Consider the following 72,089-nt stretch of genomic DNA (forward strand, 5'->3'; position numbering starts at 1 on the left):
CAAGTGGACATTCTCAATTTTTCCCCTAACCCATCTGTCTATCTCCTCATTTGAATTCCATGCTGTCACAGTCACTAGCCCATCTAAGCTTAATATCCTTGTCATCTATCGCCCTCCAGGTTCCCTTGGAGAGTTCATCAATGAGCTTGACGCCTTGATAAGCTCCTTTCCTGAGGATGGCTCACCCCTCACAGTTTTGGGGGATTTCAACCTCCCTACGTCTACATTTGACTCATTTCTCTCTGCCTCCTTCTTTCCACTCCTCTCCTCTTTTGACCTCACCCTCTCACCGTCCCTCCCTACTCACAAGGCAGGCAATACGCTTGACCTCATCTTTACTAGATGCTGCTCTTCTACTAATCTCACTGCAACTCCCCTCCATGTCTCCGACCACTACTTTGTGTCCTTTTCTCTCTCGCTCTCCTCCAACACTACTCACTCTGCCCCTACACAGATGGTAATGCGCCGCCGCAACCTTCGCTCTCTCTCTCCCACTACTCTCTCCTCTTCCATCCTATCATCACTTCCCTCTGCTCAATCCTTCTCCCTCCAATCTCCTGATTCTGCCTCCTCAACCCTCCTCTCCTCCCTTTCTGCATCCTTTGACTCTCTGTGTCCCCTATCCTCCCGGCCGGCTCGGTCCTCCCCTCCAGCTTCGTGGCTTGATGACTCATTGCGAGCTCACAGAACAGAGCTCCGGGCAGCGGAGCGGAAATGGAAGAAAACTAAACTCCCTGCCGACCTGGCATCTTTTCACTCCCTCCTCTCTACATTTTCTTCATCTGTTTCTGCTGCTAAGGCACTTTCTACCACTCTAAATTCCAAGCATCTGCCTCTAACCCTAGGAAGCTCTTTGCCACATTCTCCTCCCTGCTGAATCCCCCCCCCCTCCCCCCCTCCTCTCTCTCGGTGGATGACTTCGTCAACCACTTTGAAAAGAAGGTTGACGACATCCGATCCTCGTTTGTTAAGTCTAATGACACTGCTGGTCCTACTCACACTGCCCTACCCTATGCTTTGACTTCTTTCTCCCCTCTCTCTCCAGATAAAATCCTGCGACTTGTGACTGCAGGCCGCCCAACAACCTGCCCGCTTGACCCCATCCCCTCCTCTCTTCTCCAGACCATCTCCGGTGACCTTCTCCCCTACCTCACCTCGCTGATCAACTCATCCTTGACCGCTGGCTATGTCCCTTCCGTCTTCAAGAGAGCGAGAGTTGCACCCCTTCTCAAAAAACCAACACTCGATCCCACTGACGTCAACAACTACAGACCAGTATCCCTTCTTTCTTTTCTTTCCAAAACTATTGAGCGTGCCGTCTTTAGCCAACTCTCTTGCTATCTCTCTCAGAATGACCTTCTTGATCCAAACCAGTCAGGTTTCAGGACTGGTCATTCAACTGAGACTGCTCTTCTCTGTGTCACGGAGGCTCTCCGCACTGCTAAAGCTAACTCTCTCTCCTCTGCTCTTGTCCTTCTAGACCTGTCTGCTGCCTTTGATACTGTGAACCATCAGATCCTCCTCTCCACCCTCTCCGAGCTGGGCATCTCCGGCACGGCTCACTCCTGGATTGCGTCCTACCTGACCGGTCGCTCCTACCAAGTGGCGTGGCGAGAAGCTGTCTCCGCACCACGTGCTCTCACCACTGGTGTCCCCCAGGGCTCAGTTCTAGGCCCTCTCCTATTCTCCCTATACACCAAGTCACTTGGCTCTGTCATATCCTCACATGGCCTCTCCTATCATTGCTACGCTGACGATACACAACTAATCTTCTCCTTTCCCCCTTCTGATAACCAGGTGGCGAATCGCATCTCTGCATGTCTGGCAGACATATCAGTATGGATGTCGGATCACCACCTCAAGCTGAACCCTGGCAAGACGGAGCTGCTCTTCCTCCCGGGGAAGGACTGCCCGTTCCATGACCTCGCCATCACGATTGAGAACTCCGTTGTGTCCTCCTCCCAGAGTGCGAAGAGCCTTGGCGTGACCCTGGACAACACCCTGTCGTTCTCCGCTAACATCAAGGCGGTGACCCGATCCTGCAGATCCACGCTCTACAACATTCGGAGAGTACGACCCTGCCTTACACAGGAAGCGGCACAGGTCCTAATCCAGGCACTTGTCATCTCCCGTCTGGATTACTGCAACTCGCTGTTGGCTGGGCTCCCTGCCTGTGCCATTAAACCCCTACAACTCATCCAGAATGCCGCCGCCCGTCTGGTGTTCAACCTTCCCAAGTTCTCTCACGTCACCCCCCTCCTCCGCACACTCCACTGGCTTCCAGTTGAAGCTCGCATCCGTTACAAGACCATGGTGCTTGCTTATGGAGCAGTGAGGGGAACGGCACCGCCGTACCTTCAGGCTCTGATCAGTCCCTACACCCAAACGAGGGCATTGCGTTCATCCACCTCTGGCCTGCTGGCTCCCCTTCCTCTGCGGAAGCATAGCTCCCGCTCAGCCCAGTCAAAACTGTTCGCTGCTCTGGCACCCCAATGGTGGAACAAGCTCCCTCACGACGCCAGGACAGCGGAGTCACTCACCACCTTCCGGAGACATTTGAAACCCCACCTCTTTAAGGAATACCTGGGATAGGATAATGTAATCCTTCTACCCCCCGTACCCCAACCCACCCCCCCCCCCAAAAAAAAAAAAAAGAGAAAAATAAAATAAAATAAAATTGTAAAGTGGTTATCCCACTAGCTATAGGGTGAATGCACCAATTTGTAAGTCACTCTGGATAAGAGCGTCTGCTAAATGGGGTAAATGTGCCCTTGAGCAAGGCACTTAACCCTAATTGCTCCTGTAAGTCGCTCTGGATAAGAGCGTCTGCTAAATGACTAAAATGTAAAATGTAAATGTAATGTTACAATTGTAGTGAGCCAGCCTAATGGCTAATGCATTCTATTGATGACAGAAAAAAAAACCTCTCTCTGTGTTAATCACCAACATATGTTGTAATCAATTATCTCAATAAATATGTACCAAAAGAGTAGGTTGTGTAAAAAAACAAGTACGCCTACCTAATTTGTAGCTGATTCATTTCTAATAAGAATAATATGTTCTTAATTGAATGGACATCCATTTCAAATGGTTGAATTGATAGACCTCTTTAAATTGAGGTGCACTCAAGGGCACTCAAAGAGAAGACTGGCATTTTTACCTCCTTGGTTTTTAAAATAGATGAAACTGTACAAGTTAGGTCCTGCATGGATATAGAGTCATTTTCTACCCAAAACACAGTGTTTTCAATGATATGATGGAAGTGATTAGTGTGGTTTGTGAGAACCAGGCCCAATATGGAGTAGAGCTACATGAGGGGTTGAATAAGGCTCAATAGTAAGGTACAGAAAGACCCTGAAGTTTGCTTTTTAAAGTCTGTGTTGTGCTTTTTCATCTGCCATGGCAACGCCTTGCATCACAATGATGATGTCATGAAGGATATTGTTCACGAAATGATAAGAACAGCCAAAATCGATTCATTTGAACTTGGTCGCTTTTCCAGTAGCCAACTTTTTACTAGTAATTCAGATAGGCCTATTGCCTAAACATATCTGGATCAGGATTCTCACTTGATTAATTGTAAGTAGCTGGGAAGAAAACGTGTGCACATTGTAAAGAGATGCATTATTATTTGGTTAGCAACACCCACTTACTACAACGTTGTGTATTTTCCAGAGTTATTGTTAGCTAAGAGGAAGACATGGAGGGTTCAACGCTGACACAGAGGAGGGGTGAGTGTCGGTTGGAGGAAAGGGCGATCTAGACAGACTACGTGATGGAGCTGGGAGCCAGGTTGGCTCTGGTTTTGCAGATCCAGAAGGATCAGGAGAAGAAGATGAAGAGGATTTGGTTCAAGACGAGGAAAATGCCAAGACTGATTGAGGAGGTAACAAGACCAACTTTGACAAAGTCGACAAGAGTTCTGTTTAACAATATTAATTAAAGCAAATATAAGTTATTGTAAGGGCAAAATGTTCCATATGCCATGGAATGTAAGCTAACAATGTTTTGTCCTTATTTCTTTTTGTATTAGGCTACACCATGGCAATGCTTATAACTGTTCTTGTCTAAATGTGTTGTATCGTGTCTGTCTGTTTCAGTGAATTTATGTCCTCAGTTCTTATGGTTGTCTGGTCATAAAAAATAAACAACCGTTCTATCATAGACGCTCATATCAGGATTATGTGGTTGTCTCACCTAGCTACCTTAAGTTGAATGCACTAACTAACTATAAGTCGTTCTGGATAAAAGCGTCTGATAAATGGCTAAAATGTCAAATGTTATGCTGGGTGTGGGGCATGTATTTTTACACTTAGCTGGCCCATTGGCTAGGGGACCAAGGGTTGGGACAGACTGGTGCAGAGCATCTTAGAGGACACTATATATATATATATATATATATGTGATGTATAAGTAAGTAGTGCTGACTCATACAGTATGTATGTATGTACTGAATGTGATCACTTTCATCATGTCTGTTTCTTTTCTCACGCAGAATGTGTGAGATGTGAGCAACTGTCCTCTCACTGAGTTCATGGCTCCCTGTATTGACTCCCTCCCACCACTGGCTTTCACCAATCAGAGGCCTATACCTACCATGTTGCATCCCCCCTCTCCATTTGCCATATGCGCTCAGGATGCACAGCGGTTCATTGTATTTTCATACTTTGTCCCTGAAACCTGCCAGTCTGCTGAATGCCCAGTTGCCACAGAGGCCACTGCAGATGTATCTACAGGTATACGAGAGGACCTATGGACAGATATACATCTTTCCTCAATGCTGCATCGATACCTGCCACACTTCTTTGACGAAGACTCCATGCAGCCACATCAGGCAGTAGAGGGCACCACTGAGGTCTCAGTTGCTCCAGTGGCAATATCTAATGTTGAGGAAGAGGACAGATTCTATCATTACTCCCTCCCACCCCTGGCTCAGCGGTTCATTGGCCATTCATTCAATTTCCTCGAAACCTCTAAGCCTGCTGTTTCAGCCACAGAGTGCCCAGTTGCCACAGAGACCACAGCTACCACAGCCACTGTCAAGGGAGAGAATCGATGGGCAGCTAGAAGTCTTCCTTCAGTGCTGCCTACATGCCTGCCAACAGTCTTTGACGATGACTTCATGCCATCAGAGCAGACAGTAGAGGATACCTATGAGGTCTCAGTTGCTACAGAGACCACTGCAGGCACAGCTACTGTTGATTTTGGAGTGTACAGATCAGCAGCTAAATGCCCTGTCCCAATGCTGCCTCCAAGTCTGCCACTTGTCTTTGAAGTTGACTACAAACTGCCAGGGGAGGCAGTAGAGGACACCACCAAGTGTCCAGTTATCAGTGAAACAAACAATGATGTGTCCACTCACCTCAAAGAGGACATGGCAGCTGATCAAAGCCCTCCTGACCCTGCAGCACTGCCTCCAAGCTCGCCATGTATCCGAGACTCTGACCACAAACTGACAGAGGAGACAAAAGAGGATGCCACCGAGTCCTCCGTTACCACAGCGATCACTGCAGGCACATCCATTGTCCAGGGAGAGAACCTGTTGGGTGATAAAAGCCCGGCTCCAATGCTGCCTTCAAAGTTGCCACACATTCTAGACAATGGCCACAAGCAGCCAGAGGAGGCAGTAGAGGACACCACCAAGAGTCATGTGTCCAGGGAAGCGGCCGTTTCCGTCTCCACTGTCCACACTCTGCCAGGGGAGGCAGTAGAGGACACCAACAAGTGTCCAGTTGCCAGCGAAGCAGCCGTTTCTGTGTCCACTGTCCACACGGAGGAGTGTTTGGCTGATAAAAGTCCTCCTGCACCTGCAACACTGCCTCTAATCCTGACCTGCACCCACAACAATGACCACAAACCGCTATGGAAGACAGTTGAGTGCACTACAAAGTGCTCAGTCGACACAGAGGCAACTGTTGCTATTTACACCTGGGATGATAAAAGTCCTCCAGGTCTGCAATGCATTCACAACAACAATGACCACAAGCAGCCAGAGGAGACAGTTGAGGACACCACATAGTGCTCAGTTAACACAGAGGCAAGTGCAGTTGCATCCACTGTCAAGAGAGAGGAACTGATGAGTGATAAAAGCCCTGTCCTAGCACTTCCTCCAAGCCTGGCATGCATCCATGACAAGGACCACAAGCAGCCAGAGCAGAAAGGGAAGGGCACTAGTGAAGAGGTGGATCGCTGCCCTCATGCTCACCAGCTGGTCCCAGATGCTAATTTAACTCTGGCAACCCCTCTGCTCTGCATGGCCACTAAGACGCCTGTTAGAGTGAGAGCCTCCATATGCAGGTCAGAGGATGAGGAACCCAGGCCCTGGACGCTGAAAAAGGCAAAGGTAGGTGTCCTATTTTACACTTCTACTCTACAGGGTTGGGGGTCTGTTCCATTTCAATTCAAAGCATTGAATTAAGTACTTCCTGAATTGACTGGAATTGAAATTGAATTGACCCCAACCCTGCTAATCTATGCTCATAGTATAAAACATCACCCCTTACTAGGGTTAACATTTGTATTACGTTTGGTGTGGACCCAGGAAGAACATCTATGGCTATTACAAAATCAGTTTGGGATACAAATAAACAAGTTACCTCAATTACTGTCCTCTAAATTGTGTGCCCCATGAGGCCATCAATGTATGTTGATCACTCAAATGTGTATTGAATGTGCCACATTGGAACAATATTACATCTAGAGTCAATGTCTTCCTGTTAGGATTATTGGACAGGCATTGACATTGAGAGTGAAGAGAGGAGCGTCAAGGAGGAGGTGAGATCGAGGGAGGGTTTGAAGAGTGAGGCGGACCGTGCCCATTCCAAGAGCTCCAATGGGACGGTTTCATCAGAGAGAGCAGAGACCATCCTGGGAAGAGTGGGCTTTCTGGCCATGAACCTCAAGCAGAAAGTCACATTTTTAAAGATGGAGGAAAAAGAGAAAAATAAGGAACTGAATAAGAAGTTGAAAGATGACGAGAAAGAGAGAAAGGTCTCTTGCCTCGAGGTTGTCGGGAGAGGTTGTGTTTTCTCTAGCAGGAGATAAGCTGGCTTCTTATATGTTGTTGAGTAAAGCTTAAACCATGTATTTAGATTGTATGTAGGTATTGTAGTCAGGTATTATAGGTAGTTTACTTAGGTAGTTATTGTAGGTTATTGTAGGTAATTATTGTAGGTAAGTATTCTATTCGGTGGACCCCGGCGAAGCACGAGTGCTAGCTAACCCACCACTTGGACCAACAAAGCTAGCTAGCTAGTGGGTAGCTACTGGTAACTTTTAGCAACTGTGGTTAGTTGTTTCCAATGTTATTTCACGCTTAAGAGTACCTGTAATTGAGCCAGCTAGCTACCGACCATTCAGCTGTTCTTCTAACCTCATTATCCGAGGCATTAACGTTAGATGGTTGGTGGCTGCTGTACTTAATTACAGCTACTGATTGCAGCCTGCCACCCAGTTAGCTGGCAAAATATGATTAGACAAATAATAATATTTATTTGAATGATACAGTATGTTACTAAATTGAAATTAAAATGAAATGTTTTTGTAATTATAACATTTTACGAAATGTAAAAAGAAAAGTTAAAAAAATAATAATAATAACAAAAGCAAGGTAAAAAGAAAAGGAAACCGATCCAGATTCCTATTACCAGTGTAAAAACAAAGGGGGGAGGTGTCAATGTAAATAGTCCGGGTGGCCATTTGATTAATTGTTCAGCAGTCTTATGAATTGGGGATAGAAGCTGTTAAGGAGCCTTTTGGACCTAGACTTGGCACTCTGGTACCGCTTGCTGTGCGGTAGCAGAGAGAACAGTCTATGACTTGGGTGACTGGAGTCTTTGTCAATGTTTTGGGCCTCCCTCTTACACCTCCAAGTATATAGGTCCTGGATGGCAGGAAGCTTGGCTCCAGTGATGTACTGGGCCGTACGCACTACCCTTTGTAGCGCCTTACGGTCGGATGCCGAGCAGTTGCCATACCAGGCGGTGATGCAACTGGTCAGGAAGCTCTCGATGGTGCAGCTGTAGAACTTTTTGAGGATCTTGGGACCAATGCCAAATCTTTTCAGTCTCCTGAGGTGGAAAAGGCGTTGTCGTGCCCTCTTCACGACTGTCTTGGTGTGTTTGAACCATGATAGTTTGTTGGTGATGTGGACACCAAGGAACTTGAAACTCTCGACCTGCTCCACTACAGCCCCGTCGATGTGAATGGGGCGTGTTCCCAGTCCCTGTCCCTGAAAATCCTCCCCGGAGCATGATGCTGCCACCACCATGCTTCACCGTAGGGATGGTGCCAGGTTTCCTCCAAACGTGATCTCATCCCAGGTAAGAGGGGGAGTGGCAGCAGCAGCAGGTTCTCCCCATGTGAGCTGAGTCCAGTGGACCAGTCCTGTATCCCCCCACCCAGACAGCGACAGTGGTCTAAACCATGGCTAGCTATCCACAATCTGGCTCGACTAAACAAGGTTTACCAAGAGGGAAGGAGGGAGAGGAAGGTAGAGGAAGAGAAAGAGGGAGGAGAGGAAGGAGGAAAGGGAGAAAATGACTGTAAGAAGGACTGTAAGACTGTAAGAAGGAAAGGAGGGAGAAGGCCGAGCAAGAGGAAGAGGAAGAGGTGGAAGATAACAAGGAGAGTTGATCTGTCCATCACTACCATAAGGAGATCTCTTCTGGGGCCTCTTGTTCTCTCCTCTTTCCCACAGAGGAGCACCTTTCGCAGGCAGCCCAGAGCAGACTCTCCGCTGAGAGAAGGCTAGCCCCTGGAGGTTTCACCTTGGATTTATACAGAGAACCCCCCAGTACTCAAACTGCTTTACATTGTAGAGGGTGATCTAATCTCATTGGAGGCGACCCAATGACCCAGAAATGCTCCATGGACAGACTTCCTCCCTGCTCCCCGTCTCGCTGGCAGGGGGCTCGTAGGAACACCCTCCCTTCCTTGACTCCAGCAACACCCCTTCTTCACCTGCCCCCCTTATCATGTTATGAGTCTCACCTACAGGTCCCGCCCCCTGGCCTACCTGTTGCAGGTGTAAGTATGGTGTGTCGGACACAGCTGCCCTCCACCTCCTCCCCCTCTTCCCCCTCCTCCCCCTCCTTCCCTCTTTCTCCCACTCCCCCCATCTCTCGCGCTCTCTCCTCCTCCCCCTCTCTTCCCTTTAAAGCAATAGTTTAAACCTACACACTTCCTTAAACCTAAAATAAGTCAAGAAGTAATTTTGTGTGGAAGTCAAACATTTGTTCAGAACGACAAAACCGAGACCTTTACATAGCCCATCTCTCATTGTCTATAGGAGTGATGTACACTGGTCAAATTGCCCAAATGTTAATTTAGACATTCACAAATTTTTACAGATTTTGACTCTCACTAATGTCATGAAATGTTTGGCAAAGTAGTAAAGAAAGTTGTATTATACTTTTCTTGTGTACTAGATCATATGGTTTGGAAAGTGTTTTTTTTCTCAGACATAAATGAACAATTCCAGGTGAAAGCTAAAGGTCGTAGCTTCCTGGGGGGAGGGACACCACTACATTAATAAAATATTTCCCTCTTGCTAGATTGATGACTAAAGCCCTAGTGAAACAGTGCAAAATGGTTGTCAGCTCAACTGGTTAAATACAAGACCTGTTCATTGTGAAATGTATGTGTTCAAGTCTAATAATTTTGCTCTATATATTTTCTACTCTGTATGTAATTTTATCTGTTTAAGCTGTTTGGATTGTTAATTGATATAACACAGGGACCATTGAAAAAGAGACACTGGTCTCAATTGGGATTCCCTGTAAAAATAAAGAGGAATATGATAGAGGGAATATGATAGCGAGTATTATGATGGAGTGGAATATGATGGAGAGAAATATAATAGAGAGAATATGATGGAGGGAATATGATAGAGGAATTTGATGGAGGGGAATATGATAGAGAATGAATGGAGGAATGTGTGACGCTCTTGAGCAACAAAGGTTGTCTGTTTGGTTATATCAACTGGAAAGACACGGATAAGAAAATGTTCAAACATAATTTTAAACAATACTTTTCTATAGTCAGCTGATATTGATTTCTTTATTTAATTATTTATTAAACTTAAATGCTAAACATCAATGACACCTACTCTTCAATTACATTTTTTGGGCCTATATAATTACACATCCAGCTAATTTTATCCCTCTATGAGCATGCGTACCGTAAAGATACCGTAAGGATCACTCGACTGCAACAGCTCTCGTTGATTTAATCGATCAATGGCTCAGATCACTTGACCAAGATAAACTTGTGGATGAGCTGCTTCTTGATTTTAGTGCTGCAGTTGACCTTGTTGATCATATGGCTAATAGCTGAGGCCATTGAAGAGAGATGTTTTCTTGAACCCTCTTTTCTTTTTTGGAACTTTGTTACTGAGGTGACATAGACTATGGAAGACTTGTTTTACTGTAGTAAGGTAGCCTATGTATTTCATTGATGATGATGATGATGATGATGAAAAATATTGGCATTAGTGGTAGGCTGAGATCGAACAAACAACCTAAGTAAGCCTGGCTGCTATTTATGATATCTAAAACATATAGACTTTTAATTAGGCAAAACACATGTCGTTTGAATGGTCAACCATTTTACATGAGTTACAGCATTTTATTTTTATAAAAAATTAGGTTATATGGATTCATTGTATATATTAGGTATGACTGTGCTGCATAGGTACAAAAAATCTAAAATAAATAAACTAAATTGTGCCAGCATTTGATAACACATGAAAGCTGCTGTGGGTAACCATGGCAATGGGGACTCCATTGTGACATCACAAGATTCCGATTCTGGAAGGTTACCTGTTGCACAGACAAACTGAACAGTGCAAAGAGACTGATTCAACTAACCACTGACAAATTATTAATGTCCTATTTCATTAGTGAGAGAACACACTGCTTACTTCAGAGGTAGGTTGTAATATAACTTATTGTGAATGTGTTTCAGTAGTATAACTTATTTTCAAATTACTTGTGAATGAATGTGACATTTTAAGTAGACCTAACATGACTAGTGAAACTGTTGAAGAGAGATAGTTTGCTTGAGTCCTCTTTTTGTGAGAAAATGCTTCATCCTGACACCTGAGATGTCATGTTACAATTGTAGTGAGCCAGCCTAATGGCTAATGCATTCTATTGATGACAGAAAAAAAACCTCTCTCTGTGTTAATCACCAACATATGTTGTAATCAATTATCTCAATAAATATGTACCAAAAGAGTAGGTTGTGTAAAAAAACAAGTACGCCTACCTAATTTGTAGCTGATTCATTTCTAATAAGAATAATATGTTCTTAATTGAATGGACATCCATTTCAAATGGTTGAATTGATAGACCTCTTTAAATTGAGGTGCACTCAAGGACACTCAAAGAGAAGACTGGCATTTTTACCTCCTTGGTTTTTAAAATAGATGAAACTGTACAAGTTAGGTCCTGCATGGATATAGAGTCATTTTCTACCCAAAACACAGTGTTTTCAATACATTTACATTTGACATTTTAGTCATTTAGCAGACGCTCTTATCCAGAGCGACTTACAGTTAGTGAATACATATTTTTTTTATACTGGCCCCCCGTGGGAATCGAACCCACAACCCTGGCGTTGCAAACGCCATGCTCTATCAACTGAGCTACATCCCTGCCGGCCATTCCCTCCCCTACCCTGGACGACGCTGGGCCAATTGTGCGCCGCCCATGAGTCTCCCGGTCGCGGCCGGCTGCGACAGAGCCTGGATTCGAACCAGGATCTAGTGGCACAGTTAGCACTGCGATGCAGTGCCTTGGACCACTGCGCCACTCAGGAGATATATGATGGAAGTGATTAGTGTGGTTTGTGAGAACCAGGCCCAATATGGAGTAGAGCTACATGAGGGGTTGAATAAGGCTCAATAGTAAGGTACAGAAAGACCCTGAAGTTTGCTTTTTAAAGTCTGTGTTGTGCTTTTTCATATGCCATGGCAACGCCTTGCATCACAATGATGATGTCATGAAGGATATTGTTCACGAAATGATAAGAACAGCCAAAATCGATTCATTTGAACTTGGTCGCTTTTCCAGTAGCCAACTTTTTACTAGTAATTCAGATAGGCCTATTGCCTAAACATATCTGGATCAGGATTCTCACTTGATTAATTGTAAGTAGCTGGGAAGAAAACGTGTGCACATTGTAAAGAGATGCATTATTATTTGGTTAGCAACACCCACTTACTACAACGTTGTGTATTTTCCAGAGTTATTGTTAGCTAAGAGGAAGACATGGAGGGTTCAACGCTGACACAGAGGAGGGGTGAGTGTCGGTTGGAGGAAAGGGCGATCTAGACAGACTACGTGATGGAGCTGGGAGCCAGGTTGGCTCTGGTTTTGCAGATCCAGAAGGATCAGGAGAAGAAGATGAAGAGGATTTGGTTCAAGATGAGGAAAATGCCAAGACTGATTGAGGAGGTAACAAGACCAACTTTGACAAAGTCGACAAGAGTTCTGTTTAACAATATTAATTAAAGCAAATATAAGTTATTGTAAGTGCAAAATGTTCCATATGCCATGGAATGTAAGCTAACAATGTTTTGTCCTTATTTCTTTTTTGTTACGGTCCGGCACTGTTGGTTCTGTTCCTGCTGGTTTTCCTTGCCCTTTTTTCCCCTGTGTGTGTTGTTTGTGTCTGTCTCCCCCTGCTGTGCAGCCCAGTCAGAGGATCTAGGTCAGGGGGCGTGGCCATTCTCTCACAAGATCAGTTACATCAAGCTGCAGCTCATTGTCACCAATCAAGCAGCAGTTATCTACCCGGGCTGGACACCTCTCCAGCGCCAGTTCGTTCCTACACTACCTGTGGTAACTTGGCCCGTACAGCACTCTCAGTTTAGTTGTACTCTCTCAGTATTATTGTTGTTCCTGCCACGTTGGTAACCTGTCTCTCCTTCGACCAGATCCCGTCTGTTCCTGCTGCCTGCCTGCCTGCCATTCCCACGCCGCAACCTGCTCCTCTGTTGCCTGATATCCTCGTCATCCAGCTCTCAGGACTACTGGCTCTCTACCCCACTCAGCTCCTACCCCGGCCTGAAGCTACTCCACCCAGAACTGCTTCTCTCTGCCAAAACACGTTGAATAAACTACATCCTAATTCACTCTCTTTGTCCGTGTGTCCGTCTCTGCACCTGAGTCCCCCACCCAACCTAATAGAACGAACTGGCCCCGTTTCTCTCATGCTGTCCGGCAATCACAAAGAAACCATCCAGTTTAAAGTAGTCTCCTCCTCGGCCTCCCCCCTTATCCTCGGTTTCCCCTGGCTTAGCCTTCACAACCCCCATATTGATTGGCAAAACCACAAAATACACAGTTGGAGCACTCACTGCCATTCTGTTTGCCTTGGGTCGGCTATTCCGCCCTCGGTCGGCTCCCCTGATTCCCCTGTCAAAACTCCAGACCTCTCTTCAGTCCCTGAGGAGTACCTGGACCTGGCCGAGGTATTCAGTAAGTCCAAGGCACTTTCATTACCACCTCATAGGCCATACGATTGCGCTATTGAGTTACTTCCTGGAGCCCCTTTGCCGTCCAGTCGGCTTTTCAATCTGTCCCGTCCTGAGAGAGAAGCTATGGAAACCTACATAGGCGACTCCCTAACCTCTGGCATCATTCGTCCCTCATCGTCCGCTGTTGGTGCTGGGTTCTTTTTTGTAGAGAAGAAGGACAAAACATTACGCCCCTGCATTGACTACAGAGGACTAAATAACATCACAGTCAGAAATACATACCCCCTGCCTCTCATCAACTCAGCATTTGACTCCCTTCATGGTGCCACTGTGTTTACCAAACTCGATCTACGGAACGCTTACCACCTCGTTAGGATCAGGCAGGGAGACGAATGGAAGACTGGGTTCAATACCCCTCTCGGACACTTTGAATACCTAGTCATGCCATTCGGTCTCACTAACGCCCCAGCAGTGTTTCAGGCCATGGTTAACGATGTGTTGAGGGATTTTCTACACCGTTTTGTGTTTGTCTATTTGGATGACATTCTTATATTCTCTAAGTCACAGGATGAACACGTCTCCCACGTCCGTCTGGTTCTCCAACGCCTCATGGAAAACAAACTGTATGTGAAAGCAGAAAAATGTGAGTTCCACCGGCAGTCCGTCCCCTTTTTGGGCTTTATTATCGAGCGGGGACAAGTGTCACCAGACCCTGACAAGATCAGAGCGGTTGTGGAGTGGCCCACACCCACGTCTCGGAAGCAGCTACAACGCTTCCTGGGCTTCGCCAACTTCTACCGCCGCTTCATCAGGGGTTTCAGCCGAGTGGTTGCCCCCCTGACCAAGCTCACCTCCCCTAAGGTGCCATTCCTGTGGACGCCTGAGGCCGAGTCAGCCGTGAGTACATTGAAGGAACTGTTCACCACCTCACCTGTTCTTATTCATCCAGACACTAGTTTGCAGTTTATTGTGGAAGTGGACGCCTCTGATTCGGGGGTGGGGGCTGTCCTGTCACAACGTTCCCCCACGGACCAGAAGCTCCATCCTGTGGCTTTTTTCTCCAGGAGATTGACCCCTGCTGAGAAGAACTACGACGTGGGTAACCGGGAGTTGCTTGCTGTCAAGTTGGCGTTGGAGGAATGGAGGCACTGGCTAGACGGAGCAGAGCAACCCTTCATAGTCTGGACAGACCACAAGAACCTGGCTTACATCCAGTCGTCCAAGAGGCTGAACTCCCGTCAGGCCAGATGGGCTCTGTTCTTCAGCAGGTTCAAGTTTATTTTAACATATCGTCCTGGCACACGTAATGTCAAGCCTGATGCTCTCTCTCGCCAGTTTACAGACAATGAAGACTCCAGCAATCCTGAATCTGTTCTGCCCGCTTCCTGTTTGGTGGCGGCTGTTCATTGGGAAATCGAGTCCCTCGTCCGATCGGCACAAGAGTTGGAACCTGGACCGGCCGATGGCCCCCCCGACCTTCTCTATGTTCCCGCAGCCGTGCGGCCGCAAGTGCTCAACTGGATCCACACCTCACGCTTCTCCTGCCACCCTGGTATGAAACGTACACTATCGCTACTGAAGAGGCACTTTTGGTGGCCATCCGCCGAGGCTGACGTCCGGGGGTACGTGGCGGCCTGTTCCATCTGTGCCCAAAATAAGGCTTCCCACAGGGCTCCTTCGGGCCTGCTGCGGCCTCTCCCAGTCCCGAGTCGTCCTTGGTCTCACGTGGGCTTGGACTTCGTCACTGGACTTCCTATGTCTGAGGGTAATGACACCATACTCACCATCGTGGACAGATTCTCTAAATCTGCCCATTTTGTTGCATTACCAAAATTACCATCTGCCAGTGAGACAGCCGACCTCTTTGTCCTACATGTATTCCGTCCCCATGGAATACCTGTGGACATAGTGTCCGATAGAGGTCCACAGTTCATTTCTCGGGTATGGAAGGAGTTTTGTTCGGCTCTGGGTGCCTCTGTCAGTCTCTCATCAGGTTTCCATCCCCAGTCCAATGGCCAAACTGAGAGGACCAATCAGGACCTGGAGGCTGCTCTACGCTGTGTGACATCCCAGAACCTGTCCACCTGGGCCAAACATCTCCCGTGGGTCGAATATGCCCACAATTCCCTCACCTCATCTGCCACCGGCCTCTCACCATTTGAGGCGGCTTTGGGGTACCAACCGCCATTGTTCCCGTCTCAGGAAAGGGAGTTAGCCGTCCCGTCAGTTCAGGATAACCTTCGTCGCTGCCGCAAGGTGTGGGTGGACACCCGTGAGGCCCTTCTACGGACAGCAGAGCGTAATAAGAGGGTGGCGGACAGGCACAGGGTAGTCGCTCCACAGTTCCAGCCTGGTCAGCGAGTCTGGCTCTCCTCCAGCAACATCCCCCTGCGCACTGACTCCCGTAAGCTGTCGCCCCGGTATTTGGGTCCTTTCGAGATCGAATCCATCATCAACCCTTCGGCTGTTCGGTTGAAGCTTCCCCAGGCCATGAGAGTCCATCCTACATTTCACGTGTCCCAGCTGAAGCTGGTCTCCTCCAGCCCTTTGTGTCCGCCTGTGGATCCCCCTCCGCCACCGCGCATTATTGACGACCATCCAGCCTACACGGTGCGGAGACTGCTGGACGTCCGGAGGCGTGGTAGAGGGCTTCAGTACCTGGTGGACTGGGAGGGATACGGTCCCGAGGAGAGGTCCTGGATTCCCCGACGATTTATACTGGATCCGCAGCTAGTGGCTGACTTCCATAGGGACCACCCTGACAAGCCGGGTGGGTCGCCGGGTGGCGCCCGTTGAGGGGGGGGTACTGTTACGGTCCGGCACTGTTGGTTCTGTTCCTGCTGGTTTTCCTTGCCCTTTTTTCCCCTGTGTGTGTTGTTTGTGTCTGTCTCCCCCTGCTGTGCAGCCCAGTCAGAGGATCTAGGTCAGGGGGCGTGGCCATTCTCTCACAAGATCAGTTACATCAAGCTGCAGCTCATTGTCACCAATCAAGCAGCAGTTATCTACCCGGGCTGGACACCTCTCCAGCGCCAGTTCGTTCCTACACTACCTGTGGTAACTTGGCCCGTACAGCACTCTCAGTTTAGTTGTACTCTCTCAGTATTATTGTTGTTCCTGCCACGTTGGTAACCTGTCTCTCCTTCGACCAGATCCCGTCTGTTCCTGCTGCCTGCCTGCCTGCCATTCCCACGCCGCAACCTGCTCCTCTGTTGCCTGATATCCTCGTCATCCAGCTCTCAGGACTACTGGCTCTCTACCCCACTCAGCTCCTACCCCGGCCTGAAGCTACTCCACCCAGAACTGCTTCTCTCTGCCAAAACACGTTGAATAAACTACATCCTAATTCACTCTCTTTGTCCGTGTGTCCGTCTCTGCACCTGAGTCCCCCACCCAACCTAATATTTTTGTATTAGGCTACACCATGGCAATGCTTATAACTGTTCTTGTCTAAATGTGTTGTATCGTGTCTGTCTGTTTCAGTGAATTTATGTCCTCAGTTCTTATGGTTGTCTGGTCATAAAAAATAAACAACCGTTCTATCATAGACGCTCATATCAGGATTATGTGGTTGTCTCACCTAGCTACCTTAAGTTGAATGCACTAACTAACTATAAGTCGTTCTGGATAAAAGCGTCTGATAAATGGCTAAAATGTCAAATGTTATGCTGGGTGTGGGGCATGTATTTTTACACTTAGCTGGCCCATTGGCTAGGGGACCAAGGGTTGGGACAGACTGGTGCAGAGCATCTTAGAGGACACTATATATATATATATATATATATATATATATATATGTGATGTATAAGTAAGTAGTGCTGACTCATACAGTATGTATGTATGTACTGAATGTGATCACTTTCATCATGTCTGTTTCTTTTCTCACGCAGAATGTGTGAGATGTGAGCAACTGTCCTCTCACTGAGTTCATGGCTCCCTGTATTGACTCCCTCCCACCACTGGCTTTCACCAATCAGAGGCCTATACCTACCATGTTGCATCCCCCCTCTCCATTTGCCATATGCGCTCAGGATGCACAGCGGTTCATTGTATTTTCATACTTTGTCCCTGAAACCTGCCAGTCTGCTGAATGCCCAGTTGCCACAGAGGCCACTGCAGATGTATCTACAGGTATACGAGAGGACCTATGGACAGATATACATCTTTCCTCAATGCTGCATCGATACCTGCCACACTTCTTTGACGAAGACTCCATGCAGCCACATCAGGCAGTAGAGGGCACCACTGAGGTCTCAGTTGCTCCAGTGGCAATATCTAATGTTGAGGAAGAGGACAGATTCTATCATTACTCCCTCCCACCCCTGGCTCAGCGGTTCATTGGCCATTCATTCAATTTCCTCGAAACCTCTAAGCCTGCTGTTTCAGCCACAGAGTGCCCAGTTGCCACAGAGACCACAGCTACCACAGCCACTGTCAAGGGAGAGAATCGATGGGCAGCTAGAAGTCTTCCTTCAGTGCTGCCTACATGCCTGCCAACAGTCTTTGACGATGACTTCATGCCATCAGAGCAGACAGTAGAGGATACCTATGAGGTCTCAGTTGCTACAGAGACCACTGCAGGCACAGCTACTGTTGATTTTGGAGTGTACAGATCAGCAGCTAAATGCCCTGTCCCAATGCTGCCTCCAAGTCTGCCACTTGTCTTTGAAGTTGACTACAAACTGCCAGGGGAGGCAGTAGAGGACACCACCAAGTGTCCAGTTATCAGTGAAACAAACAATGATGTGTCCACTCACCTCAAAGAGGACATGGCAGCTGATCAAAGCCCTCCTGACCCTGCAGCACTGCCTCCAAGCTCGCCATGTATCCAAGACTCTGACCACAAACTGACAGAGGAGACAAAAGAGGATGCCACCGAGTCCTCCGTTACCACAGCGATCACTGCAGGCACATCCATTGTCCAGGGAGAGAACCTGTTGGGTGATAAAAGCCCGGCTCCAATGCTGCCTTCAAAGTTGCCACACATTCTAGACAATGGCCACAAGCAGCCAGAGGAGGCAGTAGAGGACACCACCAAGAGTCAAGTGTCCAGGGAAGCGGCCGTTTCCGTCTCCACTGTCCACACTCTGCCAGGGGAGGCAGTAGAGGACACCAACAAGTGTCCAGTTGCCAGCGAAGCAGCCGTTTCTGTGTCCACTGTCCACACGGAGGAGTGTTTGGCTGATAAAAGTCCTCCTGCACCTGCAACACTGCCTCTAATCCTGACCTGCACCCACAACAATGACCACAAACCGCTATGGAAGACAGTTGAGTGCACTACAAAGTGCTCAGTCGACACAGAGGCAACTGTTGCTATTTACACCTGGGATGATAAAAGTCCTCCAGGTCTGCAATGCATTCACAACAACAATGACCACAAGCAGCCAGAGGAGACAGTTGAGGACACCACATAGTGCTCAGTTAACACAGAGGCAAGTGCAGTTGCATCCACTGTCAAGAGAGAGGAACTGATGAGTGATAAAAGCCCTGTCCTAGCACTTCCTCCAAGCCTGGCATGCATCCATGACAAGGACCACAAGCAGCCAGAGCAGAAAGGGAAGGGCACTAGTGAAGAGGTGGATCGCTGCCCTCATGCTCACCAGCTGGTCCCAGATGCTAACTTAACTCTGGCAACCCCTCTGCTCTGCATGGCCACTAAGACGCCTGTTAGAGTGAGAGCCTCCATATGCAGGTCAGAGGATGAGGAACCCAGGCCCTGGACGCTGAAAAAGGCAAAGGTAGGTGTCCTATTTTACACTTCTACTCTACAGGGTTGGGGGTCTGTTCCATTTCAATTCAAAGCATTGAATTAAGTACTTCCTGAATTGACTGGAATTGAAATTGAATTGACCCCAACCCTGCTAATCTATGCTCATAGTATAAAACATCACCCCTTACTAGGGTTAACATTTGTATTACGTTTGGTGTGGACCCAGGAAGAACATCTATGGCTATTACAAAATCGGTTTGGGATACAAATAAACAAGTTACCTCAATTACTGTCCTCTAAATTGTGTGCCCCATGAGGCCATCAATGTATGTTGATCACTCAAATGTGTATTGAATGTGCCACATTGGAACAATATTACATCTAGAGTCAATGTCTTCCTGTTAGGATTATTGGACAGGCATTGACATTGAGAGTGAAGAGAGGAGCGTCAAGGAGGAGGTGAGCCCAAGGGAGGGTTTGAAGAGTGAGGCGGACCGTGCCCATTCCAAGAGCTCCAATGGGACGGTTTCATCAGAGAGAGCAGAGACCATCCTGGGAAGAGTGGGCTTTCTGGCCATGAACCTCAAGCAGAAAGTCACATTTTTAAAGATGGAGGAAAAAGAGAAAAATAAGGAACTGAATAAGAAGTTGAAAGATGACGAGAAAGAGAGAAAGGTCTCTTGCCTCGAGGTTGTCGGGAGAGGTTGTGTTTTCTCTAGCAGGAGATAAGCTGGCTTCTTATATGTTGTTGAGTAAAGCTTAAACCATGTATTTAGATTGTATGTAGGTATTGTAGTCAGGTATTATAGGTAGTTTACTTAGGTAGTTATTGTAGGTTATTGTAGGTAATTATTGTAGGTAAGTATTCTATTTGGTGGACCCCGGTGAAGCACGAGTGCTAGCTAACCCACCACTTGGACCAACAAAGCTAGCTAGCTAGTAACTGCTACTGGTAACTTTTAGCAACTGTGGTTAGTTGTTTCCAATGTTATTTCACGCTTAAGAGTACCTGTAATTGAGCCAGCTAGCTACCGACCATTCAGCTGTTCTTCTAACCTCATTATCCGAGGCATTAACGTTAGATGGTTGGTGGCTGCTGTACTTAATTACAGCTACTGATTGCAGCCTGCCACCCAGTTAGCTGGCAAAATATGATTAGACAAATAATAATATTTATTTGAATGATACAGTATGTTACTAAATTGAAATTAAAATGAAATGTTTTTGTAATTATAACATTTTACGAAATGTAAAAAGAAAAGTTTAAAAAATAATAATAATAACAAAAGCAAGGTAAAAAGAAAAGGAAACCGATCCAGATTCCTATTACCAGTGTAAAAACAAAGGGGGGAGGTGTCAATGTAAATAGTCCGGGTGGCCATTTGATTAATTGTTCAGCAGTCTTATGAATTGGGGATAGAAGCTGTTAAGGAGCCTTTTGGACCTAGACTTGGCACTCTGGTACCGCTTGCTGTGCGGTAGCAGAGAGAACAGTCTATGACTTGGGTGACTGGAGTCTTTGTCAATTTTTTGGGCCTCCCTCTTACACCTCCAAGTATATAGGTCCTGGATGGCAGGAAGCTTGGCTCCAGTGATGTACTGGGCCGTACGCACTACCCTTTGTAGCGCCTTACGGTCGGATGCCGAGCAGTTGCCATACCAGGCGGTGATGCAACTGGTCAGGAAGCTCTCGATGGTGCAGCTGTAGAACTTTTTGAGGATCTTGGGACCAATGCCAAATCTTTTCAGTCTCCTGAGGTGGAAAAGGCGTTGTCGTGCCCTCTTCACGACTGTCTTGGTGTGTTTGAACCATGATAGTTTGTTGGTGATGTGGAACACCAAGGAACTTGAAACTCTCGACCTGCTCCACTACAGCCCCGTCGATGTGAATGGGGCGTGTTCCCAGTCCCTGTCCCTGAAAATCCTCCCCGGAGCATGATGCTGCCACCACCATGCTTCACCGTAGGGATGGTGCCAGGTTTCCTCCAAACGTGATCTCATCCCAGGTAAGAGGGGGAGTGGCAGCAGCAGCAGGTTCTCCCCATGTGAGCTGAGTCCAGTGGACCAGTCCTGTATCCCCCCACCCAGACAGCGACAGTGGTCTAAACCATGGCTAGCTATCCACAATCTGGCTCGACTAAACAAGGTTTACCAAGAGGGAAGGAGGGAGAGGAAGGTAGAGGAAGAGAAAGAGGGAGAAGAGGAAGGAGGAAAGGGAGAAAATGACTGTAAGAAGGACTGTAAGACTGTAAGAAGGAAAGGAGGGAGAAGGCCGAGCAAGAGGAAGAGGAAGAGGTGGAAGATAACAAGGAGAGTTGATCTGTCCATCACTACCATAAGGAGATCTCTTCTGGGGCCTCTTGTTCTCTCCTCTTTCCCACAGAGGAGCACCTTTCGCAGGCAGCCCAGAGCAGACTCTCCGCTGAGAGAAGGCTAGCCCCTGGAGGTTTCACCTTGGATTTATACAGAGAACCCCCCAGTACTCAAACTGCTTTACATTGTAGAGGGTGATCTAATCTCATTGGAGGCGACCCAATGACCCAGAAATGCTCCATGGACAGACTTCCTCCCTGCTCCCCGTCTCGCTGGCAGGGGGCTCGTAGGAACACCCTCCCTTCCTTGACTCCAGCAACACCCCTTCTTCACCTGCCCCCCTTATCATGTTATGAGTCTCACCTACAGGTCCCGCCCCCTGGCCTACCTGTTGCAGGTGTAAGTATGGTGTGTCGGACACAGCTGCCCTCCACCTCCTCCCCCTCTTCCCCCTCCTCCCCCTCCTTCCCTCTTTCTCCCACTCCCCCCATCTCTCGCGCTCTCTCCTCCTCCCCCTCTCTTCCCTTTAAAGCAATAGTTTAAACCTACACACTTCCTTAAACCTAAAATAAGTCAAGAAGTAATTTTGTGTGGAAGTCAAACATTTGTTCAGAACGACAAAACCGAGACCTTTACATAGCCCATCTCTCATTGTCTATAGGAGTGATGTACACTGGTCAAATTGCCCAAATGTTAATTTAGACATTCACAAATTTTTACAGATTTTGACTCTCACTAATGTCATGAAATGTTTGGCAAAGTAGTAAAGAAAGTTGTATTATACTTTTCTTGTGTACTAGATCATATGGTTTGGAAAGTGTTTTTTTTCTCAGACATAAATGAACAATTCCAGGTGAAAGCTAAAGGTCGTAGCTTCCTGGGGGGAGGGACACCACTACATTAATAAAATATTTCCCTCTTGCTAGATTGATGACTAAAGCCCTAGTGAAACAGTGCAAAATGGTTGTCAGCTCAACTGGTTAAATACAAGACCTGTTCATTGTGAAATGTATGTTTTCAAGTCTAATAATTTTGCTCTATATATTTTCTACTCTGTATGTAATTTTATCTGTTTAAGCTGTTTGGATTGTTAATTGATATAACACAGGGACCATTGAAAAAGAGACACTGGTCTCAATTGGGATTCCCTGTAAAAATAAAGAGGAATATGATAGAGGGAATATGATAGCGAGTATTATGATGGAGTGGAATATGATGGAGAGAAATATAATAGAGAGAATATGATGGAGGGAATATGATAGAGGAATTTGATGGAGGGGAATATGATAGAGAATGAATGGAGGAATGTGTGACGCTCTTGAGCAACAAAGGTTGTCTGTTTGGTTATATCAACTGGAAAGACACGGATAAGAAAATGTTCAAACATAATTTTAAACAATACTTTTCTATAGTCAGCTGATATTGATTTCTTTATTTAATTATTTATTAAACTTAAATGCTAAACATCAATGACACCTACTCTTCAATTACATTTTTTGGGCCTATATAATTACATATCCAGCTAATTTTATCCCTCTATGAGCATGCGTACCGTAAAGATACCGTAAGGATATATATATGTGATGTATAAGTAAGTAGTGCTGACTCATACAGTATGTATGTATGTATGTACTGAATGTGATCACTTTCATCATGTCTGTTTCTTTTCTCACGCAGAATGTGTGAGATGTGAGCAACTGTCCTCTCACTGAGTTCATGGCTCCCTGTATTGACTCCCTCCCACCACTGGCTTTCACCAATCAGAGGCCTATACCTACCATGTTGCATCCCCCCTCTCCATTTGCCATACGCGCTCAGGATGCACAGCGGTTCATTGTATTTTCATACTTTGTCCCTGAAACCTGCCAGTCTGCTGAATGCCCAGTTGCCACAGAGGCCACTGCAGACGTATCTACAGGTATACGAGAGGACCTATGGACAGATATACATCTTTCCTCAATGCTGCATCGATACCTGCCACACTTCTTTGACGAAGACTCCATGCAGCCACATCAGGCAGTAGAGGGCACCACTGAGGTCTCAGTTGTTCCAGTGGCAATATCTAATGTTGAGGAAGAGGACAGATTCTATCATTACTCCCTCCCACCCCTGGCTCAGCGGTTCATTGGCAATTCATTCAATTTCCTCGAAACCTCTAAGCCTGCTGTTTCAGCCACAGAGTGCCCAGTTGCCACAGAGACCACTGCTACCACAGCCACTGTCAAGGGAGAGAATCGATGGGCAGCTAGAAGTCTTCCTTCAGTGCTGCCTACATGCCTGCCAACAGTCTTTGACGATGACTTCATGCCACCAGAGCAGACAGTAGAGGATACCTAGGAGGTCTCAGTTGCTACAGAGACCACTGCAGGCACAGCTACTGTTGATTTTGGAGTGTACAGATCAGCAGCTAAATGCCCTGTCCCAATGCTGCCTCCAAGTCTGCCACTTGTCTTTGAAGTTGACTACAAACTGCCAGGGGAGGCAGTAGAGGACACCACCAAGTGTCCAGTTATCAGTGAAACAAACAATGATGTGTCCACTCACCTCAAAGAGGACATGGCAGCTGATCAAAGCCCTCCTGACCCTGCAGCACTGCCTCCAAGCTCGCCATGTATCCGAGACTCTGACCACAAACTGACAGAGGAGACAAAAGAGGATGCCACCGAGTCCTCCGTTACCACAGCGATCACTGCAGGCACATCCATTGTCCAGGGAGAGAACCTGTTGGGTGATAAAAGCCCGGCTCCAATGCTGCCTTCAAAGTTGCCACACATTCTAGACAATGGCCACAAGCAGCCAGAGGAGGCAGTAGAGGACACCACCAAGAGTCAAGTGTCCAGGGAAGCGGCCGTTTCCGTCTCCACTGTCCACACTCTGCCAGGGGAGGCAGTAGAGGACACCAACAAGTGTCCAGTTGCCAGCGAAGCAGCCGTTTCTGTGTCCACTGTCCACACGGAGGAGTGTTTGGCTGATAAAAGTCCTCCTGCACCTGCAACACTGCCTCTAATCCTGACCTGCACCCACAACAATGACCACAAACCGCTATGGAAGACAGTTGAGTGCACTACAAAGTGCTCAGTCGACACAGAGGCAACTGTTGCTTTTTACACCTGGGATGATAAAAGTCCTCCAGGTCTGCAATGCATTCACAACAACAATGACCACAAGCAGCCAGAGGAGACAGTTGAGGACACCACATAGTGCTCAGTTAACACAGAGGCAAGTGCAGTTGCATCCACTGTCAAGAGAGAGGAACTGATGAGTGATAAAAGCCCTGTCCTAGCACTTCCTCCAAGCCTGGCATGCATCCATGACAAGGACCACAAGCAGCCAGAGCAGAAAGGGAAGGGCACTAGTGAAGAGGTGGATCGCTGCCCTCATGCTCACCAGCTGGTCCCAGATGCTAACTTAACTCTGGCAACCCCTCTGCTCTGCATGGCCACTAAGACGCCTGTTAGAGTGAGAGCCTCCATATGCAGGTCAGAGGATGAGGAACCCAGGCCCTGGACGCTGAAAAAGGCAAAGGTAGGTGTCCTATTTTACACTTCTACTCTACAGGGTTGGGGGTCTGTTCCATTTCAATTCAAAGCATTGAATTAAGTACTTCCTGAATTGACTGGAATTGAAATTGAATTGACCCCAACCCTGCTAATCTATGCTCATAGTATAAAACATCACCCCTTACTAGGGTTAACATTTGTATTACGTTTGGTGTGGACCCAGGAAGAACATCTATGGCTATTACAAAATCGGTTTGGGATACAAATAAACAAGTTACCTCAATTACTGTCCTCTAAATTGTGTGCCCCATGAGGCCATCAATGTATGTTGATCACTCAAATGTGTATTGAATGTGCCACATTGGAACAATATTACATCTAGAGTCAATGTCTTCCTGTTAGGATTATTGGACAGGCATTGACATTGAGAGTGAAGAGAGGAGCGTCAAGGAGGAGGTGAGCCCAAGGGAGGGTTTGAAGAGTGAGGCGGACCGTGCCCATTCCAAGAGCTCCAAAAGCACGAGTGCTAGCTAACCCACCACTTGGACCAACAAAGCTAGCTAGCTAGTGGGTAGCTACTGGTAACTTTTAGCAACTGTGGTTAGTTGTTTCCAATGTTATTTCACGCTTAAGAGTACCTGTAATTGAGCCAGCTAGCTACCGACCATTCAGCTGTTCTTCTAACCTCATTATCCGAGGCATTAACGTTAGATGGTTGGTGGCTGCTGTACTTAATTACAGCTACTTATTGCAGCCTGCCACCCAGTTAGCTGGCAAAATATGATTAGACAAATAATAATATTTATGTTACTAAATTGAAATTAAAATGAAATGTTTTTGTAATTATAACATTTTACGAAATGTAAAAAGAAAAGTTTAAAAAATAATAATAATAACAAAAGCAAGGTAAAAAGAAAAGGAAACCGATCCAGATTCCTATTACCAGTGTAAAAACAAAGGGGGGAGGTGTCAATGTAAATAGTCCGGGTGGCCATTTGATTAATTGTTCAGCAGTCTTATGAATTGGGGATAGAAGCTGTTAAGGAGCCTTTTGGACCTAGACTTGGCACTCTGGTACCGCTTGCTGTGCGTTAGCAGAGAGAACAGTCTATGACTTGGGTGACTGGAGTCTTTGTCAATTTTTTGGGCCTCCCTCTTACACCTCCAAGTATATAGGTCCTGGATGGCAGGAAGCTTGGCTCCAGTGATGTACTGGGCCGTACGCACTACCCTTTGTAGCGCCTTACGGTCGGATGCCGAGCAGTTGCCATACCAGGCGGTGATGCAACTGGTCAGGAAGCTCTCGATGGTGCAGCTGTAGAACTTTTTGAGGATCTTGGGACCAATGCCAAATCTTTTCAGTCTCCTGAGGTGGAAAAGGCGTTGTCGTGCCCTCTTCACGACTGTCTTGGTGTGTTTGAACCATGATAGTTTGTTGGTGATGTGGACACCAAGGAACTTGAAACTCTCGACCTGCTCCACTACAGCCCCGTCGATGTGAATGGGGCGTGTTCCCAGTCCCTGTCCCTGAAAATCCTCCCCGGAGCATGATGCTGCCACCACCATGCTTCACCGTAGGGATGGTGCCAGGTTTCCTCCAAACGTGATCTCATCCCAGGTAAGAGGGGGAGTGGCAGCAGCAGCAGGTTCTCCCCATGTGAGCTGAGTCCAGTGGACCAGTCCTGTATCCCCCCACCCAGACAGCGACAGTGGTCTAAACCATGGCTAGCTATCCACAATCTGGCTCGACTAAACAAGGTTTACCAAGAGGGAAGGAGGGAGAGGAAGGTAGAGGAAGAGAAAGAGGGAGGAGAGGAAGGAGGAAAGGGAGAAAATGACTGTAAGAAGGACTGTAAGACTGTAAGAAGGAAAGGAGGGAGAAGGCCGAGCAAGAGGAAGAGGAAGAGGTGGAAGATAACAAGGAGAGTTGATCTGTCCATCACTACCATAAGGAGATCTCTTCTGGGGCCTCTTGTTCTCTCCTCTTTCCCACAGAGGAGCACCTTTCGCAGGCAGCCCAGAGCAGACTCTCCGCTGAGAGAAGGCTAGCCCCTGGAGGTTTCACCTTGGATTTATACAGAGAACCCCCCAGTACTCAAACTGCTTTACATTGTAGAGGGTGATCTAATCTCATTGGAGGCGACCCAATGACCCAGAAATGCTCCATGGACAGACTTCCTCCCTGCTCCCCGTCTCGCTGGCAGGGGGCTCGTAGGAACACCCTCCCTTCCTTGACTCCAGCAACACCCCTTCTTCACCTGCCCCCCTTATCATGTTATGAGTCTCACCTACAGGTCCCGCCCCCTGGCCTACCTGTTGCAGGTGTAAGTATGGTGTGTCGGACACAGCTGCCCTCCACCTCCTCCCCCTCCTTCCCTCTTTCTCCCACTCCCCCCATCTCTCGCGCTCTCTCCTCCTCCCCCTCTCTTCCCTTTAAAGCAATAGTTTAAACCTACACACTTCCTTAAACCTAAAATAAGTCAAGAAGTAATTTTGTGTGGAAGTCAAACATTTGTTCAGAACGACAAAATCGAGACCTTTACATAGCCCATCTCTCATTGTCTATAGGAGTGATGTACACTGGTCAAATTGCCCAAATGTTAATTTAGACATTCATAAATTTTACAGATTTTGACTCTCACTAATGTCATGAAATGTTTGGCAAAGTAGTAAAGAAGGTTGTATTATACTTTTCTTGTGTACTAGATCATATGGTTTGGAAAGTGTTTTTTTTCTCAGACATAAATGAACAATTCCAGGTGAAAGCTAAAGGTCGTAGCTTCCTGGGGGGAGGGACACCACTACATTAATAAAATATTTCCCTCTTGCTAGATTGATGACTAAAGCCCTAGTGAAACAGTGCAAAATGGTTGTCAGCTCAACTGGTTAAATACAAGACCTGTTCATTGTGAAATGTATGTGTTCAAGTCTAATAATGTTGCTCTATATATTTTCTACTCTGTATGTAATTTTATCTGTTTAAGCTGTTTGGATTGTTAATTGATATAACACAGGGCACCATTGAAAAAGAGACACTGGTCTCAATTGGGATTCCCTGTAAAAAATAAAGAGGAATATGATAGAGGGAATATGATAGCGAGTATTATGATGGAGTGGAATATGATGGAGAGAAATATAATAGAGAGAATATGATGGAGGGAATATGATAGAGGAATTTGATGGAGGGGAATATGATAGAGAATGAATGGAGGAATGTGTGACGCTCTTGAGCAACAAAGGTTGTCTGTTTGGTTATATCAACTGGAAAGACACGGATAAGAAAATGTTCAAACATAATTTTAAACAATACTTTTCTATAGTCAGCTGATATTGATTTCTTTATTTAATTATTTATTAAACTTAAATGCTAAACATCAATGACACCTACTCTTCAATTACATTTTTTGGGCCTATATAATTACACATCCAGCTAATTTTATCCCTCTATGAGCATGCGTACCGTAAAGATACCGTAAGGATCACTCGACTGCAACAGCTCTCGTTGATTTAATCGATCAATGGCTCAGATCACTTGACCAAGATAAACTTGTGGATGAGCTGCTTCTTGATTTTAGTGCTGCAGTTGACCTTGTTGATCATATGGCTAATAGCTGAGGCCATTGAAGAGAGATGTTTTCTTGAACCCTCATTTCTTTTTTGGAACTTTGTTACTGAGGTGACATAGACTATGGAAGACTTGTTTTACTGTAGTAAGGTAGCCTATGTATTTCATTGATGATGATGATGATGATGATGAAAAATATTGGCATTAGTGGTAGGCTGAGATCGAACAAACAACCTAAGTAAGCCTGGCTGCTATTTATGATATCTAAAACATATAGACTTTTAATTAGGCAAAACACATGTCGTTTGAATGGTCAACCATTTTACATGAGTTACAGCATTTTATTTTAATAAAAAATTAGGTTATATGGATTCATTGTATATATTAGGTATGACTGTGCTGCATAGGTACAAAAAATCTAAAATAAATAAACTAAATTGTGCCAGCATTTGATAACACATGAAAGCTGCTGTGGGTAACCATGGCAATGGGGACTCCATTGTGACATCACAAGATTCCGATTCTGGAAGGTTACCTGTTGCACAGACAAACTGAACAGTGCAAAGAGACTGATTCAACTAACCACTGACAAATTATTAATGTCCTATTTCATTAGTGAGAGAACACACTGCTTACTTCAGAGGTAGGTTGTAATATAACTTATTGTGAATGTGTTTCAGTAGTATAACTTATTTTCAAATTACTTGTGAATGAATGTGACATTTTAAGTAGACCTAACATGACTAGTGAAACTGTTGAAGAGAGATAGTTTGCTTGAGTCCTCTTTTTGTGAGAAAATGCTTCATCCTGACACCTGAGATGTCATGTTACAATTGTAGTGAGCCAGCCTAATGGCTAATGCATTCTATTGATGACAGAAAAAAAACCTCTCTCTGTGTTAATCACCAACATATGTTGTAATCAATTATCTCAATAATTATCTCAATAAATATGTACCAAAAGAGTAGGTTGTGTAAAAAAACAAGTACGCCTACCTAATTTGTAGCTGATTCATTTCTAATAAGAATAATATGTTCTTAATTGAATGGACATCCATTTCAAATGGTTGAATTGATAGACCTCTTTAAATTGAGGTGCACTCAAGGGCACTCAAAGAGAAGACTGGCATTTTTACCTCCTTGGTTTTTAAAATAGATGAAACTGTACAAGTTAGGTCCTGCATGGATATAGAGTCATTTTCTACCCAAAACACAGTGTTTTCAATGATATGATGGAAGTGATTAGTGTGGTTTGTGAGAACCAGGCCCAATATGGAGTAGAGCTACATGAGGGGTTGAATAAGGCTCAATAGTAAGGTACAGAAAGACCCTGAAGTTTGCTTTTTAAAGTCTGTGTTGTGCTTTTTCATCTGCCATGGCAACGCCTTGCATCACAATGATGATGTCATGAAGGATATTGTTCACGAAATGATAAGAACAGCCAAAATCGATTCATTTGAACTTGGTCGCTTTTCCAGTAGCCAACTTTTTACTAGTAATTCAGATAGGCCTATTGCCTAAACATATCTGGATCAGGATTCTCACTTGATTAATTGTAAGTAGCTGGGAAGAAAACGTGTGCACATTGTAAAGAGATGCATTATTATTTGGTTAGCAACACCCACTTACTACAACGTTGTGTATTTTCCAGAGTTATTGTTAGCTAAGAGGAAGACATGGAGGGTTCAACGCTGACACAGAGGAGGGGTGAGTGTCGGTTGGAGGAAAGGGCGATCTAGACAGACTACGTGATGGAGCTGGGAGCCAGGTTGGCTCTGGTTTTGCAGATCCAGAAGGATCAGGAGAAGAAGATGAAGAGGATTTGGTTCAAGTCGAGGAAAATGCCAAGACTGATTGAGGAGGTAACAAGACCAACTTTGACAAAGTCGACAAGAGTTCTGTTTAACAATATTAATTAAAGCAAATATAAGTTATTGTAAGGGCAAAATGTTCCATATGCCATGGAATGTAAGCTAACAATGTTTTGTCCTTATTTCTTTTTGTATTAGGCTACACCATGGCAATGCTTATAACTGTTCTTGTCTAAATGTGTTGTATCGTGTCTGTCTGTTTCAGTGAATTTATGTCCTCAGTTCTTATGGTTGTCTGGTCATAAAAAATAAACAACCGTTCTATCATAGACGCTCATATCAGGATTATGTGGTTGTCTCACCTAGCTACCTTAAGTTGAATGCACTAACTAACTATAAGTCGTTCTGGATAAAAGCGTCTGATAAATGGCTAAAATGTCAAATGTTATGCTGGGTGTGGGGCATGTATTTTTACACTTAGCTGGCCCATTGGCTAGGGGACCAAGGGTTGGGACAGACTGGTGCAGAGCATCTTAGAGGACACTATATATATATATATGTGATGTATAAGTAAGTAGTGCTGACTCATACAGTATGTATGTATGTACTGAATGTGATCACTTTCATCATGTCTGTTTCTTTTCTCACGCAGAATGTGTGAGATGTGAGCAACTGTCCTCTCACTGAGTTCATGGCTCCCTGTATTGACTCCCTCCCACCACTGGCTTTCACCAATCAGAGGCCTATACCTACCATGTTGCATCCCCCCTCTCCATTTGCCATACGCGCTCAGGATGCACAGCGGTTCATTGTATTTTCATACTTTGTCCCTGAAACCTGCCAGTCTGCTGAATGCCCAGTTGCCACAGAGGCCACTGCAGATGTATCTACAGGTATACGAGAGGACCTATGGACAGATATACATCTTTCCTCAATGCTGCATCGATACCTGCCACACTTCTTTGACGAAGACTCCATGCAGCCACATCAGGCAGTAGAGGGCACCACTGAGGTCTCAGTTGCTCCAGTGGCAATATCTAATGTTGAGGAAGAGGACAGATTCTATCATTACTCCCTCCCACCCCTGGCTCAGCGGTTCATTGGCAATTCATTCAATTTCCTCGAAACCTCTAAGCCTGCTGTTTCAGCCACAGAGTGCCCAGTTGCCACAGAGACCACTGCTACCACAGCCACTGTCAAGGGAGAGAATCGATGGGCAGCTAGAAGTCTTCCTTCAGTGCTGCCTACATGCCTGCCAACAGTCTTTGACGATGACTTCATGCCATCAGAGCAGACAGTAGAGGATACCTATGAGGTCTCAGTTGCTACAGAGACCACTGCAGGCACAGCTACTGTTGATTTTGGAGTGTACAGATCAGCAGCTAAATGCCCTGTCCCAATGCTGCCTCCAAGTCTGCCACTTGTCTTTGAAGTTGACTACAAACTGCCAGGGGAGGCAGTAGAGGACACCACCAAGTGTCCAGTTATCAGTGAAACAAACAATGATGTGTCCACTCACCTCAAAGAGGACATGGCAGCTGATCAAAGCCCTCCTGACCCTGCAGCACTGCCTCCAAGCTCGCCATGTATCCGAGACTCTGACCACAAACTGACAGAGGAGACAAAAGAGGATGCCACCGAGTCCTCCGTTACCACAGCGATCACTGCAGGCACATCCATTGTCCAGGGAGAGAACCTGTTGGGTGATAAAAGCCCGGCTCCAATGCTGCCTTCAAAGTTGCCACACATTCTAGACAATGGCCACAAGCAGCCAGAGGAGGCAGTAGAGGACACCACCAAGAGTCAAGTGTCCAGGGAAGCGGCCGTTTCCGTCTCCACTGTCCACACTCTGCCAGGGGAGGCAGTAGAGGACACCAACAAGTGTCCAGTTGCCAGGGAAGCAGCCGTTTCTGTGTCCACTGTCCACACGGAGGAGTGTTTGGCTGATAAAAGTCCTCCTGCACCTGCAACACTGCCTCTAATCCTGACCTGCACCCACAACAATGACCACAAACCGCTATGGAAGACAGTTGTGTGCACTACAAAGTGCTCAGTCGACACAGAGGCAACTGTTGCTATTTACACCTGGGATGATAAAAGTCCTCCAGGTCTGCAATGCATTCACAACAACAATGACCACAAGCAGCCAGAGGAGACAGTTGAGGACACCACATAGTGCTCAGTTAACACAGAGGCAAGTGCAGTTGCATCCACTGTCAAGAGAGAGGAACTGATGAGTGATAAAAGCCCTGTCCTAGCACTTCCTCCAAGCCTGGCATGCATCCATGACAAGGACCACAAGCAGCCAGAGCAGAAAGGGAAGGGCACTAGTGAAGAGGTGGATCGCTGCCCTCATGCTCACCAGCTGGTCCCAGATGCTAACTTAACTCTGGCAACCCCTCTGCTCTGCATGGCCACTAAGACGCCTGTTAGAGTGAGAGCCTCCATATGCAGGTCAGAGGATGAGGAACCCAGGCCCTGGACGCTGAAAAAGCCAAAGGTAGGTGTCCTATTTTACACTTCTACTCTACAGGGTTGGGGGTCTGTTCCATTTCAATTCAAAGCATTGAATTAAGTACTTCCTGAATTGACTGGAATTGAAATTGAATTGACCCCAACCCTGCTAATCTATGCTCATAGTATAAAACATCACCCCTTACTAGGGTTAACATTTGTATTACGTTTGGTGTGGACCCAGGAAGAACATCTATGGCTATTACAAAATCGGTTTGGGATACAAATAAACAAGTTACCTCAATTACTGTCCTCTAAATTGTGTGCCCCATGAGGCCATCAATGTATGTTGATCACTCAAATGTGTATTGAATGTGCCACATTGGAACAATATTACATCTAGAGTCAATGTCTTCCTGTTAGGATTATTGGACAGGCATTGACATTGAGAGTGAAGAGAGGAGCGTCAAGGAGGAGGTGAGCCCGAGGGAGGGTTTGAAGAGTGAGGCGGACCGTGCCCATTCCAAGAGCTCCAATGGGTCGGTTTCATCAGAGAGAGCAGAGACCATCCTGGGAAGAGTGGGCTTTCTGGCCATGAACCTCAAGCAGAAAGTCAAATTTTTAAAGATGGAGGAAAAAGAGAAAAATAAGGAACTGAATAAGAAGTTGAAAGATGACGAGAAAGAGAGAAAGGTCTCTTGCCTCGAGGTTGTCGGGAGAGGTTGTGTTTTCTCTAGCAGGAGATAAGCTGGCTTCTTATATGTTGTTGAGTAAAGCTTAAACCATGTATTTAGATTGTATGTAGGTATTGTAGTCAGGTATTATAGGTAGTTTACTTAGGTAGTTATTGTAGGTTATTGTAGGTAATTATTGTAGGTAAGTATTATATTCGGTGGACCCCGGCGAAGCACGAGTGCTAGCTAACCCACCACTTGGACCAACAAAGCTAGCTAGCTAGTGGGTAGCTACTGGTAACTTTTAGCAACTGTGGTTAGTTGTTTCCAATGTTATTTCACGCTTAAGAGTACCTGTAATTGAGCCAGCTAGCTACCGACCATTCAGCTGTTCTTCTAACCTCATTATCCGAGGCATTAACGTTAGATGGTTGGTGGCTGCTGTACTTAATTACAGCTACTGATTGCAGCCTGCCACCCAGTTAGCTGGCAAAATATGATTAGACAAATAATAATATTTATTTGAATGATACAGTATGTTACTAAATTGAAATTAAAATGAAATGTTTTTGTAATTATAACATTTTACGAAATGTAAAAAGAAAAGTTTAAAAAATAATAATAATAACAAAAGCAAGGTAAAAAGAAAAAGAAACCGATCCAGATTCCTATTACCAGTGTAAAAACAAAGGGGGGAGGTGTCAATGTAAATAGTCCGGGTGGCCATTTGATTAATTGTTCAGCAGTCTTATGAATTGGGGATAGAAGCTGTTAAGGGGCCTTTTGGACCTAGACTTGGCACTCTGGTACCGCTTGCTGTGCGGTAGCAGAGAGAACAGTCTATGACTTGGGTGACTGGAGTCTTTGTCAATTTTTTGGGCCTCCCTCTTACACCTCCAAGTATATAGGTCCTGGATGGCAGGAAGCTTGGCTCCAGTGATGTACTGGGCCGTACGCACTACCCTCTGTAGTGCCTTACGGTCGGATGCCGAGCAGTTGCCATACCAGGCGGTGATGCAACTGGTCAGGAAGCTCTCGATGGTGCAGCTGTAGAACTTTTTGAGGATCTTGGGACCAATGCCAAATCTTTTCAGTCTCCTGAGGTGGAAAAGGCGTTGTCGTGCCCTCTTCCCGACTGTCTTGGTGTGTTTGAACCATGATAGTTTGTTGGTGATGTGGACACCAAGGAACTTGAAACTCTCGACCTGCTCCACTACAGCCCCGTCGATGTGAATGGGGCGTGTTCCCAGTCCCTGTCCCTGAAAATCCTCCCCGGAGCATGATGCTGCCACCACCATGCTTCACCGTAGGGATGGTGCCAGGTTTCCTCCAAACGTGATCTCATCCCAGGTAAGAGGGGGAGTGGCAGCAGCAGCAGGTTCTCCCCATGTGAGCTGAGTCCAGTGGACCAGTCCTGTATCCCCCCACCCAGACAGCGACAGTGGTCTAAACCATGGCTAGCTATCCACAATCTGGCTCGACTAAACAAGGTTTACCAAGAGGGAAGGAGGGAGAGGAAGGTAGAGAAAGAGGGAGGAGAGGAAGGAGGAAAGGGAGAAAATGACTGTAAGAAGGACTGTAAGACTGTAAGAAGGAAAGGAGGGAGAAGGCCGAGCAAGAGGAAGAGGAAGAGGTGGAAGATAACAAGGAGAGTTGATCTGTCCATCACTACCATAAGGAGATCTCTTCTGGGGCCTCTTGTTCTCTCCTCTTTCCCACAGAGGAGCACCTTTCGCAGGCAGCCCAGAGCAGACTCTCCGCTGAGAGAAGGCTAGCCCCTGGAGGTTTCACCTTGGATTTATACAGAGAACCCCCCAGTACTCAAACTGCTTTACATTGTAGAGGGTGATCTAATCTCATTGGAGGCGACCCAATGACCCAGAAATGCTCCATGGACAGACTTCCTCCCTGCTCCCCGTCTCGCTGGCAGGGGGCTCGTAGGAACACCCTCCCTTCCTTGACTCCAGCAACACCCCTTCTTCACCTGCCCCCCTTATCATGTTATGAGTCTCACCTACAGGTCCCGCCCCCTGGCCTACCTGTTGCAGGTGTAAGTATGGTGTGTCGGACACAGCTGCCCTCCACCTCCTCCCCCTCCTTCCCTCTTTCTCCCACTCCCCCCATCTCTCGCGCTCTCTCCTCCTCCCCCTCTCTTCCCTTTAAAGCAATAGTTTAAACCTACACACTTCCTTAAACCTAAAATAAGTCAAGAAGTAATTTTGTGTGGAAGTCAAACATTTGTTCAGAACGACAAAATCGAGACCTTTACATAGCCCATCTCTCATTGTCTATAGGAGTGATGTACACTGGTCAAATTGCCCAAATTTTAATTTAGACATTCACACATTTTACAGATTTTGACTCTCACTAATGTCATGAAATGTTTGGCAAAGTAGTAAAGAAGGTTGTATTATACTTTTCTTGTGTACTAGATCATATGGTTTGGAAAGTGTTTTTTTTCTCAGACATAAATGAACAATTCCAGGTGAAAGCTAAAGGTCGTAGCTTCCTGGGGGGAGGGACACCACTACATTAATAAAATATTTCCCTCTTGCTAGATTGATGACTAAAGCCCTAGTGAAACAGTGCAAAATGGTTGTCAGCTCAACTGGTTAAATACAAGACCTGTTCATTGTGAAATGTATGTGTTCAAGTCTAATAATTTTGCTCTATATATTTTCTACTCTGTATGTAATTTTATCTGTTTAAGCTGTTTGGATTGTTAATTGATATAACACAGGGCACCATTGAAAAAGAGACACTGGTCTCAATTGGGATTCCCTGTAAAAATAAAGAGGAATATGATAGAGGGAATATGATAGCGAGTATTATGATGGAGTGGAATATGATGGAGAGAAATATAATAGAGAGAATATGATGGAGGGAATATGATAGAGGAATTTGATGGAGGGGAATATGATAGAGAATGAATGGAGGAATGTGTGACGCTCTTGAGCAACAAAGGTTGTCTGTTTGGTTATATCAACTGGAAAGACACGGATAAGAAAATGTTCAAACATAATTTTAAACAATACTTTTCTATAGTCAGCTGATATTGATTTCTTTATTTAATTATTTATTAAACTTAAATGCTAAACATCAATGACACCTACTCTTCAATTACATTTTTTGGGCCTATATAATTACACATCCAGCTAATTTTATCCCTCTATGAGCATGCGTACCGTAAAGATACCGTAAGGATCACTCGACTGCAACAGCTCTCGTTGATTTAATCGATCAATGGCTCAGATCACTTGACCAAGATAAACTTGTGGATGAGCTGCTTCTTGATTTTAGTGCTGCAGTTGACCTTGTTGATCATATGGCTAATAGCTGAGGCCATTGAAGAGAGATGTTTTCTTGAACCCTCATTTCTTTTTTGGAACTTTGTTACTGAGGTGACATAGACTATGGAAGACTTGTTTTACTGTAGTAAGGTAGCCTATGTATTTCATTGATGATGATGATGATGATGATGAAAAATATTGGCATTAGTGGTAGGCTGAGATCGAACAAACAACCTAAGTAAGCCTGGCTGCTATTTATGATATCTAAAACATATAGACTTTTAATTAGGCAAAACACATGTCGTTTGAATGGTCAACCATTTTACATGAGTTACAGCATTTTATTTTAATAAAAAATTAGGTTATATGGATTAATTGTATATATTAGGTATGACTGTGCTGCATAGGTACAACAAATCTAAAATAAATAAACTAAATTGTGCCAGCATTTGATAACACATGAAAGCTGCTGTGGGTAACCATGGCAATGGGGACTCCATTGTGACATCACAAGATTCCGATTCTGGAAGGTTACCTGTTGCACAGACAAACTGAACAGTGCAAAGAGACTGATTCAACTAACCACTGACAAATTATTAATGTCCTATTTCATTAGTGAGAGAACACACTGCTTACTTCAGAGGTAGGTTGTAATATAACTTATTGTGAATGTGTTTCAGTAGTATAACTTATTTTCAAATTACTTGTGTATGAATGTGACATTTTAAGTAGACCTAACATGACTAGTGAAACTGTTGAAGAGAGATAGTTTGCTTGAGTCCTCTTTTTGTGAGAAAATGCTTCATCCTGACACCTGAGATGTCATGTTACAATTGTAGTGAGCCAGCCTAATGGCTAATGCATTCTATTGATGACAGAAAAAAAACCTCTCTCTGTGTTAATCACCAACATATGTTGTAATCAATTATCTCAATAAATATGTACCAAAAGAGTAGGTTGTGTAAAAAAACAAGTACGCCTACCTAATTTGTAGCTGATTCATTTCTAATAAGAATAATATGTTCTTAATTGAATGGACATCCATTTCAAATGGTTGAATTGATAGACCTCTTTAAATTGAGGTGCACTCAAGGGCACTCAAAGAGAAGACTGGCATTTTTACCTCCTTGGTTTTTAAAATAGATGAAACTGTACAAGTTAGGTCCTGCATGGATATAGAGTCATTTTCTACCCAAAACACAGTGTTTTCAATGATATGATGGAAGTGATTAGTGTGGTTTGTGAGAACCAGGCCCAATATGGAGTAGAGCTACATGAGGGGTTGAATAAGGCTCAATAGTAAGGTACAGAAAGACCCTGAAGTTTGCTTTTTAAAGTCTGTGTTGTGCTTTTTCATCTGCCATGGCAACGCCTTGCATCACAATGATGATGTCATGAAGGATATTGTTCACGAAATGATAAGAACAGCCAAAATCGATTCATTTGAACTTGGTCGCTTTTCCAGTAGCCAACTTTTTACTAGTAATTCAGATAGGCCTATTGCCTAAACATATCTGGATCAGGATTCTCACTTGCTTAATTGTAAGTAGCTGGGAAGAAAACGTGTGCACATTGTAAAGAGATGCATTATTATTTGGTTAGCAACACCCACTTACTACAACGTTGTGTATTTTCCAGAGTTATTGTTAGCTAAGAGGAAGACATGGAGGGTTCAACGCTGACACAGAGGAGGGGTGAGTGTCGGTTGGAGGAAAGGGCGATCTAGACAGACTACGTGATGGAGCTGGGAGCCAGGTTGGCTCTGGTTTTGCAGATCCAGAAGGATCAGGAGAAGAAGATGAAGAGGATTTGGTTCAAGTCGAGGAAAATGCCAAGACTGATTGAGGAGGTAACAAGACCAACTTTGACAAAGTCGACAAGAGTTCTGTTTAACAATATTAATTAAAGCAAATATAAGTTATTGTAAGGGCAAAATGTTCCATATGCCATGGAATGTAAGCTAACAATGTTTTGTCCTTATTTCTTTTTGTATTAGGCTACACCATGGCAATGCTTATAACTGTTCTTGTCTAAATGTGTTGTATCGTGTCTGTCTGTTTCAGTGAATTTATGTCCTCAGTTCTTATGGTTGTCTGGTCATAAAAAATAAACAACCGTTCTATCATAGACGCTCATATCAGGATTATGTGGTTGTCTCACCTAGCTACCTTAAGTTGAATGCACTAACTAACTATAAGTCGTTCTGGATAAAAGCGTCTGATAAATGGCTAAAATGTCAAATGTTATGCTGGGTGTGGGGCATGTATTTTTACACTTAGCTGGCCCATTGGCTAGGGGACCAAGGGTTGGGACAGACTGGTGCAGAGCATCTTAGAGGACACTATATATATATATATGTGATGTATAAGTAAGTAGTGCTGACTCATACAGTATGTATGTATGTACTGAATGTGATCACTTTCATCATGTCTGTTTCTTTTCTCACGCAGAATGTGTGAGATGTGAGCAACTGTCCTCTCACTGAGTTCATGGCTCCCTGTATTGACTCCCTCCCACCACTGGCTTTCACCAATCAGAGGCCTATACCTACCATGTTGCATCCCCCCTCTCCATTTGCCATACGCGCTCAGGATGCACAGCGGTTCATTGTATTTTCATACTTTGTCCCTGAAACCTGCCAGTCTGCTGAATGCCCAGTTGCCACAGAGGCCACTGCAGATGTATCTACAGGTATACGAGAGGACCTATGGACAGATATACATCTTTCCTCAATGCTGCATCGATACCTGCCACACTTCTTTGACGAAGACTCCATGCAGCCACATCAGGCAGTAGAGGGCACCACTGAGGTCTCAGTTGCTCCAGTGGCAATATCTAATGTTGAGGAAGAGGACAGATTCTATCATTACTCCCTCCCACCCCTGGCTCAGCGGTTCATTGGCAATTCATTCAATTTCCTCGAAACCTCTAAGCCTGCTGTTTCAGCCACAGAGTGCCCAGTTGCCACAGAGACCACTGCTACCACAGCCACTGTCAAGGGAGAGAATCGATGGGCAGCTAGAAGTCTTCCTTCAGTGCTGCCTACATGCCTGCCAACAGTCTTTGACGATGACTTCATGCCATCAGAGCAGACAGTAGAGGATACCTATGAGGTCTCAGTTGCTACAGAGACCACTGCAGGCACAGCTACTGTTGATTTTGGAGTGTACAGATCAGCAGCTAAATGCCCTGTCCCAATGCTGCCTCCAAGTCTGCCACTTGTCTTTGAAGTTGACTACAAACTGCCAGGGGAGGCAGTAGAGGACACCACCAAGTGTCCAGTTATCAGTGAAACAAACAATGATGTGTCCACTCACCTCAAAGAGGACATGGCAGCTGATCAAAGCCCTCCTGACCCTGCAGCACTGCCTCCAAGCTCGCCATGTATCCGAGACTCTGACCACAAACTGACAGAGGAGACAAAAGAGGATGCCACTGAGTCCTCCGTTACCACAGCGATCACTGCAGGCACATCCATTGTCCAGGGAGAGAACCTGTTGGGTGATAAAAGCCCGGCTCCAATGCTGCCTTCAAAGTTGCCACACATTCTAGACAATGGCCACAAGCAGCCAGAGGAGGCAGTAGAGGACACCACCAAGAGTCAAGTGTCCAGGGAAGCGGCCGTTTCCGTCTCCACTGTCCACACTCTGCCAGGGGAGGCAGTAGAGGACACCAACAAGTGTCCAGTTGCCAGGGAAGCAGCCGTTTCTGTGTCCACTGTCCACACGGAGGAGTGTTTGGCTGATAAAAGTCCTCCTGCACCTGCAACACTGCCTCTAATCCTGACCTGCACCCACAACAATGACCACAAACCGCTATGGAAGACAGTTGTGTGCACTACAAAGTGCTCAGTCGACACAGAGGCAACTGTTGCTATTTACACCTGGGATGATAAAAGTCCTCCAGGTCTGCAATGCATTCACAACAACAATGACCACAAGCAGCCAGAGGAGACAGTTGAGGACACCACATAGTGCTCAGTTAACACAGAGGCAAGTGCAGTTGCATCCACTGTCAAGAGAGAGGAACTGATGAGTGATAAAAGCCCTGTCCTAGCACTTCCTCCAAGCCTGGCATGCATCCATGACAAGGACCACAAGCAGCCAGAGCAGAAAGGGAAGGGCACTAGTGAAGAGGTGGATCGCTGCCCTCATGCTCACCAGCTGGTCCCAGATGCTAACTTAACTCTGGCAACCCCTCTGCTCTGCATGGCCACTAAGACGCCTGTTAGAGTGAGAGCCTCCATATGCAGGTCAGAGGATGAGGAACCCAGGCCCTGGACGCTGAAAAAGCCAAAGGTAGGTGTCCTATTTTACACTTCTACTCTACAGGGTTGGGGGTCTGTTCCATTTCAATTCAAAGCATTGAATTAAGTACTTCCTGAATTGACTGGAATTGAAATTGAATTGACCCCAACCCTGCTAATCTATGCTCATAGTATAAAACATCACCCCTTACTAGGGTTAACATTTGTATTACGTTTGGTGTGGACCCAGGAAGAACATCTATGGCTATTACAAAATCGGTTTGGGATACAAATAAACAAGTTACCTCAATTACTGTCCTCTAAATTGTGTGCCCCATGAGGCCGTCAATGTATGTTGATCACTCAAATGTGTATTGAATGTGCCACATTGGAACAATATTACATCTAGAGTCAATGTCTTCCTGTTAGGATTATTGGACAGGCATTGACATTGAGAGTGAAGAGAGGAGCGTCAAGGAGGAGGTGAGCCCGAGGGAGGGTTTGAAGAGTGAGGCGGACCGTGCCCATTCCAAGAGCTCCAATGGGACGGTTTCATCAGAGAGAGCAGAGACCATCCTGGGAAGAGTGGGCTTTCTGGCCATGAACCTCAAGCAGAAAATCACATTTTTAAAGATGGAGGAAAAAGAGAAAAATAAGGAACTGAATAAGAAGTTGAAAGATGACGAGAAAGAGAGAAAGGTCTCTTGCCTCGAGGTTGTCGGGAGAGGTTGTGTTTTCTCTAGCAGGCGGACTTTGGACAGCAAGGAGTCACCACGGCCGGTAGTCCCGACGTATGGTCCTAGGGCTCAGGTCTCTCAGTTGGCTTTTCATAGCCGATCATTAAGAGTTGAAAACAGCAGGTCTGGGACAGGTAGGGGTTTCGTAACCGCAGGCAGAACAGTTGAAACTGGAATAGCAGCAAGGCCAGGCGGACTGGGGACAGCAAGGTGTCGGCATGCCCGGTAGTCCTGACGTATGGTCCTAGGGCTCAGGTTCTCAGAGAGAAAGAGAGAACGAGAGAATTAGAGAGAGCATACTTAAATTCACACAGGACACTGGATAAGACAGGAGAAGTACTCCAGGTATAACCAACTGACCCCAGCCCCCCGACACATAAACTACTGCAGCATAAATACTGGAGGCTGAGACAGGAGCGGTCCGGAGACACTGTGGCCCCATCCGAAGAAACCCCCGGACAGGGCCAAACAGGAAGGATATAACCCCACCCACTCTGCCAAAGCACAGCCCCCGCACCACTAGAGGGATATCCTCAACCACCAACTTACAATCCTGAGACAAGGCCGAGTATAGCCCACAGAGGTCTCCACCACAGCACAAACCAAGGGGGGGCGCCAACCCAGACAGGAAGATCACGTCAGTAACTCAACCCACTCAAGTGACGCACCCCTCCTAGGGACGGCATGAAAGAGCACCAGCAAGCCAGTGAGTAAAGCTTAAACCATGTATTTAGATTGTATGTAGGTATTGTAGTCAGGTATTATAGGTAGTTTACTTAGGTAGTTATTGTAGGTTATTGTAGGTAATTATTGTAGGTAAGTATTCTATTCGGTGGACCCCGGCGAAGCACGAGTGCTAGCTAACCCACCACTTGGACCAACAAAGCTAGCTAGCTAGCGGGTAGCTACTGGTAACTTTTAGCAACTGTGGTTAGTTGTTTCCAATGTTATTTCACGCTTAAGAGTACCTGTAATTGAGCCAGCTAGCTACCGACCATTCAGCTGTTCTTCTAACCTCATTATCCGAGGCATTAACGTTAGATGGTTGGTGGCTGCTGTACTTAATTACAGCTACTGATTGCAGCCTGCCACCCAGTTAGCTGGCAAAATATGATTAGACAAATAATAATATTTATTTGAATGATACAGTATGTTACTAGATTGAAATTAAAATGAAATGTTTTTGTAATTATAACATTTTACGAAATGTAAAAAGAAAAGTTTAAAAAATAATAATAATAACAAAAGCAAGGTAAAAAGAAAAGGAAACCGATCCAGATTCCTATTACCAGTGTAAAAACAAAGGGGGGAGGTGTCAATGTAAATAGTCCGGGTGGCCATTTGATTAATTGTTCAGCAGTCTTATGAATTGGGGATAGAAGCTGTTAAGGGGCCTTTTGGACCTAGACTTGGCACTCTGGTACCGCTTGCTGTGCGGTAGCAGAGAGAACAGTCTATGACTTGGGTGACTGGAGTCTTTGTCAATTTTTTGGGCCTCCCTCTTACACCTCCAAGTATATAGGTCCTGGATGGCAGGAAGCTTGGCTCCAGTGATGTACTGGGCCGTACGCACTACCCTCTGTAGCGCCTTACGGTCGGATGCCGAGCAGTTGCCATACCAGGCGGTGATGCAACTGGTCAGGAAGCTCTCGATGGTGCAGCTGTAGAACTTTTTGAGGATCTTGGGACCAATGCCAAATCTTTTCAGTCTCCTGAGGTGGAAAAGGCGTTGTCGTGCCCTCTTCACGACTGTCTTGGTGTGTTTGAACCATGATAGTTTGTTGGTGATGTGGACACCAAGGAACTTGAAACTCTCGACCTGCTCCACTACAGCCTGGTCGATGTGATTGGGGCGTGTTCCCAGTCCATGTCCCTGAAAATCCTCTCCGGAGCATGATGCTGCCACCACCATGCTTCACCGTAGGGATGGTGCCAGGTTTCCTCCAAACGTGATCTCATCCCAGGTAAGAGGGGGAGTGGCAGCAGCAGCAGGTTCTCCCCATGTGAGCTGAGTCCAGTGGACCAGTCCTGTATCCCCCCACCCAGACAGCGACAGTGGTCTAAACCATGGCTAGCTATCCACAATCTGGCTCGACTAAACAAGGTTTACCAAGAGGGAAGGAGGGAGAGGAAGGTAGAGGAAGAGAAAGAGGGAGGAGAGGAAGGAGGAAAGGGAGAAAATGACTGTAAGAAGGACTGTAAGACTGTAAGAAGGAAAGGAGGGAGAAGGCCGAGCAAGAGGAAGAGGAAGAGGTGGAAGATAACAAGGAGAGTTGATCTGTCCATCACTACCATAAGGAGATCTCTTCTGGGGCCTCTTGTTCTCTCCTCTTTCCCACAGAGGAGCACCTTTCGCAGGCAGCCCAGAGCAGACTCTCCGCTGAGAGAAGGCTAGCCCCTGGAGGTTTCACCTTGGATTTATACAGAGAACCCCCCAGTACTCAAACTGCTTTACATTGTAGAGGGTGATCTAATCTCATTGGAGGCGACCCAATGACCCAGAAATGCTCCATGGACAGACTTCCTCCCTGCTCCCCGTCTCGCTGGCAGGGGGCTCGTAGGAACACCCTCCCTTCCTTGACTCCAGCAACACCCCTTCTTCACCTGCCCCCCTTATCATGTTATGAGTCTCACCTACAGGTCCCGCCCCCTGGCCTACCTGTTGCAGGTGTAAGTATGGTGTGTCGGACACAGCTGCCCTCCACTTCCTCCCCCTCCTCCCCCTCCTTCCCTCTTTCTCCCACTCCCCCCATCTCTCGCGCTCTCTCCTCCTCCCCCTCTCTTCCCTTTAAAGCAATAGTTTAAACCTACACACTTCCTTAAACCTAAAATAAGTCAAGAAGTAATTTTGTGTGGAAGTCAAACATTTGTTCAGAACGACAAAATCGAGACCTTTACATAGCCCATCTCTCATTGTCTATAGGAGTGATGTACACTGGTCAAATTGCCCAAATGTTAATTTAGACATTCACAAATTTTACAGATTTTGACTCTCACTAATGTCATGAAATGTTTGGCAAAGTAGTAAAGAAGGTTGTATTATACTTTTCTTGTGTACTAGATCATATGGTTTGGAAAGTGTTTTTTTTCTCAGACATAAATGAACAATTCCAGGTGAAAGCTAAAGGTCGTAGCTTCCTGGGGGAGGGACACCACTACATTAATAAAATATTTCCCTCTTGCTAGATTGATGACTAAAGCCCTAGTGAAACAGTGCAAAATGGTTGTCAGCTCAACTGGTTAAATACAAGACCTGTTCATTGTGAAATGTATGTGTTCAAGTCTAATAATTTTGCTCTATATATTTTCTACTCTGTATGTAATTTTATCTGTTTAAGCTGTTTGGATTGTTAATTGATATAACACAGGGCACCTTTGAAAAAGAGACACTGGTCTCAATTTGGATTCCCTGTAAAAATAAAGAGGAATATGATAGAGGGAATATGATAGCGAGTATTATGATGGAGTGGAATATGATGGAGAGAAATATAATAGAGAGAATATGATGGAGGGAATATGATAGAGGAATTTGATGGAGGGGAATATGATAGAGAATGAATGGAGGAATGTGTGACGCTCTTGAGCAACAAAGGTTGTCTGTTTGGTTATATCAACTGGAAAGACACGGATAAGAAAATGTTCAAACATAATTTTAAACAATACTTTTCTATAGTCAGCTGATATTGATTTCTTTATTTAATTATTTATTAAACTTAAATGCTAAACATCAATGACACCTACTCTTCAATTACATTTTTTGGGCCTATATAATTACACATCCAGCTAATTGTATCCCTCTATGAGCATGCGTACCGTAAAGATACCGTAAGGATCACTCGACTGCAACAGCTCTCGTTGATTTAATCGATCAATGGCTCAGATCACTTGACCAAGATAAACTTGTGGATGAGCTGCTTCTTGATTTTAGTGCTGCAGTTGACCTTGTTGATCATATGGCTAATAGCTGAGGCCATTGAAGAGAGATGTTTTCTTGAACCCTCATTTCTTTTTTGGAACTTTGTTACTGAGGTGACATAGACTATGGAAGACTTGTTTTACTGTAGTAAGGTAGCCTATGTATTTCATTGATGATGATGATGATGATGATGATGAAAAATATTGGCATTAGTGGTAGGCTGAGATCGAACAAACAACCTAAGTAAGCCTGGCTGCTTTTTATGATATCTAAAACATATAGACTTTTAATTAGGCAAAACACATGTCGTTTGAATGGTCAACCATTTTACATGAGTTACAGCATTTTATTTTAATAACAAATTAGGTTATATGGATTCATTGTATATATTAGGTATGACTGTGCTGCATAGGTACAAAAAATCTAAAATAAATAAACTAAATTGTGCCAGCATTTGATAACACATGAAAGCTGCTGTGGGTAACCATGGCAATGGGGACTCCATTGTGACATCACAAGATTCCGATTCTGGAAGGTTACCTGTTGCACAGACAAACTGAACAGTGCAAAGAGACTGATTCAACTAACCACTGACAAATTATTAATGTCCTATTTCATTAGTGAGAGAACACACTGCTTACTTCAGAGGTAGGTTGTAATATAACTTATTGTGAATGTGTTTCAGTAGTATAACTTATTTTCAAATTACTTGTGTATGAATGTGACATTTTAAGTAGACCTAACATGACTAGTGAAACTGTTGAAGAGAGATAGTTTGCTTGAGTCCTCTTTTTGTGAGAAAATGCTTCATCCTGACACCTGAGATGTCATGTTACAATTGTAGTGAGCCAGCCTAATGGCTAATGCATTCTATTGATGACAGAAAAAAAACCTCTCTCTGTGTTAATCACCAACATATGTTGTAATCAATTATCTCAATAAATATGTACCAAAAGAGTAGGTTGTGTAAAAAAACAAGTACGCCTACCTAATTTGTAGCTGATTCATTTCTAATAAGAATAATATGTTCTTAATTGAATGGACATCCATTTCAAATGGTTGAATTGATAGACCTCTTTAAATTGAGGTGCACTCAAGGGCACTCAAAGAGAAGACTGGCATTTTTACCTCCTTGGTTTTTAAAATAGATGAAACTGTACAAGTTAGGTCCTGCATGGATATAGAGTCATTTTCTACCCAAAACACAGTGTTTTCAATGATATGATGGAAGTGATTAGTGTGGTTTGTGAAAACCAGGCCCAATATAGAGTTGAGCTACATGAGGGGTTGAATAAGGCTCAATAGTAAGGTACAGAAAGACCCTGAAGTTTGCTTTTTAAAGTCTGTGTTGTGCTTTTTCATCTGCCATGGCAACGCCTTGCATCACAATGATGATGTCATGAAGGATATTGTTCACGAAATGATAAGAACAGCCAAAATCGATTCATTTGAACTTGGTCGCTTTTCCAGTAGCCAACTTTTTACTAGTAATTCAGATAGGCCTATTGCCTAAACATATCTGGATCAGGATTCTCACTTGATTAATTGTAAGTAGCTGGGAAGAAAACGTGTGCACATTGTAAAGAGATGCATTATTATTTGGTTAGCAACACCCACTTACTACAACGTTGTGTATTTTCCAGAGTTATTGTTAGCTAAGAGGAAGACATGGAGGGTTCAACGCTGACACAGAGGAGGGGTGAGTGTCGGTTGGAGGAAAGGGCGATCTAGACAGACTACGTGATGGAGCTGGGAGCCAGGTTGGCTCTGGTTTTGCAGATCCAGAAGGATCAGGAGAAGAAGATGAAGAGGATTTGGTTCAAGACGAGGAAAATGCCAAGACTGATTGAGGAGGTAACAAGACCAACTTTGACAAAGTCGACAAGAGTTCTGTTTAACAATATTAATTAAAGCAAATATAAGTTATTGTAAGGGCAAAATGTTCCATATGCCATGGAATGTAAGCTAACAATGTTTTGTCCTTATTTCTTTTTGTATTAGGCTACACCATGGCAATGCTTATAACTGTTCTTGTCTAAATGTGTTGTATCGTGTCTGTCTGTTTCAGTGAATTAATGTCCTCAGTTCTTATGGTTGTCTGGTCATAAAAAATAAACAACCGTTCTATCATAGACGCTCATATCAGGATTACGTGGTTGTCTCACCTAGCTACCTTAAGTTGAATGCACTAACTAACTATAAGTCGTTCTGGATAAAAGCGTCTGATAAATGGCTAAAATGTCAAATGTTATGCTGGGTGTGGGGCATGTATTTTTACACTTAGCTGGCCCATTGGCTAGGGGACCAAGGGTTGGGACAGACTGGTGCAGAGCATCTTAGAGGACACTATATATATATATGTATATGTGATGTATAAGTAAGTAGTGCTGACTCATACAGTATGTATGTATGTACTGAATGTGATCACTTTCATCATGTCTGTTTCTTTTCTCACGCAGAATGTGTGAGATGTGAGCAACTGTCCTCTCACTGAGTTCATGGCTCCCTGTATTGACTCCCTCCCACCACTGGCTTTCACCAATCAGAGGCCTATACCTACCATGTTGCATCCCCCCTCTCCATTTGCCATACGCGCTCAGGATGCACAGCGGTTCATTGTATTTTCATACTTTGTCCCTGAAACCTGCCAGTCTGCTGAATGCCCAGTTGCCACAGAGGCCACTGCAGATGTATCTACAGGTATACGAGAGGACCTATGGACAGATATACATCTTTCCTCAATGCTGCATCGATACCTGCCACACTTCTTTGACGAAGACTCCATGCAGCCACATCAGGCAGTAGAGGGCACCACTGAGGTCTCAGTTGCTCCAGTGGCAATATCTAATGTTGAGGAAGAGGACAGATTCTATCATTACTCCCTCCCACCCCTGGCTCAGCGGTTCATTGGCAATTCATTCAATTTCCTCGAAACCTCTAAGCCTGCTGTTTCAGCCACAGAGTGCCCAGTTGCCACAGAGACCACTGCTACCACAGCCACTGTCAAGGGAGAGAATCGATGGGCAGCTAGAAGTCTTCCTTCAGTGCTGCCTATATGCCTGCCAACAGTCTTTAACGATGACTTCATGCCATCAGAGCAGACAGTAGAGGATACCTATGAGGTCTCAGTTGCTACAGAGACCACTGCAGGCACAGCTACTGTTGATTTTGGAGTGTACAGATCAGCAGCTAAATGCCCTGTCCCAATGCTGCCTCCAAGTCTGCCACTTGTCTTTGAAGTTGACTACAAACTGCCAGGGGAGGCAGTAGAGGACACCACCAAGTGTCCAGTTATCAGTGAAACAAACAATGATGTGTCCACTCACCTCAAAGAGGACATGGCAGCTGATCAAAGCCCTCCTGACCCTGCAGCACTGCCTCCAAGCTCGCCATGTATCCGAGACTCTGACCACAAACTGACAGAGGAGACAAAAGAGGATGCCACCGAGTCCTCCGTTACCACAGCGATCACTGCAGGCACATCCATTGTCCAGGGAGAGAACCTGTTGGGTGATAAAAGCCCGGCTCCAATGCTGCCTTCAAAGTTGCCACACATTCTAGACAATGGCCACAAGCAGCCAGAGGAGGCAGTAGAGGACACCACCAAGAGTCAAGTGTCCAGGGAAGCGGCCGTTTCCGTCTCCACTGTCCACACTCTGCCAGGGGAGGCAGTAGAGGACACCAACAAGTGTCCAGTTGCCAGGGAAGCAGCCGTTTCTGTGTCCACTGTCCACACGGAGGAGTGTTTGGCTGATAAAAAGTCCTCCTGCACCTGCAACACTGCCTCTAATCCTGACCTGCACCCACAACAATGACCACAAACCGCTATGGAAGACAGTTGTGTGCACTACAAAGTGCTCAGTCGACACAGAGGCAACTGTTGCTATTTACACCTGGGATGATAAAAGTCCTCCAGGTCTGCAATGCATTCACAACAACAATGACCACAAGCAGCCAGAGGAGACAGTTGAGGACACCACATAGTGCTCAGTTAACACAGAGGCAAGTGCAGTTGCATCCACTGTCAAGAGAGAGGAACTGATGAGTGATAAAAGCCCTGTCCTAGCACTTCCTCCAAGCCTGGCATGCATCCATGACAAGGACCACAAGCAGCCAGAGCAGAAAGGGAAGGGCACTAGTGAAGAGGTGGATCGCTGCCCTCATGCTCACCAGCTGGTCCCAGATGCTAACTTAACTCTGGCAACCCCTCTGCTCTGCATGGCCACTAAGACGCCTGTTAGAGTGAGAGCCTCCATATGCAGGTCAGAGGATGAGGAACCCAGGCCCTGGACGCTGAAAAAGGCAAAGGTAGGTGTCCTATTTTACACTTCTACTCTACAGGGTTGACGGTCTGTTCCATTTCAATTCAAAGCATTGAATTAAGTACTTCCTGAATTGACTGGAATTGAAATTGAATTGACCCCAACCCTGCTAATCTATGCTCATAGTATAAAACATCACCCCTTACTAGGGTTAACATATGTATTACGTTTGGTGTGGACCCAGGAAGAACATCTATGGCTATTACAAAATCGGTTTGGGATACAAATAAACAAGTTACCTCAATTACTGTCCTCTAAATTGTGTGCCCCATGAGGCCATCAATGTATGTTGATCACTCAAATGTGTATTGAATGTGCCACATTGGAACAATATTACATCTAGAGTCAATGTCTTCCTGTTAGGATTATTGGACAGGCATTGACATTGAGAGTGAAGAGAGGAGCGTCAAGGAGGAGGTGAGCCCGAGGGAGGGTTTGAAGAGTGAGGCGGACCGTGCCCATTCCAAGAGCTCCAATGGGACGGTTTCATCAGAGAGAGCAGAGACCATCCTGGGAAGAGTGGGCTTTCTGGCCATGAACCTCAAGCAGAAAGTCACATTTTTAAAGATGGAGGAAAAAGAGAAAAATAAGGAACTGAATAAGAAGTTGAAAGATGACGAGAAAGAGAGAAAGGTCTCTTGCCTCGAGGTTGTCGGGAGAGGTTGTGTTTTCTCTAGCAGGAGATAAGCTGGCTTCTTATATGTTGTTGAGTAAAGCTTAAACCATGTATTTAGATTGTATGTAGGTATTGTAGTCAGGTATTATAGGTAGTTTACTTAGGTAGTTATTGTAGGTTATTGTAGGTAATTATTGTAGGTAAGTATTCTATTCGGTGGACCCCGGCGAAGCACGAGTGCTAGCTAACCCACCACTTGGACCAACAAAGCTAGCTAGCTAGTGGGTAGCTACTGGTAACTTTTAGCAACTGTGGTTAGTTGTTTCCAATGTTATTTCACGCTTAAGAGAACCTGTAATTGAGCCAGCTAGCTACCGACCATTCAGCTGTTCTTCTAACCTCATTATCCGAGGCATTAACGTTAGATGGTTGGTGGCTGCTGTACTTAATTACAGCTACTGATTGCAGCCTGCCACCCAGTTAGCTGGCAAAATATGATTAGACAAATAATAATATTTATTTGAATGATACAGTATGTTACTAAATTGAAATTAAAATGAAATGTTTTTGTAATTATAACATTTTACGAAATGTAAAAAGAAAACTTAAAAAAATAATAATAATAACAAAAGCAAGGTAAAAAGAAAAGGAAACCGATCCAGATTCCTATTACCAGTGTAAAAACAAAGGGGGGAGGTGTCAATGTAAATAGTCCGGGTGGCCATTTGATTAATTGTTCAGCAGTCTTATGAATTGGGGATAGAAGCTGTTAAGGAGCCTTTTGGACCTAGACTTGGCACTCTGGTACCGGTTGCTGTGCGGTAGCAGAGAGAACAGTCTATGACTTGGGTGACTGGAGTCTTTGTCAATTTTTTGGGCCTCCCTCTTACACCTCCAAGTATATAGGTCCTGGATGGCAGGAAGCTTGGCTCCAGTGATGTACTGGGCCGTACGCACTACCCTCTGTAGCGCCTTACGGTCGGATGCCGAGCAGTTGCCATGCCAGGCGGTGATGCAACTGGTCAGGAGGCTCTCGATGGTGCAGCTGTAGAACTTTTTGAGGATCTTGGGACCAATGCCAAATCTTTTCAGTCTCCTGAGGTGGAAAAGGCGTTGTCGTGCCCTCTTCACGACTGTCTTGGTGTGTTTGAACCATGACAGTTTGTTGGTGATATGGACACCAAGGAACTTGAAACTCTCGACCTGCTCCACTACAGCCCCGTCGATGTGAATGGGGCGTGTTCCCAGTCCCTGTCCCTGAAAATCCTATCCGGAGCATGATGCTGCCACCACCATGCTTCACCGTAGGGATGGTGCCAGGTTTCCTCCAAACGTGATCTCATCCCAGGTAAGAGGGGGAGTGGCAGCAGCAGGTTCTCCCCATGTGAGCTGAGTCCAGTGGACCAGTCCTGTATCCCCCCACCCAGACAGCGACAGTGGTCTAAACCATGGCTAGCTATCCACAATCTGGCTCGACTAAACAAGGTTTACCAAGAGGGAAGGAGGGAGAGGAAGGTAGAGGAAGAGAAAGAGGGAGGAGAGGAAGGAGGAAAGGGAGAAAATGACTGTAAGAAGGACTGTAAGACTGTAAGAAGGAAAGGAGGGAGAAGGCCGAGCAAGAGGAAGAGGAAGAGGTGGAAGATAACAAGGAGAGTTGATCTGTCCATCACTACCATAAGGAGATCTCTTCTGGGGCCTCTTGTTCTCTCCTCTTTCCCACAGAGGAGCACCTTTCGCAGGCAGCCCAGAGCAGACTCTCCGCTGAGAGAAGGCTAGCCCCTGGAGGTTTCACCTTGGATTTATACAGAGAACCCCCCAGTACTCAAACTGCTTTACATTGTAGAGGGTGATCTAATCTCATTGGAGGCGACCCAATGACCCAGAAATGCTCCATGGACAGACTTCCTCCCTGCTCCCCGTCTCGCTGGCAGGGGGCTCGTAGGAACACCCTCCCTTCCTTGACTCCAGCAACACCCCTTCTTCAACTGCCCCCCTTATCATGTTATGAGTCTCACCTACAGGTCCCGCCCCCTGGCCTACCTGTTGCAGGTGTAAGTATGGTGTGTCGGACACAGCTGTCCTCCCCCTCCTTCCCTCTTTCTCCCACTCCCCCCATCTCTCGCGCTCTCTCCTCCTCCCCCTCTCTTCCCTTTAAAGCAATAGTTTAAACCTACACACTTCCTTAAACCTAAAATAAGTCAAGAAGTAATTTTGTGTGGAAGTCAAACATTTGTTCAGAACGACAAAATCGAGACCTTTACATAGCCCATCTCTCATTGTCTATAGGAGTGATGTACACTGGTCAAATTGCCCAAATGTTAATTTAGACATTCACAAATTTTACAGATTTTGACTCTCACTAATGTCATGAAATGTTTGGCAAAGTAGTAAAGAAGGTTGTATTATACTTTTCTTGTGTACTAGATCATATGGTTTGGAAAGTGTTTTTTTTCTCAGACATAAATGAACAATCCCAGGTGAAAGCTAAAGGTCGTAGCTTCCTGGGGGGAGGGACACCACTACATTAATAAAATATTTCCCTCTTGCTAGATTGATGACTAAAGCCCTAGTGAAACAGTGCAAAATGGTTGTCAGCTCAACTGGTTAAATACAAGACCTGTTCATTGTGAAATGTATGTGTTCAAGTCTAATAATTTTGCTCTATATATTTTCTACTCTGTATGTAATTTTATCTGTTTAAGCTGTTTGGATTGTTAATTGATATAACACAGGGCACCATTGAAAAAGAGACACTGGTCTCAATTGGGATTCCCTGTAAAAATAAAGAGGAATATGATAGAGGGAATATGATAGCGAGTATTATGATGGAGTGGAATATGATGGAGAGAAATATAATAGAGAGAATATGATGGAGGGAATATGATAGAGGAATTTGATGGAGGGGAATATGATAGAGAATGAATGGAGGAATGTGTGACGCTCTTGAGCAACAAAGGTTGTCTGTTTGGTTATATCAACTGGAAAGACACGGATAAGAAAATGTTCAAACATAATTTTAAACAATACTTTTCTATAGTCAGCTGATATTGATTTCTTTATTTAATTATTTATTAAACTTAAATGCTAAACATCAATGACACCTACTCTTCAATTACATTTTTTGGGCCTATATAATTACACATCCAGCTAATTTTATCCCTCTATGAGCATGCGTACCGTAAAGATACCGTAAGGATCACTCGACTGCAACAGCTCTCGTTGATTTAATCGATCAATGGCTCAGATCACTTGACCAAGATAAACTTGTGGATTAGCTGCTTCTTGATTTTAGTGCTGCAGTTGACCTTGTTGATCATATGGCTAATAGCTGAGGCCATTGAAGAGAGATGTTTTCTTGAACCCTCATTTCTTTTTTGGAACTTTGTTACTGAGGTGACATAGACTATGGAAGACTTGTTTTACTGTAGTAAGGTAGCCTATGTATTTCATTGATGATGATGATGATGATGAAAAATATTGGCATTAGTGGTAGGCTGAGATCGAACAAACAACCTAAGTAAGCCTGGCTGCTATTTATGATATCTAAAACATATAGACTTTTAATTAGGCAAAACACATGTCGTTTGAATGGTCAACCATTTTACATGAGTTACAGCATTTTATTTTAATAAAAAATTAGGTTATATGGATTCATTGTATATATTAGGTATGACTGTGCTGCATAGGTACAAAAAATCTAAAATAAATAAACTAAATTGTGCCAGCATTTGATAACACATGAAAGCTGCTGTGGGTAACCATGGCAATGGGGACTCCATTGTGACATCCCAAGATTCCGATTCTGGAAGGTTACCTGTTGCACAGACAAACTGAACAGTGCAAAGAGACTGATTCAACTAACCACTGACAAATTATTAATGTCCTATTTCATTAGTGAGAGAACACACTGCTTACTTCAGAGGTAGGTTGTAATATAACTTATTGTGAATGTGTTTCAGTAGTATAACTTATTTTCAAATTACTTGTGTATGAATGTGACATTTTAAGTAGACCTAACATGACTAGTGAAACTGTTGAAGAGAGATAGTTTGCTTGAGTCCTCTTTTTGTGAGAAAATGCTTCATCCTGATACCTGAGATGTCATGTTACAATTGTAGTGAGCCAGCCTAATGGCTAATGCATTCTATTGATGACAGAAAAAAAACCTCTCTCTGTGTTAATCACCAACATATGTTGTAATCAATTATCTCAATAAATATGTACCAAAAGAGTAGGTTGTGTAAAAAAACAAGTACGCCTACCTAATTTGTAGCTGATTCATTTCTAATAAGAATAATATGTTCTTAATTGAATGGACATCCATTTCAAATGGTTGAATTGATAGACCTCTTTAAATTGAGGTGCACTCAAGGGCACTCAAAGAGAAGACTGGCATTTTTACCTCCTTGGTTTTTAAAATAGATGAAACTGTACAAGTTAGGTCCTGCATGGATATAGAGTCATTTTCTACCCAAAACACAGTGTTTTCAATGATATGTTGGAAGTGATTAGTGTGGTTTGTGAGAACCAGGCCCAATATGGAGTAGAGCTACATGAGGGGTTGAATAAGGCTCAATAGTAAGGTACAGAAAGACCCTGAAGTTTGCTTTTTAAAGTCTGTGTTGTGCTTTTTCATCTGCCACGGCAACGCCTTGCATCACAATGATGATGTCATGAAGGATATTGTTCACGAAATGATAAGAACAGCCAAAATCGATTCATTTGAACTTGGTCGCTTTTCCAGTAGCCAACTTTTTACTAGTAATTCAGATAGGCCTATTGCCTAAACATATCTGGATCAGGATTCTCACTTGATTAATTGTAAGTAGCTGGGAAGAAAACGTGTGCACATTGTAAAGAGATGCATTATTATTTGGTTAGCAACACCCACTTACTACAACGTTGTGTATTTTCCAGAGTTATTGTTAGCTAAGAGGAAGACATGGAGGGTTCAACGCTGACACAGAGGAGGGGTGAGTGTCGGTTGGAGGAAAGGGAGATCTAGACAGACTACGTGATGGAGCTGGGAGCCAGGTTGGCTCTGGTTTTGCAGATCCAGAAGGATCAGGAGAAGAAGATGAAGAGGATTTGGTTCAAGACGAGGAAAATGCCAAGACTGATTGAGGAGGTAACAAGACCAACTTTGACAAAGTCGACAAGAGTTCTGTTTAACAATATTAATTAAAGCAAATATAAGTTATTGTAAGGGCAAAATGTTCCATATGCCATGGAATGTAAGCTAACAATGTTTTGTCCTTATTTCTTTTTGTATTAGGCTACACCATGGCAATGCTTATAACTGTTCTTGTCTAAATGTGTTGTATCGTGTCTGTCTGTTTCAGTGAATTTATGTCCTCAGTTCTTATGGTTGTCTGGTCATAAAAAATAAACAACCGTTCTATCATAGACGCTCATATCCGGATTATGTGGTTGTCTCACCTAGCTACCTTAAGTTGAATGCACTAACTAACTATAAGTCGTTCTGGATAAAAGCGTCTGATAAATGGCTAAAATGTCAAATGTTATGCTGGGTGTGGGGCATGTATTTTTACACTTAGCTGGCCCATTGGCTAGGGGACCAAGGGTTGGGACAGACTGGTGCAGAGCATCTTAGAGGACACTATATATATATATATATATATATATATATATATATATATATATGTGATGTATAAGTAAGTAGTGCTGACTCATACAGTATGTATGTATGTACTGAATGTGATCACTTTCATCATGTCTGTTTCTTTTCTCACGCAGAATGTGTGAGATGTGAGCAACTGTCCTCTCACTGAGTTCATGAATCCCTGTATTGACTCCCTCCCACCACTGGCTTTCACCAATCAGAGGCCTATACCTACCATGTTGCATCCCCCCTCTCCATTTGCCATACACGCTCAGGATGCACAGCGGTTCATTGTATTTTCATACTTTGTCCCTGAAACCTGCCAGTCTGCTGAATGCCCAGTTGCCACAGGCCACTGCAGATGTATCTACAGGTATACGAGAGGACCTATGGACAGATATACATCTTTCCTCAATGCTGCATCGATACCTGCCACACTTCTTTGACGAAGACTCCATGCAGCCACATCAGGCAGTAGAGGGCACCACTGAGGTCTCAGTTGCTCCAGTGGCAATATCTAATGTTGAGGAAGAGGACAGATTCTATCATTACTCCCTCCCACCCCTGTCTCAGCGGTTCATTGGCAATTCATTCAATTTCCTCGAAACCTCTAAGCCTGCTGTTTCAGCCACAGAGTGCCCAGTTGCCACAGAGACCACTGCTACCACAGCCACTGTCAAGGGAGAGAATCGATGGGCAGCTAGAAGTCTTCCTTCAGTGCTGCCTACATGCCTGCCAACAGTCTTTGACGATGACTTCATGCCATCAGAGCAGACAGTAGAGGATACCTATGAGGTCTCAGTTGCTACAGAGACCACTGCAGGCACAGCTACTGTTGATTTTGGAGTGTACAGATCAGCAGCTAAATGCCCTGTCCCAATGCTGCCTCCAAGTCTGCCACTTGTCTTTGAAGTTGACTACAAACTGCCAGGGGAGGCAGTAGAGGACACCACCAAGTGTCCAGTTATCAGTGAAACAAACAATGATGTGTCCACTCACCTCAAAGAGGACATGGCAGCTGATCAAAGCCCTCCTGACCCTGCAGCACTGCCTCCAAGCTCGCCATGTATCCGAGACTCTGACCACAAACTGACAGAGGAGACAAAAGAGGATGCCACCGAGTCCTCCGTTACCACAGCGATCACTGCAGGCACATCCATTGTCCAGGGAGAGAACCTGTTGGGTGATAAAAGCCCGGCTCCAATGCTGCCTTCAAAGTTGCCACACATTCTAGACAATGGCCACAATCAGCCAGAGGAGGCAGTAGAGGACACCACCAAGAGTCAAGTGTCCAGGGAAGCGAAAGTTTCCGTCTCCACTGTCCACACTCTGCCAGGGGAGGCAGTAGAGGACACCAACAAGTGTCCAGTTGCCAGGGAAGCAGCCGTTTCTGTGTCCACTGTCCACACGGAGGAGTGTTTGGCTGATAAAAGTCCTCCTGCACCTGCAACACTGCCTCTAATCCTGACCTGCACCCACAACAATGACCACAAACCGCTATGGAAGACAGTTGAGTGCACTACAAAGTGCTCAGTCGACACAGAGGCAACTGTTGCTATTTACACCTGGGATGATAAAAGTCCTCCAGGTCTGCAATGCATTCACAACAACAATGACCACAAGCAGCCAGAGGAGACAGTTGAGGACACCACATAGTGCTCAGTTAACACAGAGGCAAGTGCAGTTGCATCCACTGTCAAGAGAGAGGAACTGATGAGTGATAAAAGCCCTGTCCTAGCACTTCCTCCAAGCCTGGCATGCATCCATGACAAGGACCACAAGCAGCCAGAGCAGAAAGGGAAGGGCACTAGTGAAGAGGTGGATCGCTGCCCTCATGCTCACCAGCTGGTCCCAGATGCTAACTTAACTCTGGCAACCCCTCTGCTCTGGATGGCCACTAAGACGCCTGTTAGAGTGAGAGCCTCCATATGCAGGTCAGAGGATGAGGAACCCAGGCCCTGGACGCTGAAAAAGGCAAAGGTAGGTGTCCTATTTTACACTTCTACTCTACAGGGTTGGGGGTCTGTTCCATTTCAATTCAAAGCATTGAATTAAGTACTTCCTGAATTGACTGGAATTGAAATTGAATTGACCCCAACCCTGCTAATCTATGCTCATAGTATAAAACATCACCCCTTACTAGGGTTAACATTTGTATTACGTTTGGTGTGGACCCAGGAAGAACATCTATGGCTATTACAAAATCGGTTTGGGATACAAATAAACAAGTTACCTCAATTACTGTCCTCTAAATTGTGTGCCCCATGAGGCCATCAATGTATGTTGATCACTCAAATGTGTATTGAATGTGCCACATTGGAACAATATTACATCTAGAGTCAATGTCTTCCTGTTAGGATTATTGGACAGGCATTGACATTGAGAGTGAAGAGAGGAGCGTCAAGGAGGAGGTGAGCCCGAGGGAGGGTTTGAAGAGTGAGGCGGACCGTGCCCATTCCAAGAGCTCCAATGGGACGGTTTCATCAGAGAGAGCAGAGACCATCCTGGGAAGAGTGGGCTTTCTGGCCATGAACCTCAAGCAGAAAGTCACATTTTTAAAGATGGAGGAAAAAGAGAAAAATAAGGAACTGAATAAGAAGTTGAAATATGACGAGAAAGAGAGAAAGGTCTCTTGCCTCGAGGTTGTCGGGAGAGGTTGTGTTTTCTCTAGCAGGAGATAAGCTGGCTTCTTATATGTTGTTGAGTAAAGCTTAAACCATGTATTTAGATTGTATGTAGGTATTGTAGTCAGGTATTATAGGTAGTTTACTTAGGTAGTTATTGTAGGTTATTGTAGGTAATTATTGTAGGTAAGTATTCTATTCGGTGGACCCCGGCGAAGCACGAGTGCTAGCTAACCCACCACTTGGACCAACAAAGCTAGCTAGCTAGTGGGTAGCTACTGGTAACTTTTAGCAACTGTGGTTAGTTGTTTCCAATGTTATTTCACACTTAAGAGTACCTGTAATTGAGCCAGCTAGCTACCGACCATTCAGCTGTTCTTCTAACCTCATTATCCGAGGCATTAACGTTAGATGGTTGGTGGCTGCTGTACTTAATTACAGCTACTGATTGCAGCCTGCCACCCAGTTAGCTGGCAAAATATGATTAGACAAATAATAATATTTATTTGAATGATACAGTATGTTACTAAATTGAAATTAAAATGAAATGTTTTTCTAATTATAACATTTTACGAAATGTAAAAAGAAAACTTAAAAAAATAATAATAATAACAAAAGCAAGGTAAAAAGAAAAGGAAACCGATCCAGATTCCTATAACCAGTGTAAAAACAAAGGGGGGAGGTGTCAATGTAAATAGTCCGGGTGGCCATTTGATTAATTGTTCAGCAGTCTTATGAATTGGGGATAGAAGCTGTTAAGGAGCCTTTTGGACCTAGACTTGGCACTCTGGTACCGCTTGCTGTGCGGTAGCAGAGAGAACAGTCTATGACTTGGGTGACTGGAGTCTTTGTCAATTTTTTGGGCCTCCCTCTTACACCTCCAAGTATATAGGTCCTGGATGGCAGGAAGCTTGGCTCCAGTGATGTACTGGGCCGTACGCACTACCCTCTGTAGTGCCTTACGGTCGGATGCCGAGCAGTTGCCATACCAGGCGGTGATGCAACTGGTCAGGAAGCTCTCGATGGTGCAGCTGTAGAACTTTTTGAGGATCTTGGGACCAATGCCAAATCTTTTCAGTCTCCTGAGGTGGAAAAGGCGTTGTCGTGCCCTCTTCACGACTGTCTTGGTGTGTTTGAACCATGATAGTTTGTTGGTGATGTGGACACCAAGGAACTTGAAACTCTCGACCTGCTCCACTACAGCCCCGTCGATGTGAATGGGGCGTGTTCCCAGTCCCTGTCCCTGAAAATCCTCCCCGGAGCATGATGCTGCCACCACCATGCTTCACCGTAGGGATGGTGCCAGGTTTCCTCCAAACGTGATCTCATCCCAGGTAAGAGGGGGAGTGGCAGCAGCAGCAGGTTATCCCCATGTGAGCTGAGTCCAGTGGACCAGTCCTGTATCCCCCCACCCAGACAGCGACAGTGGTCTAAACCATGGCTAGCTATCCACAATCTGGCTCGACTAAACAAGGTTTACCAAGAGGGAAGGAGGGAGAGGAAGGTAGAGGAAGAGAAAGAGGGAGGAGAGGAAGGAGGAAAGGGAGAAAATGACTGTAAGAAGGACTGTAAGACTGTAAGAAGGAAAGGAGGGAGAAGGCCGAGCAAGAGGAAGAGGAAGAGGTGGAAGATAACAAGGAGAGTTGATCTGTCCATCACTACCATAAGGAGATCTCTTCTGGGGCCTCTTGTTCTCTCCTCTTTCCCACAGAGGAGCACCTTTCGCAGGCAGCCCAGAGCAGACTCTCCGCTGAGAGAAGGCTAGCCCCTGGAGGTTTCACCTTGGATTTATACAGAGAACCCCCCAGTACTCAAACTGCTTTACATTGTAGAGGGTGATCTAATCTCATTGGAGGCGACCCAATGACCCAGAAATGCTCCATGGACAGACTTCCTCCCTGCTCCCCGTCTCGCTGGCAGGGGGCTCGTAGGCACACCCTCCCTTCCTTGACTCCAGCAACACCCCTTCTTCACCTGCCCCCCTTATCATGTTATGAGTCTCACCTACAGGTCCCGCCCCCTGGCCTACCTGTTGCAGGTGTAATTATGGTGTGTCGGACACAGCTGCCCTCCACCTCCTCCCCCTCCTCCCCCTCCTCCCCCTCCTTCCCTCTTTCTCCCACTCCCCCCATCTCTCGCGCTCTCTCCTCCTCCCCCTCTCTTCCCTTTAAAGCAATAGTTTAAACCTACACACTTCCTTAAACCTAAAATAAGTCAAGAAGTAATTTTGTGTGGAAGTCAAACATTTGTTCAGAACGACAAAATCGAGACCTTTACATAGCCCATCTCTCATTGTCTATAGGAGTGATGTACACTGGTCAAATTGCCCAAATGTTAATTTAGACATTCACAAATTTTACAGATTTTGACTCTCACTAATGTCATGAAATGTTTGGCAAAGTAGTAAAGAAGGTTGTATTATACTTTTCTTGTGTACTAGATCATATGGTTTGGAAAGTGTTTTTTTTCTCAGACATAAATTAACAATTCCAGGTGAAAGCTAAAGGTCGTAGCTTCCTGGGGGGAGGGACACCACTACATTAATAAAATATTTCCCTCTTGCTAGATTGATGACTAAAGCCCTAGTGAAACAGTGCAAAATGGTTGTCAGCTCAACTGGTTAAATACAAGACCTGTTCATTGTGAAATGTATGTGTTCAAGTCTAATAATTTTGCTCTATATATTTTCTACTCTGTATGTAATTTTATCTGTTTAAGCTGTTTGGATTGTTAATTGATATAACACAGGGCACCATTGAAAAAGAGACACTGGTCTCAATTGGGATTCCCTGTAAAAATAAAGAGGAATATGATAGAGGGAATATGATAGCGAGTATTATGATGGAGTGGAATATGATGGAGAGAAATATAATAGAGAGAATATGATGGAGGGAATATGATAGAGGAATTTGATGGAGGGGAATATGATAGAGAATGAATGGAGGAATGTGTGACGCTCTTGAGCAACAAAGGTTGTCTGTTTGGTTATATCAACTGGAAAGACACGGATAAGAAAATGTTCAAACATAATTTTAAACAATACTTTTCTATAGTCAGCTGATATTGATTTCTTTATTTAATTATTTATTAAACTTAAATGCTAAACATCAATGACACCTACTCTTCAATTACATTTTTTGGGCCTATATAATTACACATCCAGCTAATTTTATCCCTCTATGAGCATGCGTACCGTAAAGATACCGTAAGGATCACTCGACTGCAACAGCTCTCGTTGATTTAATCGATCAATGGCTCAGATCACTTGACCAAGATAAACTTGTGGATGAGCTGCTTCTTGATTTTAGTGCTGCAGTTGACCTTGTTGATCATATGGCTAATAGCTGAGGCCATTGAAGAGAGATGTTTTCTTGAACCCTCATTTCTTTTTTGGAACTTTGTTACTGAGGTGACATAGACTATGGAAGACTTGTTTTACTGTAGTAAGGTAGCCTATGTATTTCATTGATGATGATGATGATGATGATGATGAAAAATATTGGCATTAGTGGTAGGCTGAGATCGAACAAACAACCTAAGTAAGCCTGGCTGCTATTTATGATATCTAAAACATATAGACTTTTAATTAGGCAAAACACATGTCGTTTGAATGGTCAACCATTTTACATGAGTTACAGCATTTTATTTTAATAAAAAATTAGGTTATATGGATTCATTGTATATATTAGGTATGACTGTGCTGCATAGGTACAACAAATCTAAAATAAATAAACTAAATTGTGCCAGCATTTGATAACACATGAAAGCTGCTGTGGGTAACCATGGCAATGGGGACTCCATTGTGACATCACAAGATTCCGATTCTGGAAGGTTACCTGTTGCAAAGACAAACTGAACAGTGCAAAGAGACTGATTCAACTAACCACTGACAAATTATTAATGTCCTATTTCATTAGTGAGAGAACACACTGCTTGCTTCAGAGGTAGGTTGTAATATAACTTATTGTGAATGTGTTTCAGTAGTATAACTTATTTTAAAATTACTTGTGAATGAATGTGACATTTTAAGTAGACCTAACATGACTAGTGAAACTGTTGAAGAGAGATAGTTTGCTTGAGTCCTCTTTTTGTGAGAAAATGCTTCATCCTGACACCTGAGATGTCATGTTACAATTGTAGTGAGCCAGCCTAATGGCTAATGCATTCTATTGATGACAGAAAAAAAACCTCTCTCTGTGTTAATCACCAACATATGTTGTAATCAATTATCTCAATAATTATCTCAATAAATATGTACCAAAAGAGTAGGTTGTGTAAAAAAACAAGTACGCCTACCTAATTTGTAGCTGATTCATTTCTAATAAGAATAATATGTTCTTAATTGAATGGACATCCATTTCAAATGGTTGAATTGATAGACCTCTTTAAATTGAGGTGCACTCAAGGGCACTCAAAGAGAAGACTGGCATTTTTACCTCCTTGGTTTTTAAAATAGATGAAACTGTACAAGTTAGGTCCTGCATGGATATAGAGTCATTTTCTACCCAAAACACAGTGTTTTCAATGATATGATGGAAGTGATTAGTGTGGTTTGTGAGAACCAGGCCCAACATGGAGTAGAGCTACATGAGGGGTTGAATAAGGCTCAATAGTAAGGTACAGAAAGACCCTGAAGTTTGCTTTTTAAAGTCTGTGTTGTGCTTTTTCATATGCCATGGCAACGCCTTGCATCACAATGATGATGTCATGAAGGATATTGTTCACGAAATGATAAGAACAGCCAAAATCGATTCATTTGAACTTGGTCGCTTTTCCAGTAGCCAACTTTTTACTAGTAATTCAGATAGGCCTATTGCCTAAACATATCTGGATCAGGATTCTCACTTGATTAATTGTAAGTAGCTGGGAAGAAAACGTATGCACATTGTAAAGAGATGCATTATTATTTGGTTAGCAACACCCACTTACTACAACGTTGTGTATTTTCCAGAGTTATTGTTAGCTAAGAGGAAGACATGGAGGGTTCAACGCTGACACAGAGGAGGGGTGAGTGTCGGTTGGAGGAAAGGGCGATCTAGACAGACTACGTGATGGAGCTGGGAGCCAGGTTGGCTCTGGTTTTGCAGATCCAGAAGGATCAGGAGAAGAAGATGAAGAGGATTTGGTTCAAGACGAGGAAAATGCCAAGACTGATTGAGGAGGTAACAAGACCAACTTTGACAAAGTCGACAAGAGTTCTGTTTAACAATATTAAATTAAAGCAAATATAAGTTATTGTAAGGGCAAAATGTTCCATATGCCATGGAATGTAAGCTAACAATGTTTTGTCCTTATTTCTTTTTGTATTAGGCTACACCATGGCAATGCTTATAACTGTTCTTGTCTAAATGTGTTGTATCGTGTCTGTCTGTTTCAGTGAATTTATGTCCTCAGTTCTTATGGTTGTCTGGTCATAAAAAATAAACAACCGTTCTATCATAGACGCTCATATCAGGATTATGTGGTTGTCTCACCTAGCTACCTTAAGTTGAATGCACTAACTAACTATAAGTCGTTCTGGATAAAAGCGTCTGATAAATGGCTAAAATGTCAAATGTTATGCTGGGTGTGGGGCATGTATTTTTACACTTAGCTGGCCCATTGGCTAGGGGACCAAGGGTTGGGACAGACTGGTGCAGAGCATCTTAGAGGACACTATATATATATATATATATATATATATATATATATATATATATATATATATATATATATATATATATATATATATATATATATATATATATATGTGATGTATAAGTAAGTAGTGCTGACTCATACAGTATGTATGTATGTATGTACTGAATGTGATCACTTTCATCATGTCTGTTTCTTTTCTCACGCAGAATGTGTGAGATGTGAGCAACTGTCCTCTCACTGAGTTCATGGCTCCCTGTATTGACTCCCTCCCACCACTGGCTTTCACCAATCAGAGGCCTATACCTACCATGTTGCATCCCCCCTCTCCATTTGCCATACGCGCTCAGGATGCACAGCGGTTCATTGTATTTTCATACTTTGTCCCTGAAACCTGCCAGTCTGCTGAATGCCCAGTTGCCACAGAGGCCACTGCAGACGTATCTACAGGTATACGAGAGGACCTATGGACAGATATACATCTTTCCTCAATGCTGCATCGATACCTGCCACACTTCTTTGACGAAGACTCCATGCAGCCACATCAGGCAGTAGAGGGCACCACTGAGGTCTCAGTTGTTCCAGTGGCAATATCTAATGTTGAGGAAGAGGACAGATTCTATCATTACTCCCTCCCACCCCTGGCTCAGCGGTTCATTGGCAATTCATTCAATTTCCTCGAAACCTCTAAGCCTGCTGTTTCAGCCACAGAGTGCCCAGTTGCCACAGAGACCACTGCTACCACAGCCACTGTCAAGGGAGAGAATCGATGGGCAGCTAGAAGTCTTCCTTCAGTGCTGCCTACATGCCTGCCAACAGTCTTTGACGATGACTTCATGCCACCAGAGCAGACAGTAGAGGATACCTAGGAGGTCTCAGTTGCTACAGAGACCACTGCAGGCACAGCTACTGTTGATTTTGGAGTGTACAGATCAGCAGCTAAATGCCCTGTCCCAATGCTGCCTCCAAGTCTGCCACTTGTCTTTGAAGTTGACTACAAACTGCCAGGGGAGGCAGTAGAGGACACCACCAAGTGTCCAGTTATCAGTGAAACAAACAATGATGTGTCCACTCACCTCAAAGAGGACATGGCAGCTGATCAAAGCCCTCCTGACCCTGCAGCACTGCCTCCAAGCTCGCCATGTATCCGAGACTCTGACCACAAACTGACAGAGGAGACAAAAGAGGATGCCACCGAGTCCTCCGTTACCACAGCGATCACTGCAGGCACATCCATTGTCCAGGGAGAGAACCTGTTGGGTGATAAAAGCCCGGCTCCAATGCTGCCTTCAAAGTTGCCACACATTCTAGACAATGGCCACAAGCAGCCAGAGGAGGCAGTAGAGGACACCACCAAGAGTCAAGTGTCCAGGGAAGCGGCCGTTTCCGTCTCCACTGTCCACACTCTGCCAGGGGAGGCAGTAGAGGACACCAACAAGTGTCCAGTTGCCAGCGAAGCAGCCGTTTCTGTGTCCACTGTCCACACGGAGGAGTGTTTGGCTGATAAAAGTCCTCCTGCACCTGCAACACTGCCTCTAATCCTGACCTGCACCCACAACAATGACCACAAACCGCTATGGAAGACAGTTGAGTGCACTACAAAGTGCTCAGTCGACACAGAGGCAACTGTTGCTTTTTACACCTGGGATGATAAAAGTCCTCCAGGTCTGCAATGCATTCACAACAACAATGACCACAAGCAGCCAGAGGAGACAGTTGAGGACACCACATAGTGCTCAGTTAACACAGAGGCAAGTGCAGTTGCATCCACTGTCAAGAGAGAGGAACTGATGAGTGATAAAAGCCCTGTCCTAGCACTTCCTCCAAGCCTGGCATGCATCCATGACAAGGACCACAAGCAGCCAGAGCAGAAAGGGAAGGGCACTAGTGAAGAGGTGGATCGCTGCCCTCATGCTCACCAGCTGGTCCCAGATGCTAACTTAACTCTGGCAACCCCTCTGCTCTGCATGGCCACTAAGACGCCTGTTAGAGTGAGAGCCTCCATATGCAGGTCAGAGGATGAGGAACCCAGGCCCTGGACGCTGAAAAAGGCAAAGGTAGGTGTCCTATTTTACACTTCTACTCTACAGGGTTGGGGGTCTGTTCCATTTCAATTCAAAGCATTGAATTAAGTACTTCCTGAATTGACTGGAATTGAAATTGAATTGACCCCAACCCTGCTAATCTATGCTCATAGTATAAAACATCACCCCTTACTAGGGTTAACATTTGTATTACGTTTGGTGTGGACCCAGGAAGAACATCTATGGCTATTACAAAATCGGTTTGGGATACAAATAAACAAGTTACCTCAATTACTGTCCTCTAAATTGTGTGCCCCATGAGGCCATCAATGTATGTTGATCACTCAAATGTGTATTGAATGTGCCACATTGGAACAATATTACATCTAGAGTCAATGTCTTCCTGTTAGGATTATTGGACAGGCATTGACATTGAGAGTGAAGAGAGGAGCGTCAAGGAGGAGGTGAGCCCGAGGGAGGGTTTGAAGAGTGAGGCGGACCGTGCCCATTCCAAGAGCTCCAATGGGACGGTTTCATCAGAGAGAGCAGAGACCATCCTGGGAAGAGTGGGCTTTCTGGCCATGAACCTCAAGCAGAAAGTCACATTTTTAAAGATGGAGGAAAAAGAGAAAAATAAGGAACTGAATAAGAAGTTGAAAGATGACGAGAAAGAGAGAAAGGTCTCTTGCCTCGAGGTTGTCGGGAGAGGTTGTGTTTTCTCTAGCAGGAGATAAGCTGGCTTCTTATATGTTGTTGAGTAAAGCTTAAACCATGTATTTAGATTGTATGTAGGTATTGTAGTCAGGTATTATAGGTAGTTTACTTAGGTAGTTATTGTAGGTTATTGTAGGTAATTATTGTAGGTAAGTATTCTATTCGGTGGACCCCGGCGAAGCACGAGTGCTAGCTAACCCACCACTTGGACCAACAAAGCTAGCTAGCTAGTGGGTAGCTACTGGTAACTTTTAGCAACTGTGGTTAGTTGTTTCCAATGTTATTTCACGCTTAAGAGTACCTGTAATTGAGCCAGCTAGCTACCGACCATTCAGCTGTTCTTCTAACCTCATTATCCGAGGCATTAACGTTAGATGGTTGGTGGCTGCTGTACTTAATTACAGCTACTGATTGCAGCCTGCCACCCAGTTAGCTGGCAAAATATGATTAGACAAATAATAATATTTATTTGAATGATACAGTATGTTACTAAATTGAAATTAAAATGAAATGTTTTTGTAATTATAACATTTTACGAAATGTAAAAAGAAAAGTTTAAAAAATAATAATAATAACAAAAGCAAGGTAAAAAGAAAAAGAAACCGATCCAGATTCCTATTACCAGTGTAAAAACAAAGGGGGGAGGTGTCAATGTAAATAGTCCGGGTGGCCATTTGATTAATTGTTCAGCAGTCTTATGAATTGGGGATAGAAGCTGTTAAGGAGCCTTTTGGACCTAGACTTGGCACTCTGGTACCGCTTGCTGTGCGGTAGCAGAGAGAACAGTCTATGACTTGGGTGACTGGAGTCTTTGTCAATTTTTTGGGCCTCCCTCTTACACCTCCAAGTATATAGGTCCTGGATGGCAGGAAGCTTGGCTCCAGTGATGTACTGGGCCGTACGCACTACCCTCTGTAGCGCCTTACGGTCGGATGCCGAGCAGTTGCCATACCAGGCGGTGATGCAACTGGTCAGGAAGCTCTCGATGGTGCAGCTGTAGAACTTTTTGAGGATCTTGGGACCAATGCCAAATCTTTTCAGTCTCCTGAGGTGGAAAAGGCGTTGTCGTGCCCTCTTCACGACTGTCTTGGTGTGTTTGAACCATGATAGTTTGTTGGTGATGTGGACACCAAGGAACTTGAAACTCTCGACCTGCTCCACTACAGCCCCGTCGATGTGAATGGGGCGTGTTCCCAGTCCCTGTCCCTGAAAATCCTCCCCGGAGCATGATGCTGCCACCACCATGCTTCACCGTAGGGATGGTGCCAGGTTTCCTCCAAACGTGATCTCATCCCAGGTAAGAGGGGGAGTGGCAGCAGCAGCAGGTTCTCCCCATGTGAGCTGAGTCCAGTGGACCAGTCCTGTATCCCCCCACCCAGACAGCGACAGTGGTCTAAACCATGGCTAGCTATCCACAATCTGGCTCGACTAAACAAGGTTTACCAAGAGGGAAGGAGGGAGAGGAAGGTAGAGGAAGAGAAAGAGGGAGGAGAGGAAGGAGGAAAGGGAGAAAATGACTGTAAGAAGGACTGTAAGACTGTAAGAAGGAAAGGAGGGAGAAGGCCGAGCAAGAGGAAGAGGAAGAGGTGGAAGATAACAAGGAGAGTTGATCTGTCCATCACTACCATAAGGAGATCTCTTCTGGGGCCTCTTGTTCTCTCCTCTTTCCCACAGAGGAGCACCTTTCGCAGGCAGCCCAGAGCAGACTCTCCGCTGAGAGAAGGCTAGCCCCTGGAGGTTTCACCTTGGATTTATACAGAGAACCCCCCAGTACTCAAACTGCTTTACATTGTAGAGGGTGATCTAATCTCATTGGAGGTGACCCAATGACCCAGAAATGCTCCATGGACAGACTTCCTCCCTGCTCCCCGTCTCGCTGGCAGGGGGCTCGTAGGAACACCCTCCCTTCCTTGACTCCAGCAACACCCCTTCTTCACCTGCCCCCCTTATCATGTTATGAGTCTCACCTACAGGTCCCGCCCCCTGGCCTACCTGTTGCAGGTGTAAGTATGGTGTGTCGGACACAGCTGCCCTCCACCTCCTCCCCCTCCTTCCCTCTTTCTCCCACTCCCCCCATCTCTCGCGCTCTCTCCTCCTCCCCCTCTCTTCCCTTTAAAGCAATAGTTTAAACCTACACACTTCCTTAAACCTAAAATAAGTCAAGAAGTAATTTTGTGTGGAAGTCAAACATTTGTTCAGAACGACAAAATCGAGACCTTTACATAGCCCATCTCTCATTGTCTATAGGAGTGATGTACACTGGTCAAATTGCCCAAATGTTAATTTAGACATTCACAAATTTTACAGATTTTGACTCTCACTAATGTCATGAAATGTTTGGCAAAGTAGTAAAGAAGGTTGTATTATACTTTTCTTGTGTACTAGATCATATGGTTTGGAAAGTGTTTTTTTTCTCAGACATAAATGAACAATTCCAGTTGAAAGCTAAAGGTCGTAGCTTCCTGGGGGGAGGGACACCACTACATTAATAAAATATTTCCCTCTTGCTAGATTGATGACTAAAGCCCTAGTGAAACAGTGCAAAATGGTTGTCAGCTCAACTGGTTAAATACAAGACCTGTTCATTGGGAAATGTATGTGTTCAAGTCTAATAATTTTGCTCTATATATTTTCTACTCTGTATGTAATTTTATCTGTTTAAGCTGTTTGGATTGTTAATTGATATAACACAGGGCACCATTGAAAAAGAGACACTGGTCTCAATTGGGATTCCCTGTAAAAATAAAGAGGAATATGATAGAGGGAATATGATAGCGAGTATTATGATGGAGTGGAATATGATGGAGAGAAATATAATAGAGAGAATATGATGGAGGGAATATGATAGAGGAATTTGATGGAGGGGAATATGATAGAGAATGAATGGAGGAATGTGTGACGCTCTTGAGCAACAAAGGTTGTCTGTTTGGTTATATCAACTGGAAAGACACGGATAAGAAAATGTTCAAACATAATTTTAAACAATACTTTTCTATAGTCAGCTGATATTGATTTCTTTATTTAATTATTTATTAAACTTAAATGCTAAACATCAATGACACCTACTCTTCAATTACATTTTTTGGGCCTATATAATTACACATCCAGCTAATTTTATCCCTCTATGAGCATGCGTACCGTAAAGATACCGTAAGGATCACTCGACTGCAACAGCTCTCGTTGATTTAATCGATCAATGGCCCAGATCACTTGACCAAGATAAACTTGTGGATGAGCTGCTTCTTGATTTTAGTGCTGCAGTTGACCTTGTTGATCATATGGCTAATAGCTGAGGCCATTGAAGAGAGATGTTTTCTTGAACCCTCATTTCTTTTTTGGAACTTTGTTACTGAGGTGACATAGACTATGGAAGACTTGTTTTACTGTAGTAAGGTAGCCTATGTATTTCATTGATGATGATGATGATGATGATGATGATGAAAAATATTGGCATTAGTGGTAGGCTGAGATCGAACAAACAACCTAAGTAAGCCTGGCTGCTATTTATGATATCTAAAACATATAGACTTTTAATTAGGCAAAACACATGTCGTTTGAATGGTCAACCATTTTACATGAGTTACAGCATTTTATTTTAATAAAAAATTAGGTTATATGGATTCATTGTATATATTAGGTATGACTGTGCTGCATAGGTACAAAAAAATCTAAAATAAATAAACTAAATTGTGCCAGCATTTGATAACACATGAAAGCTGCTGTGGGTAACCATGGCAATGAGGACTCCATTGTGACATCACAAGATTCCGATTCTGGAAGGTTACCTGTTGCACAGACAAACTGAACAGTGCAAAGAGACTGATTCAACTAACCACTGACAAATTATTAATGTCCTATTTCATTAGTGAGAGAACACACTGCTTACTTCAGAGGTAGGTTGTAATATAACTTATTGTGAATGTGTTTCAGTAGTATAACTTATTTTCAAATTACTTGTGTATGAATGTGACATTTTAAGTAGACCTAACATGACTAGTGAAACTGTTGAAGAGAGAGTTTGCTTGAGTCCTCTTTTTGTGAGAAAATGCTTCATCCTGACACCTGAGATGTCATGCCACGGTGGATAGCTGTTTCCAATGTTATTCACGCTTAAGAGTACCTGTAATTAAGCCAGCTAGCTTTCTACCATTTCAGCCGTTTTTCTAACTTCATTATCTGAGGCATCAGCGTTAGGTAGTTAGTACCTACTGTACTTAATTACACCTACTGATTGCAGAAGACAAATATCAGCTGGCGTCGGGTAAGTTTGGCTTTGTACATAGCTTGGGCTTTGTCGAGTAAGGCTTAATTATGTATTTAGAACGTAGTTGGTTATTGTAAGTAGGCATCGCGGGCTGTTGTGGATAGTTATTGTAGGTTAGCATTATATTCGGCTATGCCGGGGATTAGCACGAAGCTAGCCAGCTAGCTAGCCGTGTCTCATACAAAGTCAACACAGTAGCCAATCATGACTAGCTAACTGTACCGCAGCAGCTAAATACAATATATTTGTACTAGCTAGCCAACGTTTAATTATTGCTGCGTTATGATAGGAACTAGACACAGACACGAATTATCTGTTTAGCGTGTTAAAACACTATCGGTCGTTTGTTGTTACCAAGTATTGGTGCTAAACTGTGTGTTATTGGATGCTAGCATGCTTGTTGGCTAAAGCGTCATAGCTAGGCACCGTGGGCTGTTGTGGGTGGCTATTGTAGGTAGCACGTAGCTAGCTAGCCGTTTTCCAAACAAAGTCAACACAGTAGCCATTGCTAGTTAGCCAACATGACCAGCCAACTGTACTGTAGCTGCTAAATACAATATATTTGTGCTA

General features: G+C 44.6%; 2 long non-coding RNA genes across 2 annotated transcripts; both read left to right on the plus strand.

The window, feature by feature from the left end:
- Positions 1-12,658: 12,658 nt before the first annotated feature.
- Positions 12,659-13,138, plus strand: LOC311112287. The gene is made up of 2 exons (XR_014610856.1): positions 12,659-12,845; positions 12,941-13,138. It is a non-coding gene; the product is annotated as an uncharacterized lncRNA (long non-coding RNA).
- A 3,212-nt stretch (positions 13,139-16,350) lies between these two features.
- LOC311112005 lies at positions 16,351-16,830 on the plus strand. Its single transcript, XR_014610815.1, has 2 exons — positions 16,351-16,537; positions 16,633-16,830. It is a non-coding gene; the product is annotated as an uncharacterized lncRNA (long non-coding RNA).
- The last annotated feature ends 55,259 nt before the right edge of the window (positions 16,831-72,089 follow it).

Source organism: Coregonus lavaretus (genome assembly GCF_964263955.1).
Source record: "Coregonus lavaretus genome assembly, chromosome: 38".
In the NCBI taxonomy this organism is placed as follows: Eukaryota; Metazoa; Chordata; class Actinopteri; order Salmoniformes; family Salmonidae; genus Coregonus; species Coregonus lavaretus.